The 72,089-nt window shown below is 44.3% G+C and overlaps 2 protein-coding genes across 4 annotated transcripts; both read left to right on the forward strand.

Moving 5' to 3' along the window:
- The first annotated feature begins 40,154 nt into the window (after window positions 1-40,154).
- On the forward strand, window positions 40,155-50,216 carry LOC117843780 (flowering time control protein FCA). Of its 3 annotated transcripts, none has more exons than XM_034724490.2 (18): window positions 40,155-40,565; window positions 41,393-41,463; window positions 41,913-41,991; window positions 44,735-44,817; window positions 44,896-44,947; window positions 45,473-45,540; window positions 46,304-46,370; window positions 46,454-46,533; window positions 46,607-46,671; window positions 46,776-46,838; window positions 47,207-47,360; window positions 47,446-47,523; window positions 47,616-48,152; window positions 48,341-48,511; window positions 48,587-48,793; window positions 49,545-49,604; window positions 49,702-49,748; window positions 49,870-50,216. In XM_034724490.2, the coding sequence occupies exons 1-17, from the start codon at window positions 40,262-40,264 to the stop codon at window positions 49,738-49,740; spliced, it is 2,178 nt and encodes a 725-aa protein (XP_034580381.1). In that variant the 5' UTR covers window positions 40,155-40,261; the 3' UTR covers window positions 49,741-49,748; window positions 49,870-50,216. The 3 variants fall into 3 exon arrangements, with proteins under 3 accessions (XP_034580381.1, XP_034580382.1, XP_034580383.1); XM_034724491.2 differs by having other exon boundaries at window positions 40,156-40,565; window positions 48,410-48,511; XM_034724492.2 differs by having other exon boundaries at window positions 40,156-40,565; window positions 48,413-48,511.
- Window positions 50,217-53,238: 3,022 nt separating this feature from the next.
- Window positions 53,239-58,512, forward strand: LOC117844751 (calmodulin-binding receptor-like cytoplasmic kinase 3). Its single transcript, XM_034725531.2, has 7 exons — window positions 53,239-54,135; window positions 54,671-54,928; window positions 56,033-56,295; window positions 56,552-56,717; window positions 56,893-56,982; window positions 57,309-57,607; window positions 57,960-58,512. The coding sequence occupies exons 1-7, from the start codon at window positions 53,826-53,828 to the stop codon at window positions 58,167-58,169; spliced, it is 1,596 nt and encodes a 531-aa protein (XP_034581422.1). The 5' UTR covers window positions 53,239-53,825; the 3' UTR covers window positions 58,170-58,512.
- Window positions 58,513-72,089: the final 13,577 nt, after the last annotated feature.

The raw sequence follows: 72,089 nt of genomic DNA on the forward strand, positions 1-72,089 counted from the left end.
GATCAGTCTATCACTTGCTACACTAGGTGTCAATCAAGCTATCGGCTGGACAACCCATCAGCAACCTAGGCGGCCCTTGGTGGTTTATCAACTTGTGGCTCAACCTACACATGCAACACGTCTTGGGACAAGACATCAAGAACATGTCTTTCCTGAAAGATCAGTCAGAGGACAAGGACCCTGAAACTCGCCGATACACATCTTATGGTGAAGCCGTTTTTGTCTTCCCTGGTGACAAACAGTCTCCTTTCGAGGTGGCCGATTTCTTCAGATGCTTCTACAATGGTCTTACCAACGAGGCAACAATTTGGTATGCTTATGCCGATGAAGACCCTCCTTTTGAACTACCCATCAACTTCAATTTTGCTACAGCTACATTTAGCGCAGAAGACCTCGAAGTAATCATCAAGCCTGGAATCCTTCCAGCCAACTTGTTTGCTGGGAAAGGTCAACACCCGACCTATGAGTTTTATCATCCATTGGCTGCATCCCGCTAGCTCGCTTTTGGGCAATTGCTGATAAAACTTTTCTTTGCCGATCTCGTGAAGCCTAGGGAAAAACTTTCCAGCCGCCTTGAGTACAATGGATTAAAGAGCCTAATTCTGGATGCCAACACCATAAACTTAGAATCATGGAAGCTCGCCTCTTTTACTACCAGACCTTTCAAGTCATGGTGGGGTCAGCATCTCTTTTGCGTATCGGCAGGAGTCTATTGCCAACAGCTCAGCCCAAACTTCATCGATCCTGATCGAGAGGTGACACTGTCGATCTCACTAATTCTTCTTCCTCTTTTTCATAAAGGTTCCTTTCCCACTAACATTTTCTCTCATGTAGAATGCTAACTAGAAACCTCCAACCATGAGCCAAAGTGAAAAGCCGATTTCTTACGCACCCGCATCAGCAACTCCTCATATCGGCCATAACGCTTCATCTCTGGCAGATATAGCCACAGGTCGATCTTTGAAACGCAACCCCTTCCTCAAAGAAGACGACTTGTAAGAAGCTTATCCAAAAGCACTCCTCATCGGCCGAAGCAATCGACCCATCGGCAGCGGCATCACTTCTGATAGAAGCTTTCCAGGTAATTCCACTATTAAGTTTCCTTAGATAAATTACAGAGCTAACTCTGTTTCTTTCAGATATCTGCACATCCTATACCAAATCAACCTACTCTGGAATCGACCATGCTTCCGACCCCTCCATCGACCGCTCAACAGGCCGAAGAGATTCTAGGAACTGAACTTACTACGACCTTGCAACCTGAGGTACACAGTATGCTTTGCTCTTGATCTTCTCAACCTTTGTTGCTAAAATCGGCCAGATCTATGTGCAGACCGATCCAAACACATCGGTCACTCTACCCGAACCATCGGCTACGTCAACTCTAGAGGTATAATATTGTCTGCTATACTTGAATTCAAGGCTTTCTATTTTTTATCAAAAATATTCTTATGGAATCTTCTTTTCCCCAGGAGAATATTCCAAGTATCGTATCAACCACGGCTCCAGAGCCGATCATTATCCAAGATTGTCCAGCCGACACGATCCTAGAGGATGAGCCACCTTCTAAGGAGCCGGTCCATCAAGAACATCCATCCAATGTAGCAGCACCATCAACACAAGCTAAAGAGATTCGTTGGAAGATGGTAAACACTCCTCACATTCACTAGCCGATTTTCCACCAACTAGCATCATCGGCTTACACTTCATTAATCTTTTGTAGGCTCAGGACTCACCAGACAACAGCCTTTTCTCCTTCCAAATCGAAGAACTTCCTGAAGAAGATGAAGTCCTATCACATCCATTGGCTCTGGGATCCCTATCTAAAGACGTGAAGACCAAACTTCGAAACATATTGGACTTCCTCAACCGGGACATTGGCTAGCTGGTTGAAGACGCAGAACCGATACGGAACATCTTTTGTGGCCTCAAAGGCCCAATTCCAGAAGAAATAGAAGAGGCCCTGATACCCGCAGCCTTCATTGAGAATCAGCAAGTTCCAGTGTTGAAGGCATTACGTCGCTTAGCCGATCGATCCACATAGGAGCAATTGCTCAAGGACAAGGAGTCTCACAAGCTCCGTGCTGAGGAAATTCACAAGAGGATCCGCATCTTAAGCAATTTCCGTCCTGACATCATCGGCGAGATCGATCGGCTCAAGGCAAGGAGAGCAGCGCTGATGAAAGAGCTGAAGGACATTGAGGACGCCATCACTGTTGAAGAAAACAAGCTTGCCCAACTTCCGGGTGCCATCAAAAAATTGGAACAAGAGAAGAAGCTGCATGCTCAATCGGCTTATCGGCTACACAAGAGTATATAGCCGATTTTTGGTTCAGCCAATGCCGATCGCAGAGAGATCGAAGAGGCCAATCAAATTCACATGCGTGCAATAGATGACATCCGTACAATCTTGGGACCGTTGTAACAAACTTTATTTTAATTTTTATATATCTTCTGCACTTGATGATTATCTTTTCGTGATGAAAATACTTTAATGCTCATACTGCAATTGGCTGAAATGCAAACTGACTGCCCTTCTGCTACTCTGTTTGACTCACCAACGGCTACCTCATTCAAAGCATTCCTTTTGACCGACTGTTCTGCGCTTCAAACATTTCAGATTCTTTCAAAACCGCCTTATAAATACAATCACCAATGCCCCTCTTGAAAGCATTCAAAAAATTGCACAAACTCTGTCCCTCCACAAGTTTCTCAAACCAGACCGAATCCAAATAACCAAGATGGCTTTCTTTTCATCAGTCAATCAGGTACCACTCTACAATCTTGTTCTCAATCAATTGTTCTGAATCAATTCTCATCTGCAATTTACGCTCTTTATTCTCCCTTCTCCCAAGTGAACCCGGCGAACAATCAACTTGAGGCGATCATCCAGATCCTCAAATCCAACGAGAAGCTCTCTCAAGCGAACAAAGATCTGATCCAGACCAATCTTGATCAAATCAGAGATTACATTCCCTCGGATGTCGAGCTGGTTTCATCTGCAATCAACTCCACAAGTTCAAGTTGGCAGGTGCGACAATTGGCAACTCAAGCACGAGGCCTTCGGCTTTCCTCTTTGATTCTCAAAAGCAACTGACTACTCTGGAAGCTAGAACGGATCAGCTTCTGCAAGAACTGAACCAGATCAACAGTGAGATTGATATAACCACAACTCAACCGGGACTCCATCCGGGCTTGCTTCACCAAAGGGAACAAGCAATCGCTAATCTTCAAAACGAAGACAACCAAGCTCGCCTGCGCGCGATAAAATTGATCCAAGACTTCTTGGGTTTGATGTAATGTCTTGTTGTACCTCGATAACCTAGAGATTGCAGATATTATTTGTTCTTGGGTTCGATAATATGGCCATGTACCAGCCGACATACCAAACTAAAATCGGCTTACTCGTATCTCATCGGCTATCAGCGTGTCTGCTTTTCTCCTTTTTGCACTAAAGGCCATACTCGCAGTATCGGCTATGACAGTCCGAAGCCTTAAGCCATCAGCTATGCATCTACCCATATACTGGGGTAGTACTTCTTCAAGTATTTCCCATTCAAAGCTCTAGCGAATTCTTTTCCTTCAAGTGTTTCTATAATATATGTGTTGCCTGGAGCACAACGACTCACCCGATATGGCCCTTCCAATGTAGGCGACCATTTTTCGTATTTAGTATCTTTAGACCCTATTACAACACCAGTTTCCAGCCCAGATCTCCCTGGGAAAAGTCTTTGACTTTGACCTTCTTATCATACCATCTGGCCACTCTTTTTTTTTCCTTCAATACTGATCAAAGCCCTTAGCCAATGACCAGCTAGATCTTCCAACTCCCCTTTCATCAGGATTGAGTAATTGTCGACTGTCAGTTGATCTTGCAACGATATACGTCTTGATCCTGTTTTCAATTCCCAAAGCCAAATCGTTTCATGCCCATAAACCAAGTGATAAGGGGATACTTTTGTAGCACCAGGTCATCCGATATGCCCATAAAGATTCATTTAGCGTAACATGCCAACGTCTTGGTTGCTCTTCAATTTTTCTTTTAATTAACTTCATAATCCCCTTGTTGGATGCTTCAGCCTGACCATTTGCTTGAGCATAATACGAAGAAGAATTCAATAGTTTAATTCCCATACTGGCAGCAAATTCCTCAAATTCCCCTAAAGTGAACATAGTCCCCTAATCGGTTGTGATAGTCTGAGGGATACCGAACCGATAGATAATGTGCTCTTTAACAAAGTTGATCATGCTTGCCGATGTCACATTCTTCAAAGGAATTGCTTCAACCCATTTTGTAAAGTAATCTGTTGCTACCAATATGAACCTGTGACCCTTGCTAGATGATGGATAAATATGGCCGATTAAGTCAATCCCCTAACTCCTGAATGGCCACAGCTTAATTATAGGATTCATAGCCGATGTTGGGGCTCTCATCACGGTTCCAAACCTTTGGCAATCCTTACAACCCTTGTAATACTTGAAGCAATCTTCAAGGATATTCGGCCAGTAGTACCCATTATTTCTAATCATCCATTTCATTTTAAAGGCCGATTGATGAGCCCCACAAACTCCCTCATGAATTTCGCCCATCAAGCTTTTTGATTCTTCAACACCAAGGCACTTGAGCAAGACCCCATCAATCGTCCGATAATATAAATCATCTTCGAGTAACACATATTTCATGGCCTGAAGACGTACTCGTCTGTCAGCCCTTTTGGATGGATCCTTTAAATAATCGGCTATCCCCTTTCTCCAATCGCCAAGCATCGGCTCTAAGGCCGTAGCACCACGAATTGGCTAGTACCCAGAAGCATTTTGAGCGAGCTTGTTAGCCTCTTCATTGTAAGATCTAGGAATATGTTCAATGGTTACGCTCTTGAATTCCTTAAGTAACTGGAGGCACTTCTCATGGTAGACTCTCAAAATGTCATCTCTACATTCACATCCTCTAGTTAGTTGATTGACGACCAGCATAGAATCCCCAAATATTTCGACAGCATCAACTTTAATCTCTCTCAACAACTTGATGCCTTTCAAAATAGCTTGGTATTCAACCTTATTATTGGTAGCAGTAGTATCAATCTGCAACGAAAACTCATAGTTTGCCTCCCGTGGAGACACAAGCACTATGCCGATCCCTGAACCGACTCCACATGAAGATCCATCAAAGAATAAAGTCCATGGAACTGGTTCCACAACAGCAACCTCCAGACCACAATGCTGAACAACGAAATCGGCCATGACTTGCCCTTTAATGGCTTTAGCTAATTCGTACTTCAGGTCAAACTCTGATAGAGCCAAAATCCATTTTCCAATCCTCCCATTCAAAATCAACAGTGACAACATATACTTGACAACATCATCTTTGCACACGACGACGCATTCAGCTGATAACAAATAATGCCTAAGCTTAGTGCAGGAGAAATACAACCACAAGCATAGCCTTTCAACTGGAGAATACCTGGTCTCTACATCCAAGAGCCTCCTGCTCACGTAATAAATTACCCGTTCCTTTTCTTCAAACTCTTGAACAAGAGCCAATCCGATAGCACGCTCATCAGCCGATAAGTACAACTTGAACGGCTCATGTTCCTGAGGAGGTACCAACACTGGAGGCGACAACAAGTATCGCTTAATATCATCTAACGCTTTTTGCTGTTCTACTCCCCAAACAAACTCTTGATCAGCCTTCAATTTTAACAATGAACTAAACGGCTGAATTCTTACAGATAAGTTTGATATGAACCTTCGAATGAAATTAATCTTGCCGATCAATGACTGAAGCTCGGTTTTATTTTTCGAAGCAACAACCTTGTTAATGGCACCAATAATCTTCTGACTAACTTTGATGCCATGTTCATGTACCATGAAACCCAAGAACTGCCCAGCTGATACGCCAAAAGCACACTTATTTGGATTCATCTTCAGTCCATACTTCCTTGTGCACTTCAGAACCCTGTGTAGATTAGCCAAATGCTCATGGTATCCTTCTGATTTAACCACGACATCATCAATGTAAATCTCCACTATCTTGCCGATGAGTTCATGGAAAATATAATTCATGGCCCATTGATACGTAGCCCCATCATTCTTCAATCCAAAAGTCATGACGATCCACTCAAACAAGCCGATGTGCCTAGGACATCTAAAGGCTATTTTGGAAATATCTTCTTCAGCCATAAATATCTGGTTATACCCAGCATTACCATCCCTGAAACTAATAACTCTATGTCCTGCAGCAGCATCTATCAGCATGTCGGCTACTGGCATCGGATAACCATCCATCAGCATGGCTTTAGTGAGATCCCTGAAATCAATACAAACTCCTAGATTCCCATTCTTCTTGTATACAGGGACAACATTAGAAATCCATTCAGCATAACGACACTGCCTGATGAAGTTAGCTTCAATTAATCTTGTAATCTCAACTTTAATGTCAGGTAACACTTTTGGATTACAACGCCACGCAGGCTGCTGATATGGTTGATACCCTAACTTTATAGCAACCGACGTTCAACAATAGATCGATTTAAACCAGGCATTTCATAATATTCCCAAGCAAAGCAGTCTTTAAACTCCCTAAGTAACTTAATCAATTCTTGCTTATACTCAGGATCTAACTTAGCACTAATGTACATCAGCCTTGGCTTGCTACCATCTCCAAGATCTACCTGCTCTAATTCATCGGCCGACGTAAACCCGTGCCAAGCTTCCCATCATCTTCAACGAACTCATCCATCAAGACGATTCTTCCGAGCCGACTACTTGGATCGACTGTAGTCCAAAATCGGACACCTTCAAGAAAGTCGTATCCCAGGCTTTGCCAGATACACAACTTACTTGTTCATAGCTCCACTGCAGGGCATCAGTTGCGGCAATGCTGAAAGAGGAATCTCCGGGGAGACTACTACTGAATCGCTGATCCACTGGACAAGGCATTGATACATCATAGACGGGATACAACAATTGGCATGAATCCAATCTCGACCTAAGAGCATGTTATATGATCCTTTACCATTAATGATGAAAAATGTGGTGGGTAGGGTCTTACTCCAATTGTCAAGTCAACACAAAGTGCCTCCCGAGTTGGTGAGATGTTTCCTTTAAAGTCTTTCAGCATCATATCCATTTTCGTCAAGTCTTCTTCCCTCTTTCCAAGCTTGTGAAACATGGCATATGGCATAATATTTACCGCCGCACCTCCATCCACCAGCAGTTTGCTAACTGGCCTTCCATTCACCTGTCCTTTGAGGAACAAAGCTTTTCATCCTTAGGCTTCTCAAAGGTAGCCGGCATCAGCTCTAAGGTTAACTGCGCCATCCCTCGCTTTGCTTCCGATATTTCACTATGATCAGCTGGAGCCATAAACTCCATCGGTAGAACGAAGACGATGTTGATATCTGCAGTAGATTTATGGTTATCATCCGCATCATTGGCTTTCGCTTTGACGCACCATACTTGGGACCTGACTCCTTTCTTCTCTAAGGCACGTTTTTCTTCTTCTTCTTCTTGTTCCCACTGGCGCAAGCGCTGAACTCTCCTCTTCTGGGACTTGGTCAAACCTTCTGGGCACCATCTAGGGTGCTTCACACCACCGTGCTGTGATGCACGCTGCCACTCTGGTTCGCGACACATCAGCTCTTCATCAGGGATTCTTTCATTGGTCCTCTGCTCCAACCGATTAGATACACCAATTCTGCCTTCCAGCCGATCATATACATTGACCTTGCCCCCCAGCCGATCATGCACTGGAATACACCTATCACCATAATCAGATCTATTTCTGATGATCGGCTTGCGATTTCTATCATCAAAGCATGGCCTCTTGAACGACCGGCTATCTTGACACGACCCACTACACTCAGGGCAGTTATCAGCTGATGGTAGTTTGATTCCTTCTTCCCAACAGTATATGAAGAACGGGCACCTCCAATGACCTTCATGATTCTGAAGTCAATACTTTGGTCTGAATTTCACCCTTACCACCAATTTCCACCATGTTAGTTGGGAAATGGTGCTGGTTGATCTTCGTCGGCTTTGCTGGCTTTGTAGGAACTTCAAACTTGAGTCTTCCCTGCTCAATAGCCGATTGGATCTGCTGACGGAAAACTTTGCACTCATTTGTGTCATGAGACATAGCATTATGCCACTTGCAGTATTTGATCTTTTTGAGCTATTTAGCCGACGGGATAGTATGATAGGGCGACAAATTGATTTGCCCCTCTTGCAACAACAAATCAAAGATTTTGTCGGCTTTGGTAGTATCAAACCCAAACTTTTTAGGCTCTTCCTTGCCAAATGGACACAAAAATGGTTTCTTGTTTTTGACCCACTTAGCCAAGCCAATTTCCATCTCTTCATCTGAATTGGAGTATTGCACATACGCAACCCTCTTCTGGAAGTTTCTCTTCTGCTCATAAGGGCATGCTTCCTGGTTTGACATCCAATGTACAAGCTGACTCAGACTTTCAAATTCCTGCGATGCATATTTTTCTTTGATGTGTGGCAAGAGTCCTTGAAAGGCTACTTCAGCTAGCTGGCTGTCACTTAGGACCAAACTATAACACTTGTTTCTAACTTCTCTCAATGTTTGTATAAAGCCAGCTACTGACTCATCACTCCTCTGCCTCAATCCAGTCAGATCTGTGAGCTTCATCTCGTGAACTCTGGCAAAGAAGTATTTATGAAAATGCCTCTCCAGATCGGCCTAGGAAATAATAGAATTAGCTAGAAGTGTCGAACCACTGGAAGGCCGACCCAGACAAAGATGACGAGAACAACCAAACCCTCAATGCATCCTGCGCAGCTGCTTCTCCACATTGAATAATAAATCGGTTGACGTGCTCTACCGTAGAGGTATCATCTTGTCCCAAGAACTTGGTGAAGTTAGGTACTTTATACCGATGGGGAAAAGGAAGCAAATCATATTCAGGTGGATACAACATTCTGTACATGTAGGTCTGCTGCTTAGGTTCAAACTGATCTTGCATTACCTCAGCTATCTATGCAGCCCAATCTACCTGTTGGTGTGCAGTCTGTGGCTGTTGTGGTATGACCGGTTGAATCGTTAGCTGAAAAACCGATGCTTGTTGCTACAGTTATGGTAAAACTATCGGATGAGCAACCAATGCTTGTTGCTGTAGTTGTGGCAAAACTATCGGTTGAGCAGCTGATGCTTGTTGCTGAAATTGTGGCTGACATATCGGCTGAACTATAGCGTGCCTGCCTCCTCATTATATAATACCATCGTTGACCCGTCTTGATGAGGCATCAAAGTGTTGGCTCCCCCATTGACTTCTGAAGTATCTTGTTGTTGATGCTGACTTGTTGGTTGAGGAGTCAACACCTGTGGCATCTGTATGTGAGACCTTGTGGATGGGGTGAATGACCCTGGAGGCACTCCAAACCCAGTGGTCGGGTTCCATTCGATTGGTGTTCCTGTTGTCCCCCATTGCGCCGATGATGAAGTTAATGACGATGGAGTAGAATATTCTGGGAAAGTTTGGTTCACAATCTGCGTCGGTAGAGGTGGTGCAACACTGGGACTCAGAGACGGCATAACACCGTAACCTCCCCTTGACTGCATCGGCTGAGAAACCGAATGAGTCATGCCAGATGCCACCATGATATTTCCAATTAGCGCATTTTTAGGGGATTCATAGGCTGGACCTCGATAACCTTGAGGAACTCCCCCTAGTAAAGTGTTGACGATGGTGTTGTGAACGGTGTTGGTCATCATTGAGGACTGATTGATCAACGCATGATGAACAACTTGGTCGATCATCTCTTGCATCTTCCCTGGATTTTCATCAATAGTGATATGACGAGGGACTAGAAAATCATGCTTCTTAACAGCCTCTCCCCTCTTGGTAAGGCTATATGATCTCAAGTACGCCAATTTATACTCCTCCATAGCTCTTGCCAGATCACTTTTCTGATCATCCTTAAGATCCTCTTCCATAACCTCCATGATGTTTTTGTTTGAGAGCTCAGAAGGTTCCGGAATAGACATGTTGAAAAACTGCTCGTGGTCCCACTAGGCATGCCAAAAGTGTGTTACGCAAAAATCGGGCGATGACCTTCGCGTACTAACACGCAAAACCTGAGAGATCTGCTTTGCTCAAGTACAGGTTGTAACGCTCTCGATCCAAGGCGTGCTAGTGAATTTGACATGCCCATTGACAAGGACAAAGAAGACGTTAAATTCGAGAGCGAATCGGCTGGTGTTCCGATTAGCTCCAAGGGGTCATAAATGGCTAGGTAGCCGATGCAGAAAAAAACAATCGGCTAGGTCAGCCGATGTATGCGTAATCAATACAAAGGAACTATTGAAACACAACTTAAGCAATGATACGCGAACAACGCTTGAAATAGATCTAGTCGGCTATAGGACAGTTCCTGAATGAAAAATAGGATAAGAAGCCGATCGGAATCTATTCCAAGCTAGATAATGGTGATAAAAGCTAAAGCAACAAGATTTAAACAAATAAACTTGCAGTTCTAGCAAATATCGATAACTTGATGAATAAATCTAGACAAAACAACAGCGATGCGCCAAATGTTAAAGACTAGAAATTACTCGATAAACGTGGAACTTACAATCTAGCCGGAGATCAAGACGATGCAGTCTTGCTAGCTTGGAAGAACTCGTGAAGAAAAAGAGAACTTTGGCGAAGTCGCCGACTTAAAAGTAAATTACGAATAAATTAGATTTGTTTGTTTGTGTGTGTACATCTTTTTTCAGACCTTGCAGGGTCTCTATTTATATCCTAAACTCAAAACTCCTAGTCCTGGTCGATTACGATGCAATACAATACCTATAACAAACTTTCTAAACAAAATGACTCATACAAAAGTCGAAAACGAACTTAGCCTATATTAACCAACCCTATATCCACCATCTTGCAACCTCCTCGCCGATCAAGATTCTTTTTTCCTTTTATCAGTCAAAGCTCCAACACCTTCGATTGGCTAGAACCCTCCTGCTTGCATCGACAAGACCCTATCAGCTCCCATTGGCCAAATCCTCCTACCTTTATCGGCCAAACCTCTGTGATTCCATCGGCTGAACTATTGTAACACCATCAGCCGATTTTACTAGCCATTCCTCCTCTGTCACGCATCAGCACCTTTGCTTCCCTTTGACACCAACTTTGATACGTGTCAAAAAATAGAGCCAACAAGGACATATGAGAGGAAATAAACAGAGCAACTATTCATCATTTCAACCATGGAGAATTAAAACATTCTTACCGTGCATAGGAAAGCAGTAAATATTTTTTATCTTTTTAGTTTTTCAGATTTTTATTTGTTTTTATCATGCATATTCTGAAAGCGGTACAGATACAAGTTACCTCTCTTGTGGGGGTCCTCCCCCAAGCTAGCTTCAAGCTCACTGCTGCTGGTTGGGGTTGTACCCCATCCAACGAAAGTAAGACTATAGCTCCTCCTCTTGTTTTAGTTGCTGAAGTGTACTTGACAAGCTGGATACCTAGGCTTGGAACGCAATAGTGTGAAACACGGGGTGACATCCAAATGGGCAATGTTACAAGAACTTTCCCAAGTGGTTGTTTCCCCGAGCCCAAACTCACAGCAAAGAACAATTAGATTAGAAGAGTTTCCTTACTTCTTTCTCCTGAGTGGAATCTGTTGAAAGATCTTAAGAGCCAATTCGGGGGAGGAGCGAATGCCATCGATGGGCAACACTCCTCCCTCCTTTACCTTTTGCAGAGCTTAGGAGAACAAATGGTCACATTGTTGGGATACGAGGTAGGCTACACTAGCGCAAATCAAAAAAATTCTACCGCGTAAACCAAGAAAACTACCGTATAAGGATCACGGGATTACCACTCGACGCACTACTGCTGCGGAAGATGTAGATTCACGTCGATGCAGCGAAGTCGATCAACGTAGTCGTACGTAGTCGATCACATCGACGTCCAGCAGCTCGTCCATGTGCAGCAAGATCTCTCTCGTGCCGTGGCTCGTCGTCGGCTCGTCGTGGTTCGTCGGCGGCTCGTCGTGGCTCGTCGACGGCTCATCCAAGTGCTGCAGGCGCAACACCTCCAAGGTATCCACACGTGCAGGGAGGAAGCGTCGCAAGCCGGACTGCTAGATCCGTGAGTTGCAACAGGCGAGGGCGTGGGAGGCGCGGCAGATGTGTTTCACCAAAACGTGTAAACCCTAGGGCGCCCCCACCCCTCTATTTATAGAGGTTCCTAACGGGCCTCTGGGTCCGAGGCCCATTAGTACTTCTAATCTTAATCCAACTCGGATCACATCCGAATTGGGCTTCCAGCCCCTTAAGTGTGTGACCCTATGGGTTCGGATACGTATAGACATGGCCCGAGTACTCCTACTCAACCCAATAGTCGGTAGCGGCCTCTAGCAAGACGTGCCAACTCCTATATGCACACGAAGATCATATCAGACGAACCATCACAACATTATATACATAATATTCCCTTTGTCTCACGATATTTGGTCTAGCTTCAAGCCGACCGCTCTTTCTCGATCCTGTGATTCGGAATCCCTTTGTAGGTCAACTCTTAACCGTACGTAGCATGGCCATGCATTTTCGGATCCGATCACTCGAGGGGCCCAGAGATATCACTCTCAATCAGAGAGGGGCAAATCCCATCTTGATTGACCATGTCTTACAGCATGCTTCTTGACAAACCCGAAAGCTACCTTTATAACTACCCTGTTACGGCGTAGCGTTTGATAGCCCCTAAGTAGGTCGATCCACATCTTGAATACATGCAACAATCTCAGGTCTAAGGACAAAGCGTATATGTTGTTTAAAGAGAGAACTACTTCTCATGTATGCCATGTGACATAGGCAAGAACCCTTTCTTTGCCTCTTCCATGCTGAACCGCTTCAACACTTTGTCAATGTAAGTATCTTGGCTTAAACCTATAAGCCTTCTCGATCTATCTCTATAGATCTTAATGCCTAGAATATATGCCGCTTCCCCTAAGTCCTTCATCGAAAAACTATTTTTCAGTGAAGTCTTTATGGACTCAAGCATAGGAATGTCATTTCCAATCAGTAATATGTCATCCACATATAAGATTAGAAATACTACAGAGCTCCCACTAACCTTCTTGTAAACATAAGACTCTTCTTCGTTCTTAGTGAAGTCAAACCCTTTGACCACTTCATCAAAACAAATGTTCCAACTCCTAGATGCTTGCTTCAATCCATAAATGGATGTCTGAAGCTTGCATACCTTTCTAGCATTTTCGGATCGACAAAACCCTCAGGCTGTATCATATACACGTCCTTAGCAAGGTTTCCATTTAGGAAAGCTGTCTTGACATCCATCTACCATATCTCGTAATCGAAATATGCAGCTATAGCTAGGATAATCCGAATGGACTTAAGCATCACTATGGGTGAGAAGGTCTCGTCATAGTCAACTCCTTGAACTTGTCGAAAACCTTTTGCGACAAGTCGTGCTTTATAAATGTGAACATTTCCATCCATGTCCTTTTTCTTCTTATAGATCCACTTGCACTCTATGGCTTTAACACCATTAGGCGGGTCAACCAAGTTCCAAACTTGATTGTCTCCCATGGACTCTATTTCGGATTGCATGGCACTCTGCCATTTTTCGGAGTCTGGGTCCATCATTGCTTCTGCATATGTTGCAGGCTCATCATTGTCCAATAAAAATATTTCCCACATTTCGCGGAGCCTTGCCGACCTTCGTGGTTGTGGCGGTGCTTCTCTTGCCATGGGTATCTCAACTTGTTCTGCTACGTTAGCATCACTCATTGATTCTTGCCCGATTGGCTCATCTTGAACTTCTTCAAGATGCACTGTCTTTCCACTCTTTTCTCCTTTGAGAAACTCTTTCTCTAGGAAAACCCCGTTCCGAGCGACAAACACTTTGCCCTCTGACCGGTTGTAGAAATAATATCCCAAAGTTTTCTTTGGATATCCCACAAAAATGCACTTATCCGACTTGGGTGTGATCTTGTCCGACTGAAGTCGCTTGACAAACACTTCACATCCCCAAATCTTTAGAAAAGACAAACTAGGAACCTTTCCAGTCCACATCTTATATGGTGTCTTAACTATGGATTTAGATGGTACCCTATTAAGTGTGAAAGCTGCTAATTCTAGAGCGTATCCCCAAAATGACAACGGTAGGTCCGACTGTCTCATCATTGATTGAACCATGTCTAACAAAGTTCAATTACGTCGCTCGAATACACCGTTTCTCTGAGGTGTTCCAGGTGGCGTAAGTTGTGAAACAATTCCGCAACTCTTTAGATGATTGCTAAACTCGTGGCTCAAGTACTCGCCTCCACGATCAGATCGTAAGGCCTTAATTTTCTTACCACGCTAATTTTCAACTTCATTCTGAAATTCCTTGAACTTTTCAAAGGTTTTAGACTTGTGCCTCATCAAGTAGACATAGCCATATCTACTAAAATCATCAGTGAAAATTATGAAGTATTGGAATCCTCTTCTAGCCGTCGTGCTCATTGGTCCGCATACATCACTATGTACGAGTTCCAACAAGTCTACTGCTCTCTCAGGAAATCCTGTGAAAGACATCTTGGTCATTTTGCCTAGCAAGCAAGCCTCACATGTCTCGTATGATTTAAAATCAAACGAAGTTAGAAGTCCATCAGAATGGAGCTTCTTCATGCGCTTTTCACTTATATGACCCAAACGACAATGCCACAAGTAGGTAGGACTCAAATCATTAGGCCGAGGCCTTTTAGCACTTACGTTACAGACAGGTGAACCATCAAGATTTAAAACAAATAATCCATTCACAATGGGCGCAAAAGCCATAAACATATCATTCTTAGAGATCACACAACCATTGTTTTCACTCGCAAATGAATAACCATCCTTCATCAAGCATGAAGAAGACAAAATGTTTCGACTTAAACTAGGAATGAAATAAAAATTATTCAACTCCATAATAAATCCTGACGGGAGGTGGAGTTGCATCGTCCCAACGGTCAACGCAGCAACTCTTGCATTATTGCCCACGCGGAAATCAACTTCTCCTCTTTCCACGCTTCTACTTCTTATCATTCCCTACATCGAATTGCAAATATGAGCAACCGATTCGGTATCAAATACCCAAGAATTAATAATTGTATCAGCGAGAAAAATGTTGTCTATAACATTAAAAACAAGCGTACCTGAGGTAGAAGTACTCTTACTTCCGCCATTCTTCAACGAAGCTAGGTACTGCTTGTAGTTTCTCTTCGAGTGACCAGGTTCGTGACAATAAAAGCACTCTTTATCTAGAGCAGGTCCAGCTTTAGCCTTGGGCGCTGGGTTTGGCTTGGACACTCTAGCCTTACCCTTCTTCTTCCAAGAATTGCCCTTCTTCTTGAAGGTAGGCTTGTTCTGTACAGCCATCACATGGCTGGTACTAGCGCTTTTCTTAATGTCTACCTCTGCTGTCTTGAGCATACCACACAGTTCATTCAGACCCTTCTCCGTCCCATGCATATGGTAGTTCGAGATGAAGTTCCCATAGCTAGGCGGAAGAGATGAAACAATGAAGTCAGTGGCCAACTCTTTGCCCATTGGGAAGCCCAGCTTCTCCAAACGCTGAGTGTAACCAACCATCTTGATTACATGTGGTCCTACTGCTGCGCCTTCTGCTAGCTTGCACTTCAGAAAGGCTTTGGACACATTGAACCTTTCAGTCCTAGCCTGTGTCTGGAACATGTCCTTGAGCGCCACGATCATATCGTGTGCCTCAAGATTTGTTTCGAACTGCATCTGCAGCTCGGGTTCCATGCAAGCAAGCATAAGGCAGCTTACCTCAAGATTAGCATCAAATGCCTTCTTGTAAGCAGCCTTAACGGCAGCATATTGTAACGACCGACCCCTAAACCTTCCCAGTTAGTTTTGATCAGAGCCCTTGATCAAAGTCATCTGTCTTGTTTTCCCGCGCCGAGTGCTCAGCCTTCCGCCTGGTTCCGACCCCGGAGACCTGACCCCTCTCCGCTTCGTTCCTCTCCCGACCCCGGCAAGCACAGCCCACCATCGGATCCTGATAATCTTTCTCAACCATCCGTTCTATCCACCGGTGGACCCGCGAGATCTTTTCCCAGATCCTCCACGACAGCCGCACTCGAGTTGCATGGCCGCCTCAGAGTCTTCCTGCCGCGTGGCTCGTCTTCTCCGACGCCCGCCGCTCAGTTTTGTCTCTAGCAAGCGACCGAGTGGGTTCTCGCGCCCCCTTCCCCAATGGCAGCGGAAGCCCCTCTACACCCCTTTCTGCAGAGCCTCGCCTCCCGCGCCCATCATCACGCCGCCAGATCCCGGCCCCAGAGCCCGATGTCGCCCGTCTTTTCCGTCCCTTCAGCCACAGTCGCGCCGCCCGGTCGCCGCTACACGACGATTCCCCCACCACCAACCCCGACCGCGGCCGCGACAGCTCCTTTCCCCCGCTCTGTCAGAAGCCGCCCGACAATCTGTTGTTCCCCGCTCGCCCGCGCGCCCGCGTCTGCCTGTCTTCTCACCTGTGCGCCCTCGATTCTAGTGCCATTAAACCGGTCGCTTCTATCAAATCTTTCGCACGGCGACGCACGCTTTCCGCCAAATCTCAACCACCAGTCTACCCGCTCCTACGCCGCCCTGACGGCAGAACGCAATGATCGCTGGCGCCACCCCCGGAGTTCTGTACCACCGCCCTCTTCGCTCAATCGCCGCCCCGGCAGAGCACTCCATTGCCTCTCCCCGGCCTTCGCGCCGCTTCCCTTCTCTCTCTCCCGCGCCGCTTCCTTTCCTCTGCTCCAGCAGCTATAAAAGGAATGCCCCCGTCGCCGGAGTTCCCTCCGCCATTGTTGCCTTCAGCCTTCTCTCGCTCTCTGCTCAAGCTCCTAGCGCCACCCACCCAGTTCTTGAGGAGTTCTTCTCTCAGTTCTCTCTCAGTTTCTCCAAGTCACCCAGCAGCTTGCTCCTCCGTGCTGCGTAAAAGCTCTCTTGTGATCTGCAAGAAGCACCGCCGCCGCCGTAGCTTTCCCAGTCTTAGCCCTTGTTCAAAGCTTAGTCCCTCCGCCCAAGTCTGCTTCTTCCCGACCCCAAGCTTTCCTTTCAGGAAGAAGGTGAGTTGCCGACCCCAGTCCACCTCGCCCGACCCCTCCTATCTGCCCGACCCCGGTTTCGTCTCGCCCGACCCTATCTGTTCCGCCAACCCTTATATCCGCCTCGCCCGAGGGTTCGGCTGTGGTCTTTTTCTTCAACCCGAGGGTGTATGTGTAAAACTGGGGAACCCTTCAGCGCTTGCGTCTAAGGACCCCCAGTATATCACATCCTCTGGTTCAAGGATCAGATCATGAATTCCTTTCCTACCCTTACCTCTTGATCATCATCAGCTCTCTTGAACCACCATAACCTCCTGCTCTTTGTCGCGAGTTTCTGGGCTCAGGCGAGCCAGTGTTGCTGTTGAAATAGCTATCTATGCTAACCCTTGCATTGCATTCGTGTAGAGCTGCACCTCGCCGACGGCTTCTACGAGCTTCACCCGGTGCCAGAAGAAGAAGCTGTAGCCGAGCTCCTGCCCTCCGAAGCCGAAGTCGCCTCCGAAGTCGAGCAGTTCCCGTCCTCCTTGCTTGAAGGCAAGCCCCGGTTGCATGAAAATCCTACGTGTTTTGCCAGACTTGCGCATGCCTTCTGTAACATGCGTGTGCATTTACGTATAGGAGTTGTGTGAAACCCTAGATGCATGACTTAGTTGTCCCAATGATCTGAGCACTAGCTGTTGGACCGAGTAGTTGCATTGCTTAACTAGGAGACGATAAAAGTCGAGTGATCTCCTGTCACTCGCGAGTTGTAGGAGTTGCATGTTTACTCTCCTGTCATAACCATAAGGACGATGGACGGGGCAGGGTTTTGGTAACTCTTTGGTGGTCGGATGGTTGCCCCGTCTGTCTATGAAATCTTGCTAAGGCCCGACAGTGGTGGTGTTCGTGATCAAGTGTTTGAAAGTACTAGCCTCATACTTAGTATGGGATGAGGAAGCCTAGTACCTGATTGAACCTAGACGTGAGCGGTCGCCCCATTGTTCTTGGAACGGAGTTTCCCCTGCTGGTTGTCGCACGTGGTGGCAAGCGTGGTCACAGAACAGCAGAGGCCGGGTCTGTGGAACCTTGCACCAAAGGAAATGGGCCTGACACGGGTTAGGGGATTGATGGGGAAGGCCGACACAGGAAGCGACCTCCGGGTGCGCGGATGTCGTGAGGCTAGGTTCACCATGCATGGTTAAAGAACTCGAATCGATTCATCTACCTCTCACAGTCTGAGATTGCTTGATCGCTATGTCACCCTGAGTAAATGAGGAATCTGATGATGGCAAATATTTGTTGTTATATCTATACCTCTTGTTTGGCTCTCTGATTGCTTAGAATAGGTTGCACAACCTAGACTGGTAAATGAACCTAGAACCGGAGCTAAAACTTGAAAATAGGGTTACTTAGTGATTTTGGCAAACAAACCCCTCAGCCAAAAAGCCCTGCATGTCTAGAAGGAGGAGTAGTTTACTCCTATCGGTTAAGTCTTGTTGAGCTTAGTAGCTCAGCCTTGTTGTGGCTCCTGTTTTTCAGGTGAGGTTGTTGCGCCCGGCCCCTCTCTGGTTGGTGCTTGGCCGCCCCAGCTTCCGCCAGGCTAGACGGTCGAGTGGGATCCTTCCTCGGACGGCGAGAAGAGGAACCAGTGATGTCCCGGTTGGCCTCACCAGGGATGTCCGACCCCGACGAAGTCTTCCGCTAGTGATTTTACCCTTGTTGTTTTCCTTGAACCTTGCAAAAACTCTGATGTTGGATTTTATGGCCGAATTAAATGGGTAAAACTTGTTTAACTCAGTGGACTCGTTGTATTCTCTGTAACCACTCACCTTCGTGTGGGTTTGCTAAACTCGATCCTGTTTAAGTGGTTAAATCGGAGGAAATCCGACGGCACTTCGTATTAACTCGGTTTAGGCAGGAGTGTCGCATGTTAGGCGGCTTAACCCTATCTAAATCAAGCTAATCCGAAGTGGATCCGCCACAGCTGGTATCAGAGCCGTGTTTAGCATTTCAGAGAACACAACCAGCCCTAAACACTTCTTTGAAAAGATAAAAGTTGCAAGAAACTTTTGAAAACCTCGTACGATCGATAAGGATGACTTAGTGCGAGAGGCCCTAGGGGATTTTGGGGTTGTTTTAGGTGACTAATAAGTATTTGGTTATTTTGCTAACTCTTCCAGCACTTCGCCACATCTGTCATACGTGTGCCGAGTTCCGCATCGCGAGCATGCGAGGGTTGATAGGGAGTTCCATTCAAAGGACCCTATCTTCGCGGTTGTTTTCGTCCACGTCTATCACACGTGCGCAGGTTCCGTATGTGTTCCATACGAAGGTTGGTACGGTTCGATTCCAACGAACCTATCAGCACGGTTTGTTCGCCACATTTGTCATACGTGTGCCGATTTCGCATCGCGAGTATGCGAAGGGTTATATGGTTTCATTCAAAGGGAACCTATTTCCACGGTTGAGTGCTGTCCATGCAGCCTTAAACGCATGGGTGCCGTTCCTATAGTGAGCGGTAATGTTTGGGAACGCTTTCGTGGGTGCTGGCACGAAAGGTTCGTGTGTGGTGTTTTCTGCAGGTGCTAACCGCGTTCGTATAGGAGACGTTACTAGAACCGACTAGTTATTATAGGGAGAGACGTATGTGTTGCCTTGTCACCGGCGCTGACCGCGTAAGACCCAAAGTTCCGGGCAGTTGTTTTTGGTTAAGTGTGAGGTAGGCCGTGCATGTGTCATACCTAAAAAGCTGTAATATTTCCTTCTCAACAGCAACTTTGTTCGGAAGAGTTCTTTTGGATCTAAGGATTTCTAGTTTCTTTTAGTGCTCTCGGTTAAAACCGTATGCTTCTCTATCCGACCCCTGACCCTTGGAATCTATCTCACGTGGTTTCGGTTTCTTGGTCCCAGATGGCTGTTCCCGGACATATCCTTTTTGGAGCGGACGGTACCTTCCAGTCGACGTGCCTGCATTTCGAGGGGTTTCCCGCGATTCTGTGGGATACGCTGAAGTGGTTTGGGTACCAGTCCCCGCCCTTGTATGCCGGGCGGTTATATCTGGAACAGGGCATTCAGACGTGCCAAGTGCAAGCGTTGGTACCACCTCCCCCTGCACGGCCCGACTGGCCCTCTCTTGGCATAATAGCCTATGGTCTCGCTCCGGAAGATACATGGGAGTCCACCGCCCTTCAGTTGCTCACCCAGTTCTATCAGCTGCATCCCGTGGAGATCATGCTCGACCCGATCGGCCTCTTCCCCGTCAGGAACCGGCTGGACCCGGCATGGCTTGACCGCGTCGGGAACATCGAGGTGTTAGCCACCACCTGCGCCATGGTCACCATCTCCACCAACATCCGGTGCATGGCCGCTCTCTCCCGGTTGATAGAGCTTCAGGGGAGAGCCATGACCCTCTTCGCCTGGACGGCAGCAGATACCCACGGGTACCTCCAGGCAGCAAGAAGAGATATGGTAGGCCAAACCTACCAGCTGATCCAACGGGGCATCCAGATCCACGATATGCAAGATCGGATCTCCGAGCTAGAAGGAGAAGTCGCCGACCTCGTGGACGGCATGATAGAACTCTCGGAGGAGAAGATGGAGGTGGAAATGGAGTTGGCAGTTGCCAATGCTCATCTGGAGGAGCACCAAGCTTAGCTCGAAGATATGCATGCCCTCAACATGCAGCTCGAGGCTCAGGAGGACCCTGAGGAAGATGTGGGAGCGTCCAGTATGGACATAGAGGAAGATCGCGCCCCTTCTCCGACTCATAGTGTCCGTTGGTAGATTAAGGGTTCTCAGGGAACCATCCTTTTTGTTGTACTCCTCGGCAGCCTAGATTTTGGAAAGGTTGTAATAGGTTAGCATCGAGTTGAGTGCTCCCTGTGTTGAAACACCGTTGTATATAAAGTTAATCCTGGTGCATAGCTTTCTCATCTTTGTATGGTGTGGATGCTGGGTTGAGTAAGTTGCGCCTTGACCACATGCTGTGTTCTGAGGACTTGTTCTTTGGCCAACCCCAGCTTGTGAGACCGAGTGCGCCGACCCTTTGAGGCAGTTTCCGCCTCGTCCGACCCTTTTCAAGTATGGACCGTGTCCGACCCCTTGGTTTGAGTTGGATCAGATCGTAGGAGTCTGTATGTGGCATGTGTTGCCTGAAGTGGAGTACCAGGTCAAGTAGAGGTTATCTATGCTGAGAATGAGAGGAATGTGCTTTCTCTATGAGGACGTGTGTTGCACCATTGGCAAGAGTCGCATTAAGGGATTTAATTTATACGTTCCATTTGTTGGAGTACACCTAAGGTTATGAAATTAATGGGGCGCTAACTCTTGCAGATGGCGCACCGCACTAGGTCTGGTTCTGTGCCCAGCGGTAGCGATCAACGACAGGATCTTCCCCCGCCCCCGCCCCCATCGCCATTGGAGGCAATCCTAGCAACTCAAACTGAGCTGCTAAGGCATCTGGTGCAAGGACAACAACAACAGCCACATGGTGGAAGAGCTCAGCCGCAGCCACACATCGCACGGTATGAGGATTTTCTGGGGACACAGCCCCCTCTGTTCCAAAAGACACAAGAACCGCTCGATGCCGACGCATGGGTTCGTACGATCGAATCCAAGTTCGAGCTTCTCACCGCCCCATGCCCCGACAACAACAAGGCGCGGTTTGCAGCTCAGCAGCTGCGTGGCTCCGCACGGCTTTGGTGGGATCACTACCATGCCATGCTGCCGGCTGGCCACGTGGTCAGCTGGAACGAGTTCAAGACGGCGTTCAAAGCGCATCACATTCCAGAAGGTCTCCTAGAGCGCAAGCTCAACGAGTTTCTGGCCCTCACCAAAGGAACTCGGGATGTGCTGCATTACGCCCAAGCTTTCAATGACCTATGCCATTATGCTGGCTATCATGCGGACACAGACGAGAAGAAGCGGGATAGATTCCGTCGAGGACTGAGCTTGGAGCTCAGGGAAAGGTTGAACCCCATCAAGGTGGACACCTACAATGAGTTGGTCAACCTGGCCATCTCTCAGGAGGACTGCATGCAAGCTCTCAAGGCCGACCAGAAGAGGAAAGCCTCTGTGGCATTTTCGAGTCCACCGACTCGAAGGTTCCGGATGGTCCCTCCACAAGCCCCTGGCCGACCCCAGCAGTCAGAGAAATGGATCGCCCGACCCCCGCCTGCAACAACGCCTCGTTTTCCAGGCTTCCAACCGCAAGTGCCCCGGCCGACCCTGCCAACGCCACCTCGCCCGGCAGCCAGTAACCGTTGTTTTACCTGCGGCAATGAAGGACATTTCGCAAAGGACTGCCCCAGGATCAAGAATCAACAGCAAGGTCAGAACCCCATGGCAGCCAGAGGAAGAAGGCCCAAGGTGCAAGTCCGACAAGGCCGACTCAACTACACCAGCTTGACCGAGCTCCCCAAAGGTGCGCCAGTAATGACGGATACTTTCCTTGTTTTAAATCAAGCTGTTGTTGTGTTGTTTGATTCGGGAGCCTCTCATAGCTTTATCGGGAGTAAGGCTAGGGAAAGATGTGGGCTAAGTGTCGGTCACACTAAGGAACCCTATGTGATCGCCACTCCTGGAGGAAGGATAACGTCGGATCAGGTCGTTATTCTTGTACCTCTCCAGCTAGGTCCCACCCTCTTCAAGGAAAAACTTATCATCCTTGACCTAGAAGGCATAGATGTCATCCTTGGTATGGATTGGATGGCCCGACATCAAGTGGTTCTAAATACATCAGCCCGATCCCTCTGTATCAGCTCACCCTCCCATGGCAGTTCTACCATATCCTTGACCCATCCTGAGTCTGCGTTTCCTTGTGCCTACCCTCTATCGGGAGTCCGTCTAGAAGACCTCCCGGTTATCTGTGAGTACCCTGATGTGTTTCCAGAACATTTGCCGGGTATGCCACCTGATAGAGAAGTTGAGTTTTCCATAGAGTTGATTCCTGGCACAGCCCCTATATCTAAGAGACCCTATCGGATGCCACCCGCTGAGTTAGCCGTGTTGAAGACCCAATTGCATGATCTGTTGGAAAAGGGCTTCATTCGACCTAGTACATCATCTTGGGGTTGCCCTGCCCTGTTTGTGAAGAAGAAGGATGGCAGTCTACGTATGTGTGTGGATTACCGACCCCTCAATGCTGTGACAGTCAAGAACAAGTACCCACTGCCACGCATTGATGTCTTGTTCGATCAGTTAGCCAGAGCAAAGGTGTTCTCCAAGATCGATCTTCATTCTGGTTATCACCAAATAAAGATTCGACCCTGCAACATACACAAGACAGCTTTCTCTACCAGATATGGACTGTACGAGTACCTAGTCATGTCCTTTGGACTCACCAATGCACCCGCCTATTTCATGTACCTCATGAACTCGGTGTTCATGCCCGAGCTAGACAAGTTTGTAGTGGTGTTCATTGATGATATCCTAGTGTACTCGAAGAACGAAGAAGAGCATGCCGACCATCTTCGTATAGTTCTCCAACGGCTAAGAGATCACCAGCTCTATGCCAAGTTCTCCAAGTGTGAGTTTTGGTTAGATAGTGTCAAGTTTTTGGGACACACTATCTCCAAGGATGGTATCGCCGTGGATCCCAGTAAGGTGCAAGAAGTCATGGAATGGAAGTCTCCTGCCTCAGTACACCAGATCAGGAGTTTCCTTGGATTGGCAGGTTACTATCGGCGTTTCATACCGGATTTCTCCAAGATAGCTAAGCCGATGACCGAGTTGCTGAAGAAGGAGGTCAAATTTATGTGGGACACCAAGTGTGAAGAGGCCTTCAAGACCCTGAAGCACTTGCTGACCACAGCCCCAGTTTTGGCTCAGCCCGACCTCTCTAGGTCGTATGACGTATACTGTGACGCCTCTGGCACTGGACTCGGATGTGTTCTCATGCAAGACACTCGAGTCATTGCCTATGCCTCACGTGCGTTACGACCTCATGAGCTAAGCTACCCGACCCATGACCTTGAGTTGGCAGCAGTGATACATGCCCTGAAGATATGGAGGCACTACCTAATGGGAGCTCACTGCAACATCTACACCGACCACAAGAGCCTCAAGTACATCTTCACTCAAGCCGACCTCAACATGCGTCAAAGAAGATGGCTGGAGTTGATAAAGGATTATGAATTGGAAGTACACTATCATCCGGGCAAAGCCAATGTGGTAGCCGATGCCCTCAGTCGCAAACCCCATTGCAACTGCTTGTTGTCAACAGCCTTCACCAAAACCTTGTGTCACGAGATGGGAAAACTAAGTCTGGAGATTATTCCTCAAGGAACCCTTGGTCACATCATCCTTGACTCAGTTTTGGAAGACCAAATTCGGTCAGCACAAGTAAAGGATGAAGAAATAAAATGGATCATTAGTAAGATCTCAGTAAAGGATGAGGGGTATAAGCAATTCCGGCAGGACCAAACGGGAGGTGTGCATTATGGAAACCGACTAGTAGTACCCGCTGACCCCGAGCTGAAAAAGCAAATCCTAGATGAAGCTCATCTTTCCAAGTTCTCAACCCATCCTGGCAGCAATAAGATGTACCATGATCTTCGTCAAACCTTTTGGTGGAGTGGAATGAAACCAGAAATAGCTCGCTATGTCTCAGAATGTGACACCTGTCAACGTGTCAAGGCCAGTCATTTGAAGGTAGCAGGAACCTTGCAGCCGCTACCTATTCCCTCTTGGAAATGGGAAGACATCAGCATGGACTTCATAGTTGGGTTACCCCTTACAACACAACGATATGATTCCATCTGGGTTATAGTGGACCGTCTGACCAAGACAGCACATTTCCTTCCTATTCGCACCACCTACACAGTCAAACAATATGCAGAGTTGTACCCCGACCGTATAGTTTCCCTACATGGTGTACCCAAGACCATCGTCTCTGATCGAGGAGTTCAGTTTGTGGCACGTTTTTGGGAGCACCTACAAGCATCTATGGGCACCAAGCTCATCCGAAGCTCGACCTATCATCCTCAAACCGATGGCCAAACCGAGAGAGTCAACCAGATTCTTGAAGACATGTTAAGAGCTTGTGTTATCCACTATGATAAGAATTGGGACAAGTGTCTGCCCTTAGCAGAATTCTCCTACAATAACAGCTACCAGGCCAGTTTGAAGATGGCACCGTTCGAAGCCCTGTATGGCCGGAGATGTAGGACACCCTTGAACTGGTCCCAACCAGGGGAAAGACAGGTCTATGGCCCTGACTTAGTGGCAGAAGCCGAAGAGCAAGTGAAGGTAATTCAAGCTAATCTCAAGGCGGCCCAATCTCGACAGAAGAGTTACTCCGACCGGTGGAGAAGACCCCTGCAGTTCGACCTTGGTGATCATGTGTACCTTCGAGTATCCCCGACCAAAGGAGTGCAACGGTTTGGAATAAAAGGCAAGTTAGCTCCCCGCTATGTTGGCCCTTATGAGATTGTGGAGATATGTGGACCCGTTGCTTACCGGATCCAACTTCCAGAACAGCTATCGGCCATACATGATGTTGTCCATGCGTCTCAACTGAAGAAATGTGTCCGAGTTCCAACAGAGATCTTAGAGCAAGAACAGCTTCAGGTAGAGCCCGACCTGACCTACGCTGAGTACCCAGATCAAGTTCTTGACCAGAAGGAAAGGCACACCCGACGCCAAGTGGTAAAGATGTACAAGATCCTCTGGAGAAACCACACCAAAGATGAAGCAACATGGGAAACGGACGAGTATTTGAACAAGCGTTTCCCAGGTTTTCTATCTCACCAAGGAGGTAAAAACGTCATCCTGCTTTTGATGCCTGAATCTCGGGACGAGATTCTTTTTAAGAGGGGTAGGCTGTAACGACCGACCCCTAAACCTTCCCAGTTAGTTTTGATCAGAGCCCTTGATCAAAGTCATCTGTCTTGTTTTCCCACGCCGAGTGCTCAGCCTTCCGCCTGGTTCCGACCCCGGAGACCTGACCCCTCTCTGCTTCGTTCCTCTCCCGACCCCGGCAAGCACAGCCCACCGTCGGATCCTGATAATCTTTCTCAACCATCCGTTCTATCCACCGGTGGACCCGCGAGATCTTTTCCCAGATCCTCCGCGACAGCCGCACTCGAGTTGCATGGCCGCCTCAGAGTCTTCCTGCCGCGTGGCTCGTCTTCTCCGACGCCCGCCGCTCAGTTTTGTCTCTGGCAAGCGACCGAGTGGGTTCTCGCGCCCCCTTCCCCAATGGCAGCGGAAGCCCCTCTGCACCCCTTTCTGCAGAGCCTCGCCTCCCGCGCCCATCATCACGCCGCCAGATCCCGGCCCCAGAGCCCAATGTCGCCCGTCTTTTCCGTCCCTTCAGCCACAGTCGCGCCGCCCGGTCGCCGCTACACGACGATTCCCCCACCGCCAACCCCGACCGCGGCCACGACAGCTCCTTACCCCCGCTCTGTCAAAAGCCGCCCGACAATCTGTTGTTCCGCGCTCGCCCGCGCGCCCGCGTCTGCCTGTCTTCTCACCTGTGCGTCCTCGATTCTAGCGCCGTTAAACCGGTCACTTCTATCAAATCTTCCGCACGGCGACGCACGCTTTCCGCCAAATCTCAACCACCAGTCTACCCGCTCCTACGCCGCCCTGACGGCAGAACGCAATGATCGCTGGCGCCACCCCCGGAGTTCTGCACCACCGCCCTCTTCGCTCAATCGCCGCCCCGGCAGAGCACTCCATTGCCTCTCCCCGGCCTTCGCGCCGCTTCACTTCTCTCTCTCCCGCGCCGCTTCCTTTCCTCCGCTCCAGCAGCTATAAAAGGAATGCCCCCGTCGCCGGAGTTCCCTCCGCCATTGTTGCCTTCAGCCTTCTCTCGCTCTCTGCTCAAGCTCCTAGCGCCACCCACCCAGTTCTTGAGGAGTTCTTCTCTCAGTTCTCTCTCAGTTTCTCCAAGTCACCCAGCAGCTTGCTCCTCCGTGCTGCGTAAAAGCTCTCTTGTGATCTGCAAGAAGCACCGCCGCCGCCGTAGCTTTCCCAGTCTTAGCCCTTGTTCAAAGCTTAGTCCCTCCGCCCAAGTCTGCTTCTTCCCGACCCCAAGCTTTCCTTTCAGGAAGAAGGTGAGTTGCCGACCCCAGTCCGCCTCGCCCGACCCCTCCTATCCGCCCGACCCCGGTTTCGTCTCGCCCGACCCTATCTGTTCCGCCGACCCTTATATCCGCCTCGCCCGAGGGTTCGGCTGTGGTCTTTTTCTTCAACCCGAGGGTGTATGTGTAAAACTGGGGAACCCTTCAGCGCTTGCGTCTAAGGACCCCCAGTATATCACATCCTCTGGTTCAAGGATCAGATCATGAATTCCTTTCCTACCCTTATCTCTTGATCATCATCAGCTCTCTTGAACCACCATAACCTCCTGCTCTTTGTCGTGAGTTTCTGGGCTCAGGCGAGCTAGTGTTGCTGTTGAAATAGCTATCTATGCTAACCCTTGCATTGCATTCGTGTAGAGCTGCACCTCGCCGACGGCTTCTACGAGCTTCACCCGGCGCCAGAAGAAGAAGCTGTAGCCGAGCTCCTGCCCTCCGAAGCCGAAGTCGCCTCCGAAGTCGAGCAGTTCCCGTCCTCCTTGCTTGAAGGCAAGCCCCGGTTGCATGAAAATCCTACGTGTTTTGCCAGACTTGCGCATGCCTTCTGTAACATGCGTGTGCATTTACGTATAGGAGTTGTGTGAAACCCTAGATGCATGACTTAGTTGTCCCAATGATCTGAGCACTAGCTGTTGGACCGAGTAGTTGCATTGCTTAACTAGGAGACGGTAAAAGTCGAGTGATCTCCTGTCACTCGCGAGTTGTAGGAGTTGCATGTTTACTCTCCTGTCATAACCATAAGGACGATGGACGGGGCAGGGTTTTGGTAACTCTTTGGTGGTCGGATGGTTGCCCCGTCTGTCTATGAAATCTTGCTAAGGCCCGACAGTGGTGGTGTTCGTGATCAAGTGTTTGAAAGTACTAGCCTCATACTTAGTATGGGATGAGGAAGCCTAGTACCTGATTGAACCTAGACGTGAGCGGTCGCCCCATTGTTCTTGGAACGGAGTTTCCCCTGCTGGTTGTCGCACGTGGTGGCAAGCGTGGTCACAGAACGGCAGAGGCCGGGTCTGTGGAACCTTGCACCAAAGGAAATGGGCCTGACACGGGTTAGGGGATTGATGGGGAAGGCCGACACAGGAAGCGACCTCCGGGTGCGCGGATGTCGTGAGGCTAGGTTCACCATGCATGGTTAAAGAACTCGAATCGATTCGTCTGCCTCTCACAGTCTGAGATTGCTTGATCGCTATGTCACCCTGAGTAAATGAGGAATCTGATGATGGCAAATGTTTGTTGTTATATCTATACCTCTTGTTTGGCTCTCTGATTGCTTAGAATAGGTTGCACAACCTAGACTGGTAAATGAACCTAGAACCGGAGCTAAAACTTGAAAATAGGGTTACTTAGTGCTTTTGGCAAACAAACCCCTCAGCCAAAAAGCCCTGCATGTCTAGAAGGAGGAGTAGTTTACTCCTATCGGTTAAGTCTTGTTGAGCTTAGTAGCTCAGCCTTGTTGTGGCTCCTGTTTTTCAGGTGAGGTTGTTGCGCCCGGCCCCTCTCTGGTTGGTGCTTGGCCGCCCCAGCTTCCACCAGGCTGGACGGTCGAGTGGGATCCTTCCTCGGACGGCGAGGAGAGGAACCAGTGATGTCCCGGTTGGCCTCACCAGGGATGTCCGACCCCGACGAAGTCTTCCGCTAGTGATTTTACCCTTGTTGTTTTCCTTGAACCTTGCAAAAACTCTGATGTTGGATTTTATGGCCGAATTAAATGGGTAAAACTTGTTTAACTCAGTGGACTCGTTGTATTCTCTGTAACCACTCACCTTCGTGTGGGTTTGCTAAACTCGATCCTGTTTAAGTGGTTAAATCGGAGGAAATCCGACGGCACTTCGTATTAACTCGGTTTAGGCAGGAGTGTTGCATGTTAGGCGGCTTAACCCTGCTTAATCAAGCTAATCCGAGGTGGTTCCGCCACACATATGCATCATCAGCAGGTACTGGTGGTAGTGGGGTGTCTAGAACATCTCCCTTTTTATCGGCCCTGAGAACAATTCTCAGGTTACGGATCCAATCCGAGTAGTTTGTTCCATTCAACTTGTCCTTCTCAAGAACCGAACGTAAAGCAAATGGTGTGGTGTTGCTAGGTGCCATTTAATCTACAACAAAAGTAATGCAAAATACACTAAGACAAACGTATCCATGATAGAGCAAATCACATTAAACTATTTTAACAAAATCTACTCCCACTAAAATCAATATCCCTCTATTGATACTTAGTGATTCAGGATCCACAACTAACAAGTCTACTAGTGAGCTTTAGCATCACCGCTAACAAACAAAGTAGATCGGTAAGCAACTTTTGCTAATCATATCACATATGACTCCTGTTGTTGGGTGACATCTCCATGTCTCGGCGCTCAACCTTTATGCCCCAAGGTACTTAACCGTTAAGTTAACATTGTTAAGCAAACCAACCCTTATGCGTGTAAGTGTCCGACACAAACCCATCTAATCAAGGAAAACTAGTGGCACCCTAATTTCATAGACCCACCACTAATTGTACAAGACATGGGATGGTGCAAGTTTTAGTTGGGAGGGCATACTAACTTAAACTTTGTGAGGGATCATTCTACTTCTAACAACACAGCATGCATAAAGTAAAACATAAACAGAATAGCATTCACACAGTTGTGACACAGTATGGCCCGTTTTCATATGATGATCTCCATCTCCATAGAACCTATTCACCATGGTGATCTCCATCTCCATGTTCCATGTGCGCCATCCTCCTGGTGATGAGTCCTCCAAGAACTAGAACATGCTATTACGCCTAATAGCTAGTAAAGAAACTAGTAATGAAGATTACATAATTGCTTGGATCATCACAGATTGGTACGCAGACCATTAAATACATTAAGGTGACAACACATATGGTTCCTGCCGTGTTGCCGTACGTGCGACACGCAGGTCACGAATGAGTTACACACATGCATCGCATACACAAAGGGGCCATACTGATCATAAGATACATACATCCTGCAAAATAGAGTTAAGCATCCTAACGTTCCAAACTTTGGAGGCCCGAAACTCCATCTTTCAAGCCGAATTTGGGAAATCTAACTACGCTGAAAACGGCGAAGCGATTGAATTTCATGCGTAACTTTTTCTGTAGATCAATTTTCATATAAAATTCGCCCCGATCCGAGATCGTACCGAAAAGTTACGGCTGATTTACCGAAACATACGCACACGGCAAAATCCCGACCCCGGCAGTAGATCCCATCTACTATTGCACATCTCATGCGCCTGGCGTATGAACCTGGATTTCGATTCGACCAATCACATTGATCTTCGCTCACTGCAACTGGAATTACGTGTATCACTTAGCTCTGATGGCGGAAACCCGACCGGTAGGAGTATGTCGTTACACTACCATAGCAGCAAGAACACGAAACCAGGACATAGATCAAATTGAAAACTCGCATATCTCCATATGCACACATCCCGAATTCAAAACTAAACAGCTACGGCTCTGATACCACTGTTGGGATACGAGGTAGGCTATACTAGCGCAAATCAAAAAATTTCTACCGCGTAAACAAGGAAAACTGCCGTATAAGGATCACAGGATTACCACTCGACACACTACTGGTGCGGAAGATGTAGCTTCGCGTCAATGCAGCGAAGTCGATCAACGTAGTCATATGTAGTCGATCACGTCAACGTCCAGCCGCTCCTTAGCAGCTCATCCACGTGTAGCAAGATCTCCCTCGTGCCGCGGCTCGTCATCGGCTCGTCGTGGTTCATCGGCGGCTCGTCGTGGCTCGTCGGCGGCTCATCCAAGTGCTGCAGGCGCAACACCTCCAAGGTATCCACATGTGCAGGGAGGAAGCGTCGCAAGCCGGACTGCTAGATCCGTGAGTTGCAACAGGCGAGGGCGTGGGAGGCGCGGCAGATGTGTTTTGCCAAAAAGTGTAAACCCTAGGGCGCCCCCACCCCTCTATTTATAGAGGTTCCTAACGGGCCTCTGGGTTCGAGGCCCATTAGTACTTCTAAACCTAATCCAACTCAGATCACATCCGAATTGGGCTTCCAGCCCCTTAAGTGTGTGACCCTATGGGTTCGAATACGTATAGACATGGCCCGAGTACTCCTACTCGGCCCAATAGTCGGTAGCGGCCTCTAGCAAGACGTGCCAACTCCTATATGCACACGAAGATCATATCAGACAAACCATCACAACATTATATACATGCTATTCCCTTTGCCTCACGATATTTGGTCTAGCTTCAAGCCGACCACTCTTTCTCGATCCTGTGATTCGGAATCCCTTTATAGGTCAACTCTTAACCATACGTAGCATGGCCATGCATTTTCGGATCCGATCACTCGAGGGGCTCAGAGATATCACTCTCAATCAGAGAGGGGCAAATCCCATCTTGATTGACCATGTCTCACAGCATGCTTCTTGACAAACCCGAAAGCTACCTTTATAACTACCCTGTTACGGCGTAGCGTTTGATAGCCCCTAAGTAGGTTGATCCACATCTTGAATACATGCGACAATCTCAGGTCTAAGGACAAAGCGTATATGTTGTTTAAAGAGAGAATTACTTCTCGTGTTGGGTCAGTCCTAGCACATGTCTCCACATGTGCCCACATTATTAGTTCAACATCTCCATGTCCATGACTTGTGAAATATAGTCATCAACTAATATATGTGCTAGTCTAATATTCATGTGTGTCCTCACATGAACTCCGACTAGGGACAACTTTAGAATAACCATACAAGTAAAGAGTTTCACACACAATTCACATAATTGCAAATCAATTCAAGTAGCCTTTAATGGATATTCAAGGAACACAATATAAATCATGAATACAAATGGAATATCATCATCTCTATGATTGCCTCTAGGGAATACCTCCAACACACATGATGACCGGGGTGACGACTAGAAACCGTTGAGGCAAGTGAGACCTAAGAGTCATGGACTCGGTCAAATTGGAGATTCGACAAACACGAAGTAGATCTCAATTGCTACCCCCCTTGGTACAAAATTCCTTGCAATCATGCAAGATCATGCAAGAGAAGTTTGGCCTAAATTTTGTTCTAGAAATGGACTCAAAAGATTTTTCAAACAGAATCAACCCAGTTTTGTTTTCAGAATTTTTATGGAAAGGGAAAGTGGCCAGAAAAATTCCAGCTTGCAAATGTGGGAAAAATCAAATATGCAAATGCAAATATCAAAGAAATCTAAATGTTGGGAAGTAAATTTGGAATAACTACCGATTTACTTGTCGGCAAGGACTCACCAAGTTTACGTCCGACGAGCAGGACTCTTCTACAATGTCTTCAGCTCGATCATGTGGCGTCTGTTCCTGGAGAAGTGGCTGTAGATGCTCGTTCCAATTTTCGCCACACCTTCTTGATATTCTAAGGTTTCCTTTGTGTGGTCAGTGGCTTCTTGGACTTTCGGGGTTGTGAGTCGAATTGCTACCATGGCATCATACTCGTTCTTTGTTGCTCAATAACCATGAAGTTCTTCATGAATGAGATGAGGCTGTCCATTTCTGGGGGTGTCACTTCAACCTCCTTGATACGAGTGTTGATTCCCTGCTTGCTCTTGATCATAGAGCATTGCTTCTTTCTCGGACGGAACTCGAACTTTTCCTCCTTGCCATTAATGTGGAGTCGGATTACTTTGGCCCCCACATCGATGCATGCATCCTCGGTGCTAAGGAACGAGCATCCAAGGATGAGCGGTGATTCCTTATCGATATCCATATCAAGCACCATGAAGTCGATGGGCACGAAGCAATCCCAGATTTTCACCAGAATGTCTTTGGCAATTCCCACTGGGTACCGGACCGATGAATCGGCCAGCTACAGCCGCATAAGAGTTGGAGACAAGTCTTTGTAATTGAGGCAATCAAAAACTACCTTCAGCATGACGCTGACGCTAGCTCCAAGGTCGCAGAGGGCATGGTCGAAGCGATATGTACCGATCGTACAAGTGATCGTGGGACACCCCAGATCTTTCTTCTTCTCAGGAAGCCAGTTGAGTATAGCTGTGCTACACTATTCCGTAAGCTTTACCACCTCCGAAGTGGGCATTGATCGCTTGTTGCTGAGGATGTCCTTGAGATATCGTGCATATGTGGGAACCTACATCGCCTCCAGCGGTGGAACATTGATGTGGATCTTTTGGATCATTTCCACAAAAAGGAGTGAAATGCTCATCCACGGACGACTTCCTATTGCACTGGGGGAATGGCAAGATCTTGGTGTCAAAGAACTCATGCGGTGTCATTTTCCCCTCGGGCGCCTTCCTTCTTTCGGGCGCCTTTCTTACCTCAGCCAACTCCTCCATGTTGGAGTGGCCTTCATTGGATGCCTCAACTTCTTTCGTGCCTTCCTTATTCTTTCCTGCATGGTTAGGATATGGTGGATCGCGAGTGGTCTTACCCCTCTCGTGGTCACCGCACTAGCATTCTCACGAGAAGACTCGAGTTGCCCCGGGATATTCCTGATCTCAGCAGAAGGAACAGCACATCCAGCTAAGCTAACTAGGTTTCTAGCATCTTATTAAAGCCTAGCTAGTTCTTGAAAGCAGAAGAAAGACCATCAAGTTTTATGTTGAGGCTCTCCAAGGTTTTCTCGTTGGCAGCTAACTTTTTAGTGAAGCTTTCATTGATCTTAGCTTGCCCAAAAATGAGATCTCTGAAGGAGGGTTGATTAGGATTGAAAGAATTACCATAGTTATCTCCTTGGTAAGGGCATTGCTGATTCCACCCTTGGCCTCCTTGTGGATGATATCCGTTGTTGTTGTCGTTCATGTACAACACATCCTCCTGAGTCTCGGGGCAGTTATTCCCTGAGTGTCCAGTGTTTCCACAAACCTCACATGTCATGTGAGAATCCATAGCTTGGACGATGTTGGACATGGCAGCTTTCTTTTTGGTGTAGTAATCCAATCTGTTCATGAGGAGGTCCATCTTAGCGGTAAGCATATCCGCTTCCTTGATGGAATGCGTACCTCTCTATCGGGGCTAGAGTCGTTCATTGCTCCACCCTTGATTAGAGACCAACTTCTCGATCAATATTATAGCAGCATCAATGGTAAGTGAGAAGAAGGCTCCTCTAGCAGCAGCATTAACATGGCCTCGAGCTGTCGGAGTCAACCTATTGTAGAAGTTATGAAGAATGAGCCAATTATCCATCCTGTGGTAAGGATAGGCCAGGATGTACTCCTAAAGACTTTCCCATGCCTCGGGAATTGACTCTATAGCTGCTTACTGGAAACTCGAAATCCTTCCATGAAGGGCATAGGTTTTTCCCAACGGAAAGAACTACCCGAGGAATGCCGCTAAGCATTTATCCCACATATCAAAATCTTTGAACGGCTTGCATAGAACCATTGCTTCACTCTCCCAAGGAGAGAAAATAGGAACAGTCGGAGACGAATAGCATCTTAACTTACCCCTCTAATGGTGAAGGTGCTGCAGAGCTCTAGGAACTGCTGTAGATGGGCGCTCGCATCCTCGTTGGCTTTCCCACAGAATGGGCTAGCCTGCACCATGGTAATGAGACCCATCTTAATATTGAAGCTTGCGTTCCCCGTGTCCACCTCTGGACCTTTCAGCACTTGAGAGGCTGAGGGAGCGGAGTGCTCATGAAGAGTATTTTGGACCATCGCGTTTGATGTAGATGGTGCAAAGGAAGCTGGGTCGACTACTAAGAGACTAATCTGAGGAGGAACGACACGAGATCGTACCCTTCTCACAAGTGAATCTGGATTCTCAGTGAAATTAGTCGGCATGTCAAAACCAGTCATACACTACTTATCTTCACATCAAAAATAGAGAAGACATATCAAGGTTAGCTGCTTGAGTAAAGATCTACCAACTATGAATACAAAAATATACAAAGTAAAAACTTTTAACCAGTGCCATCCCTGGCAATGGCGCTAGAAATGCTTGTCGGTATATTTAATGATCATGAATAAATCCGCAAGCGCACAGACATACCGTTGTAGCATTTCACCCAAGAGTATTCACAAGGGTATCGTATTTCCCAAAGGAAGGCGGGTAAGTCAAAAGAGTTTACTATGCATATGAGTATACCATAGATGGATAGAGACAATACTCAAGACAGGGGTAAGATAGATAGATAGATAGATAGATAGATAGATAGATAGATAGATAGATAGATAGATAGATAGATAGATAGATAGATAGATAGATAGATAGATAGTGTGACACACACATGATTCATCTCAAGATAACTAAGTTAAGGAGAAGGACTAAGAGTTAGCTCTAGGTTCATATGTACTTCCTATATACTTCACAGATCATACAAGCATAGCATACATACACGTTGTATAGAACTTAGGCCTATGCACCCAAGCACACATGGGGAGATAATACCTGTACTGGTTCCGCCCAACAAAGTTACTGCTAATTTATAAACTCCTACAGTGTACCCGAACATGGAGGATTACAAAAGACCAACAGGGCTATCACCACCTGCGGCCTACCTTTGCGGCTCGTGGGGCAAACTCATATCCAATGAAGCTAAGCAATCCAAGCACCATGCTTGCATTGTTAACAACACTCCAGCCGACCCGAGCTATTGTGACAAGGGCTGAAGCTGCCATAGAAATAACCACTAAACCGATGTCGTAGCATAGATCAACTAAGGTATACAAGGTATATAAGCACACAGAGTATAACATGTAGCAAGGCCTCAAGGCATACATGAGAGTATATAAGCCTATACTACGATAGCAAGGGTATGCGACTAGCATACGAGCGTATAAGCCTAGCACATCAGCATAACAAGGGTATACAACCAACTCATGCATATGAGAACCAAGCACAACACTATATAAAGAAGATGTGTACTTTGAGTAGAATAAAGTCAACCTAGGAAAAAAAAGATACAAAAGCCATACCCTAGACTCCAAGGAGACCTAGAACCTGAAGTAGAGCTATTCTAGCCTAACTCCACTAACTTGGAAACTAAGAGGGAGAGAGTGAATCACTAGTTGTGTGTGTGTCCTAGAATGGAGCCCCTCCCCTCATATTTATAGGCTCCACGAGGCAGTTCTGGCACAGGATCTTCGGGGAATATGCCATAACCGACGTAAGGGAGTCACCATCAGTCGCCATGTGGAAGCTGACCATGAGGGGAGGCAGATGCGGTTCAGCCGAACCCCTGGTGGCCCCTCTTGTAACTGCCTTTGTGTGGTAGTCTAACATGTGAGTCCCAATGGTGGTTGTGTGCGTTATCTGGTGGATTGAAACGGTTGTGGTAGTTTGTGGGCCCTTCAATCCATGGGATGCACACATGGTGACCTCCCATTGGCTAAAAGCGTGTTTCTTGGATCCATAGAGGATGTTTTCTCCATCCTTTTGTGCTCATTCACCTGCAACCAAATATTCTCCAAGGACAAGTGGAACTACATTATTTGAAACCAAATATGTGTGTAAAAAATGACGATCCTCCTTTATTTTTGAGTATATTGATGGTCATATTTGGTACTTAATGACCATCAACAATAATATGTAGCCGATTTGTTGGCCAGATGCTCTTACCATTCTTTCCACCATCGGACAAAGAGCCTTGATGCGTATCCCATGAGACGTTTCCATTCCGATAGAATAGGAGAAGGCAATGAAGAGGTTAAGTTCTTAATCTGTCAACTCAAAGGATTGGTCCAAGCAATCTCTTGCTCTCACTTTATCTATGAAGAATAGGCTGATTGGGACAAGCTAAAACCTTGTTGACGAGCAAAGACTCACGGATGATAAAATTCATAAGAAGGTTTCAGAGATCGTCCTTGGTCAAAACCAATAGGGAGTACGCAAGGGGAAATGCTTGTCAACAAGATGGATGTGCTACGTTCATCAATACTAGAGGGGTGATGACTGAAGAAATCCGTTGTAGAAGATTTTGAACAGATCGGCTATTGATGATGCTATTAGTAAAACTCCAGGACAAGCCGTGCTGCTCACCAAAAGATGTGCATCTACGACGGATGACTTTATCCCCTTCAGTATAGTTGGATGGAAAAGTGTTTGCAGTCATGTTTCTCCCAAATGTCGATGCAATATAAATATTGAGACATAATTGCATAAACCACCATGGACCACTGATCGGGCAGACAGGAGAACCAGCTAGTAGTCTGACCGATACGCGGTGCATCAGAAATATGCAGCACCTAATAAATATTGCCCAAGTGGGAGTTTCGCTACGATTGACAGTTTTTCTGCGAAGCACTGCATATTTGGAGTTGGAACTAGAGTTGATCCATAGAATACAAAATTCTCTAACCACGTATTTAGGAAGGCTGTATGCTCCTTATCGCTGACAGGTCTTGCAGTTTTGCTATAAGTGGTGATGTATCTGCTCCAGTTCATCATATCCCTTGTATCCAATTTGTGCTTGTTGAGGCTTTTAAGATGGAATGGAGAAACAGGGGAGGTGATGTCAAGACCTGTCACCATATAAACATCTAGCAAACTAGGAGCCATCGGACCGTCCCCAAACATGAAAGCATTCAATGCATCAGACCAAAAGTATAAAGCTGCGGCTAAAAGGGGGTCATACTTTTCCATCTCACACAAGGAATGTTCTATGCAATGGCCGATGCACAATTCGTCCCATTCTACTCTTTTAGCTACTGATACCCTACGATACCATGTCCTCCAACCTCGAGTTTCACATGACCATGAGCTGAAACTATCTTTCCAGTTATCTAAATCCATGGAGGATGTTCTGTAGGGAACTCTTTGGGTTTTAGCATTAATAAAGTCAGTAGGGTCTTCATTGCCCATAGGACCAACGAAGAATGCACCATTCAAATCGCTAAGCGGAATCAAAACATGATCTATAAGTGCCTAGAATGAATTAAAATTGAAAAGAGGGATTGAGAGATCCAACAAAAAGGAGATCAGATCTAAAAGGATCAGGACAAGGTGATGGCGTACAATACCTCTGGAATGAGGTTGGACGTGGCCATTGGAGGTGGATTTCGAAGCTTCAGTGCCCGTGGTGTTTGTTGAAGATGATCGCTCATGTGGATGTTTAGTTTTGATTTATGGCTACGGAAAGCTTGGTTGGCTTGGTAGAGAAGATGACAGGATGGGGCAGTTATATAATAGATTTTGGTCGGGTGAATCCCGAAAATCGAGGGAGGTGCCATCGCGAAACTTAGGGAAAAAGATCATGATTGCGGCAATGACTCTTTTTGCTTCGGAAGGATATCAGCTCGGAACCTGTGAAGATGCTGACAAGCGAAGAGAATTTTGGAAAATAATATTATATTCCAAAATTAGGGAGCATATGTTGACATCGGTTTTTTACCAGAGTTACTTGATGAGCATAAGGTTCTGATAGCTGATGAACTTGTAGAAGAAAAGTCTGTTGACGCCCGACGTTGACCAAGGCCAACCACGGACGACCGGATTCTAGAAGCCGATAGAAGACCAGGAGGAATCCGATCCAAAGCGAAATCGACTCCACCAAATAAGGGAAAGCGTGAAGATTTATTTTTAGTAGTTTTTAGATTCATTGTAACGGTTCATGTCATAACTGATTAGGATTTTAGCTTGCTCTAGGTATAAATATAAACCCATGAGCTATGTATCGAATAATCATCAATCAATCAATACAACCTTTTTTTTCAGCTCCACGCTGCCAAACCCTAGGACTAGAAGTAGAGTAGAAACCGGCGAGTTTCTTCTTGCGTGCAGGCCTGCATTGGCTTCGATCTCAGGCGAACTTGTAAGTACCATCACCCGGTCATTATGTTATCTATATTAGTCATTAGAACTTTCTAGGCTTCGTCCAATATTCTAATATCTTAACGTAAGGCTAGTTATCGAGTTGCTTAGAATCAAACATAACTTTTTAGCGTAATGCTCATAGTTATTGAACAGCTTAGATCTAATCGTTCTCATCGGTTTCCTGATCTTGTTTAAGCGTTCACCAATTATCTAATTCTATCAGCTGGTTTGATCTTGCATGCTTTAATTGCTGCCCCTCGTATCGTTAGCCTTTGGATATTTAACGTCAGACTACTACTGTTGAGCTGATCCTGTCTTGGTTGGGTCCAATCCATCCCTCTCAAGTAGTAGGATGATGTTATCGAGCCGATGGCTACTCGTGCGAGGCTTTGTTGCTATGTGCTAATCTTTTACCTTAACGGTTAAATTAGTTTAATAGATTAAAGTTAATATCCTCTCAGCTATACTATTTTAGTTAAGTCCAATCTAGCGGCTTATGATATTAATTAGATTTGTTAGATCTGTTAGTTTAATTGAGTTTAATTGGTGAGCACGGGGTAGATAAGTTAATTTTTAATAGCTGTTGTTCTATCCTGCATGTACCTTAGCCTGTCGGCTCATATGGCTATATACCATTAATGATTCTATTTATTTACACTACATGATTACACTGAAAATCTAACTTTAAAGATGTTTATTCAAAATAACGCCTATCTATGAGCTTGAATGCTTTACCGCCTATCGACTCAGAAATTTAATGTTTCCCTTATCAATTACAAGTCAAATTGACTGGCACACCTTGCATCTTCACGAGCCGATTTGGAGCCTGCACTGGAGTTAAGCACATCTCCTAGATCCTCCGTGTTATCAACGCAGAAGTCTGAAGTCCAGATTTCCTCCGTGTTATCAACGCAGAAGTCTGAAGTCCAGATTTTGCGTCAACAAAAATATAGCTACGTTTAGCTTTTTTTTTAGTCAAATCTTTTTAACTTTGACTAACAATATCTGTAAAAATAATTTATTTCAAATAGAAAACGTTAAATATTATAATAGTTTGACTAACATTATTAGTATTTATAATTATTTCTCTGTTCGTAGTTAAAATTGATTTGACTTCGGGAAAAAGTCTAAATTTACCTATATTTCAAAGTCTAAATGATACCGGCATCTAAGATAAAAAAGAATAATAAATTTCGTGAGGTCCTTGACCCGATCCGGTCCACGCAAGGCGCGGCCATTGGCCTTTGACAGCTAAACGAAACCCAGTACAAAAGAATTCCTACCCCACGGGTCCCCTCGTCCACCGTCGAGTCGATCCCTCCGCCTCGCCCAGTTGCCTTGCTCTCGTGCTCTCCACCCGCTTCCGCTTCCCCGCAAAACCCTAGCCCCGCCACATGCACCGCGGCGGCGGCGACCGCTCCGGAGGCCGGTTTCAGCGGGGCCCCTCTCGCTGGTCCAGCGGCGGCGGAGGCGGCGGTGGCGGAGGAGGAGGTAGCCCACCCCACCGCTACTCCCGCGGCGGGGAGGAAGGCGGTGGCGGTGGCGGGAGGTTCCACCCGTACCGTGGCTCTTCCGACTATTCTGGCGGCGGTGGCGGGGGTGGAGGGTACAGAGGCGGTGGCGGTGTGGACGACTTCGGCAAGCAGAGGCACCGGTACGGCGGCGGTAACCGAGGCGGAGGCCGTGGGGATTTCCAAGGTTCGTTCCAAAATCATGTGGTCCTTTTGCTAGCTATATGCAATTGTTGGGTTGTGCTGTATCGAGATGGCGAACTTGAGGTTGCTTATGCGTGGGTGGCTAGGTTTTTGGTGCTGATAGGGTGGCTGATTTGTGATCTCCTTAGTTTATGGATGCAAATTCAATCAACTTTCTTAGAAATTCTTAGTAAAACTGACTTAAGTCGACAAATCTCTACAAAACTCTGTGCATAGCATGAGACCATTGCAATGGTACTAGCAGCATGCCAGCATGTGCTGTAATGACAAAACCACCCATCGTTTTCAGAGTGGACGAGCTGTTGAGTGGTTTTGGATATATAGTATCCACATTGTCCAGGTTTTCTGCATGTGAAGGGAGGGACAGCCACAGTTCTATTTTGATGCATGGCTAACTTTTGTAGCAGTGCGAGTTAGGATTTCTCTCAGGTTTATTCTTGAGATAATCTGTTGTAAATTTGTAGGAACTTGGCATGCAGATTGGATGGATCTGTTCACTCCTTTGATATTTAACTAATTAGATTGTAGTAGGGGTATCAATTATGGACTACTTTTACCATTGGTCCCCAAACATCTCAAAATTCAGTTTATGTTACTTGACTTTTCTTTAACTTTAAATCTTGTTTTTCCATTAAGAGTTATAGAGCAAAATATATTGGTAGAGAAATGGTAGAATTTATTATTCTATGGTAGGAATAACATATGACAAAGTGCTGTATGTGAATGAACTTCAGTGGACAAAGATTTCTAAATCCTAGTCAAACCCTTTTTTTTGCTAATATTGATGTTGCTGTTAAAATTTTCCTGCAGATCATGATAGCAGAAGTAATTATGTCAAACTTTTTGTTGGCTCTGTTCCGAGGACAGCAACTGAAGAAGATGTGAGTATTACTTCCGTGCTACCATCTCTTCTTTCTTGCATAGTAAATTCTTTATGTTTCGATAGCATATATATTTTTGTAACTTTATTCTTCCTGAGCTAATGATATAATTTTGTTTGTACTCATGTTAGTGTTGTGTTATCATTTATCACTATGACAAAACAAACTAGAGGCTTCAAACTTAGAAGTTCTCTAAGGTACCTTACAAGATGCGAAAGCTTTGTTTGTCATATATATCAGCTCATAAATATACAAATTTAAAATGAAATAAAGGCATCTAGCCAGTCATTGCATGCTCCTTTTTTTGGGGTCATTGTCTTTTTGGCTAACAAGTGATTGAATTAAGCTAGTCAAATACTCATTTTTTTCTGCGTGATGTTTTATTGTTCTGTTATTTAGTTTTTAATTTATTGTGTTCTTCAGTTTGTGATAGATTCTTGTGTCCTCAGGTCCGTCCTTTATTTGAGGAACATGGAGATGTTCTTGAAGTTGCTTTAATCAAGGATAGGAAGACCGGTGAACAGCAAGGTGCACTATGACTTTGTTTTTTCTTTTATTATCACAATGCGAGTATCTGTTTTGTTTTCAGGTTTCTGAGAGGTTGTAGGAGCAACAAGGTTGCATCTTCTCTCAGTTAGATTTGGCGGTTGTTGATTTTCATTTCCTTCGCTTCCATTCTGTCCGTCTCCTGTGGATTCAGTAGAAGACTAGAATGGAAGCAACTAACTGTCCGCTGATTACTGCAATCTAACTAGCCTCAACTCTACTGCTACACAAGGCAGCCGATTCAGTAGCAAAAACTGTGTTTAGATGATATTGACCTTCTGGATGTCCTGTGTCACACTAGCAATGAGGGTGTAGTTTCACCATTGCATCTATGTGCCTTGATTGTGATGCAAGAACAGATAACCTTATGATGAATCAATACAAAACTTTCCATCCTTTCCCTTTCATGGTTTAAGATTTTATTATCCATGTAATCATGAATTGCATGGTGTGGAATCCCTTAATGTGAGTGATTGAATCCCAGAAAAAAAGTGATTGGATGATGTGGTATAGCTGCATATTGCTATCACAATTGATGACAGCTGTTGTGGTGTTGATGACCTTGTACTGTTTGGAAATGATCACACGTGTTGTGCATTGTCAATCTAGATTCATCTGATTCGATGGTGGTAAAGTGTCATGGGTGGTATGACAACCTGGTCCGTTGAAGATGATGAATCTTGTGAGTTCTGGGTTTGACTGGATATTCTGGCTGTATGCAACTCGTGCGTGTAAATTTTGGATGCGCTTAGTGTTTCCGTGACTGCATGATGTTGCTTGACACAGCTGTTATAGTGATGTTTTCTGTTCGCGAGAAATATCTACAATGCAAACTTCGAAAATAATGATTCCAGCTGTATGGCAAGCTTGGTTTGATATGGTTGGCAATGGTGTTTTTAAGTTATGTAACTGAGTAACTGAGTGGATGACACATGATGGTATACCAGTGCTGTGTGTCTTGCATCTAATGTAAACATGGACACTTACCGAATGGGAATTCATCTGTCCTGTGTGATGATTCACTCCAAAGTTCTTGACTTGTAGAAACGTTATCTTTGTAACTGCTGTCTATGAAAGGCCAATGTTTAGTATTCTGAATTGGATCATTTGACATGCATCTGATGAGGACGCACCAGGGAAAGTCCTTGGGCCTGAACTATATTATTGGTCTTTTGCTGTTGGAATGGTTGTTGCTTATGTTATCATAGGAAAAGTTGATGTTGAATACTGATTCTAGGTCCATTACTTATTTTATAAATGTGCATCTGGGTTTCAAAGCCTTTGCCATACATGATTTTATTGCCACCATTAAAGTGAAACACTCTGCAGTAAGGTCATAAGCATATGTATCTCATAATTATTTAATATTAACTCTAGCATGGTTGATACAGTAGATGGGTGAAATTGTTGCTCATTATTGTTGGTGTACTGTCATGTTCAGCAACTAGTAATGCCCTGACTTCTGACAGATTATGCTCATTTAATGGACTAACTTTATACTTTGTACCTAGAGGGTATACATGCATGCTATCTGTTGCTGATCGAGTTGACATCATACTTTGTTTTGATTGTTTTTCGTCCCTACTTATCCATGTGTGTTGGATGAATATCTTTCTAGAAAGCCTTTTGGGCCATTGGTGAATCTGCTTATTATATGGTTTTCTTTCAAGACTGATGTTCCGTGTATTCTCTAGACTATTGAGTGTGTATCCTTCTATTGTTTACCATGCACCTTGCAGTCCTTTTTATATTTCTCCTTAATGCATGTTCATGGGATGCAGCTGTAAAAGCCTTCCAATGGAGCACCAGATATAACCTTGTGATCTTGCTTGTTCAAAGTTCTTGCCATTTTGGTGGCCTGTTTTATATATTTACTTACAACTCTATAAGCTTGTGGTATCTAGATTAATGACTATATTGTTGCTATGTTTCACTTTATCAGCTTATTGTAGCTTGCCTTTCAGCAATTGCTATGCCAATGGACTGCTGTCAAAATATGTTGTGTTATTATGATGATGGTATTGAATACACTGGGAGCATGAAGCCCCTCTAAACCTTCTGTTGTTCAACCTTAGAACCTTTCTTGGCCTTGTTGATGACGAGTCTCCTATCACTAAATATTTGTTGTGTGTTCAGTGACGTGTGTGACTTCTCATGTTATGCACAATTTTGGTGCATGATGTGCTTTGCTAAAGACCTGTTACTGTTTGCAGTTTATGCACCATTATACTAAGTGCAGACTGAGTTATGATTATACCACAGCTGAGGAGTTATGGATATGCTCGTGCTTTCTAATGTGTGAATCACCACTTCTTAGAGCAACTTGTAGCTAGCGTGGTAAATTCCTGTACCTGATGTTCTATAGGTGTATGACTTCGATATCGAGGAGTGCTTGTGGGTGCTGCAAATGCAGTATAGCCCAAATTGAGATCGTGATGAGTTCTGCGAAGATATTTTTTTATACCCTCTTCATGCTTTAATTAATGGTTACTTGAATGAGGCTTGCTCCTGAAATGTGGAACAGTCTAAGCTGTTTTTCTCGACTGTTTAAAAAAAAAGGAAATGTTATTTGCCTCTTTAAATTCAACATATCTCCTTTCTGCCTGCTGTTTCTTGACTGCTATTATTTGCCTCCTGTTTACTGACTGCTATTATTGACTGATATTATGGCAGATATAGTACAGAAAATAGTAACTCTGAATAATCGGCATTTTTACATTTGCAGGTTGTTGTTTTGTTAAATATGCTACTTCGGAGGAGGCAGATAGGGCCATCAGGGGTCTTCACAACCAATACACTTTACCTGGAGTATGTACCTCATTGTTGGCTATTTGTTGCTCTGTTTCTTTATTTGCTAATTATTGACTGTGAATCTTTTTATGTCAGGCGATGGGTCCTGTTCAAGTTAGATATGCTGATGGCGAAAGGGAACGACATGGTAATTCCCTGGTATTTAGTAGTTTACTATGTGACCTGTCTGCATTTGATGTTATCGTTGGTTTTGAGGCAACCTTAACAGTCCTACCTGTTTTAGACTCAGAACCTCGCAAAATTCTTTGATTTTTGTATGTAAAATTTCAAAATACTGCATCTTCAACACTAATGCCAGCTTCTCTAAGATTTGCTCCATACCTCTACATGCAGCTTATCACAAAGCACTTTATTTGTTATAGCATGTACAGACAAATTTATTGTGTTCCCCTAATCTTTATAGGTTTTACAATTACATGTACGATGGTTCTTCACTTTAGCAGTGATTTTTATTCTGATTATGCATTCTTCTGTATCTGAAAAATATCATTTCACTTTTAGAAATTCTTTGTTATTTTGTTGTGTTCATCTGGGTTATAAAATCATAATGACAGAGTAAAATTTGCTTGGCCTGTTTGTTTTTCTTCTTGAGATCTTTTGTTTGTCGTACTTATTGGGTGATTTCATTGGTTTCTTTTAACAAAATTGCTAGGGGCCATTGAGCACAAATTATTTGTTGCGTCCCTCAATAAGCAAGCAACTCCAAAGGAGATTGAAGAGGTAAGTATTTTGCACTTCTTATTTTCCTTAAGAAAAAAGTCCAAATTACTCCCTTCAAATGTAGCAAAAGTCTAGACCACCCCCTAAACTATGTTTTGGTTCAATTTACCCCCTAAATTATGCTATTTGGTTCAACTTACCCCATAATGCAATTTGTCATTTTTGTTTCTTCATACAAAAAGTTGAATTTTAATTTGAGACTTTGCAGGGTGGTAGTAGACATCATAATCTGTATTAAAAATATTTTATGAATTTTTCATCATTAGTTTTTATATAATTTTGTATCTCAAGGATAAATTTTATGATTAAATATTGTACCCTGTCAAAATAATGATAAAAATTTCGTGATATATTTTTTTAACATGTCTTATAATGTCTGCTATCATCTTGCAAAATTTGAACTTAACACTCCACTTGTGCATGGAGAAACAAAAAAGACAAATTGTGTTAGGGGGTAAATTGAACCAAATGGCATAGTTTAGGGGGTAAAGTGAACCAAAAAATATTTTAGGGGGTTATCTAGACTTTGGTTATACTTGAGGGGAGTAATTTGGACTTTTTCCTTTCCTTAATGATTTAGTGATTTGCTTGTCGCTATCCATTACCAACCTGAGATACCATATACTTATCTGCATGGAGGACATTATTAACACAAATTTAGTAGCTTGCATTTCTAAGATTGATGATAAATGCATTTTCTTCAGTTAGGAAACATGTAGAAAAATGCACATTGAACCATATCTATGTTTAATATGTTTTTCAGATCTTTGCTCCATATGGTCATGTGGAAGATGTTTACATTATGAGAGATGGCATGAGGCAGAGCCGAGGTTTGTGAATGTCTGTTTGCTTTAATATTTAACTCTTTTCGTTACAACCTTTTGTTTTGACTTTCGACTTATGTAATGTAAAGGTTGTGGATTTGTCAAATTCTCATCAAAAGAGCCAGCAGTGGCAGCTATGAATGCCCTTAGTGGGACTTACATAATGAGGGTAAATTTCTGTGCCAAGCTGACATATTCTGTATTTTGCTTTCTTGATATTTACGGCATATTTTCTGTGTTAGGGGTGCGAGCAACCATTAGTCATAAGATTTGCTGATCCTAAGAGGCCTAGACCTGGAGAATCGAGGTGATTAACAAACTTTGACTATTTGCATAGCCTATTTTATTTTATTTACCTGAGATAATTATCATCATCATCATTTCTGCTGTCTGATTTGCCTTTCTGGTTAGGGGTGGCCCTGCATTTGGAGGTCCTGGTTTCAGTCCTCGATCAGATGCAGCCCTTGTTATCAGGTTTCAGTTTCTCTACTCACTCAGTTACTTAGTTTTGCACAAGGACAATTAAATTAGGTTATTAATGAGATGAACCATGTGTGGTCGTTCCCTTGCACATAGAGGAGTTGCTGACACTTATGGCTTTTACTGAAGTGCATTTGCAAAACCAAAGATTGTAAGTAGAAGCACTGACAAAAGAACACATGCAGTAGCTCTGTAATAATCCACAAAGGATGTTTGATGTAGGGATAGATAAGGTATGATGGTATATAGACAACAATGAAATGTCAAATACCTTTTTATCTTTTTTTTTTGCCTTATGAATATGATGGTATATAGTTGAGAAGTAATTTCATCTGAGTTTGCTTCAATTTTTTATTATCCAGGCCAACAGCCAATCTTGATGAACCAAGGGGTCGGCACATGCCTTCTGACTCTTGGCGTCCATCAAGTCCAAGGTCAATGGCATCTAATCAATACAATAATTTTGGATCTGACAATCCCTTGGCGCTTGGTGGTGCTGTAACATCAGCAGATACTGTGTGTTTCAAGTCATTCCTTTGTTATGGTTTTACTTTCTGTTAGTTCATTTCCTAACCTTTTTTTTTTTACCAAAACATGACAGGCTGGTTTTCGACCTCCGATGTTTCCTGGAAATGGCTCCTTATCAACTCAGACAGCTGTGCCAACTTCATCGCATGTGGTACAACTTGGAATATTATGATTTACTTCAGTTTCATGATTTTCTTTCCATCGAAATTGTTATATCATTGTGATGGGGACTCTGCTTTTTAGGGCATGAACCCTCCCATGGTACAAGGGCATCATCTGGGAAGCCAACAGATCCCACCCATGCAAAAGCCACCTGGTCCACCACAGAACTTCCCCGTACAATTGCAGAATGCTCAGCAAGGACAGCCCCTGCAGGGATCTATTCAACAGATTGGGCAGCTTCAGGTTCCGCAATCCACAGGACCTGTTTCATATGGCCAGAATATGCCATCTATGCAATTACCTGGCCAACCTCCAGCATCACAGCCATTGATGCAACAGAATGCTTCTCTAGGTGCTTTACAGGCTCCTTCATCTGTACAGTCCAATCCCATGCAGGGCCAGCAGCAACTTCCCACCAGTGTTGCTCCCCAAATGCTCCAGCAGTCAATGCAGCAGATGCCTTCACAAGCACCACAGTTGCTGCTTCAACAGCAGGCAGCTTTGCAGTCTAGTTACCAGTCTTCACAGCAAGCGATTTATCAGTTGCAGCAACAGCTGCAACTAATGCAGCAGCAAACTAACCTAAATCAGCAACCCCCAGCACAGGTTCCTAAACAGGTACTTTCCTCATAGTTAATTGATTAGACCAGCGACATATGATATGAAACCACTCTGCATATGTGTTTCTCTTGTCACTGTCTTCCGTTGTCATCAATTATATATGGTTTCTGTTTTTCCTTGGATCTATTACTACAGTTGAAATGTATTCAAAGATTCTTCGTAATTCTACATTTCTGTCTGGACAGCCAGTGCAATCCAGTACCTCTGGTGCTCCAGGTGCCATTATTCTGACAAATATTAATGCAATTCCACAGCAGGTTGGTTCACCTGCAGTGTCTTCAACCTGCAACTGGACAGAGCATACGTCCCCTGAAGGTTTTAAGTACTACTACAATAGCGTTACTCGTGAGAGTAAGGTGAGGAATGGTGCTAATCATGTTATATTTTAGCACATTTTGTGGTTTATTCTTATGAGCTATTGTGTCCTGCAGTGGGAGAAGCCTGAAGAGTTTGTGCTGTATGAGCAGCAGCAGCAGCAGCAGCAACAGCAGAAACTGCTTTTGCTTCAACAGCACCAACAAAAGATTGCAGCACAGCAACTGCAGTCACCACCACAGGGTCAGTCTCTTCCATCCATGCAACCGATTCAACAACTTTCCCAGGCACAAGGACAAACACAAATGCCGATGAAACAGCAGGTGCACATGCAGTTCCTTCTATCATAGTTTTGGTTTGTGGGTTTCTTTTTAGCACGGGCGACAGTTCTATATAGGTATTTTTTGGTTGTGTGCAAACATGCTTGAAATATCATTTTTCTCTTGGACAAACTGGGATTGTCCAAATGAACGTGCTTTTCTTTTTGTGTAGCATTTTTTCACTATAGTTCATCCTACTAGATTCAGTTAGATTGCTTTTGAACTTCACGTAAGCTTTTATTTTGCTATCTTCTGTTTGTCACGCAGGATGCAAAAGAGGATAAGGATGTATCAGTTGTATAAATGAGCCATCAGCTCTGTATTTAGATGCCCTTCTGGTGAAATTAGGATAGAATCTGAGCTCTTGTTTACTTCACCCCCAACTCCCAACTTTGACACTATGCAAAAAGAAGATTCCCCATCACATCAAACTTGCGGTACATGCATGGAGTACTAAATGTAGACGAAATCAAAAACTAATTGCACAGTTTTGTTGTACTTTGCGAGACGAATCTTTTGAGCCTAATTAGTCAATGTTTGGACAATAATTCACAAATACAAACGAAACGCTACAGTTGCGCATTTATGGCAAAATGTCAATTTTGCCACTCCCAAATTGGGAACTAAACAAGGCCGAAGATGCCAGATTGCCAGTTTTGGAGCATTTTGTCTTTGGTTTTGTTTTTCATTTTGGGTATGTATTACAATAAATTTTACAATGTCTGAAGTTGTGGAGCTCAAAACTTGCATGCAGGAATTAAATTACTCTCAATTACAGGCAGCTGGTTCCATTGACCCCAGCAGGATTCAGCAGGTAGTCTAGTCTGTTGCATTATTAAATGTTCTCTTAGCACTGTGACTGCTTATTCATATTTCCAGTCAAATCACTTATTTTGGTGACATAATTTTAGGGCATTCAAGCTGCTCAAGAACGTGCTTGGAAAAGTTAGGGCAGCAGGTAGGAATCACCCTCCTTCCCTATTGTCACCGTACCCTTGAATTGAAACATGAATGTGGTGCATTTTTCTTATGATCGATGAGTTGTGCTTATACTTTGCTTGGATTTTCGCTTCATTCAGGTCATGATTACAAAGAGCTAGTCAAGACTCGGAATTGAGCTGTCCCCGTGCTGTCCATCTGTAACAACAGCTAGCCTGCATAGCCAGGCGCCCATCCCGATCAGTGTAACTCTGGATTTAGATTAGACTGATATGTAGATGGTAGATCCTGTATGTGTACATCGTTGTGACCTAGGCCATGTATCCCTTGTTAGCGATTCATGTTCTCCAGCGGGTTGGTACTCCCACGCAGGAGCTGCCGGAGGTCGTTTCCTGGGTCCCATTCGTTTGTGTTTTCCTTACCATTGTGGCATGATTTGTGATGTTCCGTGCGTCGTGGCAGTACAATTGGCGCTGTGATTGTTTTTGCTTGGTTCTGTGTTCTGTGCTGGCGTGCTGCTGATACGAGGCACCGTGCAGGTCCAGCTGATGTTGCACTCGCTCGCAGTCCATTTCTGAAATCATGTGGGAACATTTGATGATAGCGGCTTCAGTATGTAGCGTCATGGTTTACCTGCGTTGCGTGACGGGAACCTACGAAACTCAGGTCCCAACTCCCAAATACACGTTGGGTTTCTGTCGGCCGTGGTGTGTGTACCAAAATACACAGAAGGATCAGCAAAAATTGCACTTGGGAATGGCAACTGCTGCTTTAATGCAAGACCACAACACATGCTCTTTTCCACGGCAGAACGCAATGTACCACCTGATATCTTCAGTTAACGCTCAATCCCGTATCATCCCAACTTTACTTTTGTACTACTAATCTACTATCACAAGGGACAAATAGTAAAATAAAAAAAATCACATCCATTTGTTTCCTCTGCTCTTTTTTTTTCATGGCTGTTTTTCTTAAGGCAGGGAGGTACCCACCTTAGCTCCCAGAATTTTAGATCAGATATCGAGTTAAATCATTTGATTTAGGTAGATAGATTTCTTTGAAGTGAATTATATGAATAATGCAATTTTACAATATGTGACCCCTACCTGCGGGACGCATTACACTTTCTCAAGAATTTCTAGTTCGTCTGGAATGGACCAACCAGACTGCAGGATGAGGCACGAAAGATTTTGAATTATGCAATTTTACAATATGTGGTACCACCTGCAGCATGCATTACATTTTCTCAAGAATTTCTAGTTCAGCTGGAATAGACCAATCAGACTGCAGGATGAGACATGGAAGTTATTCACACAGACCAAACTTGACATGTCAAAGTTTGCGCAGCATTAGCTATGCTTCCGTGTCAAAGTTCAAACTAGGAACCTCGCAAGAAAAGGGGGAAACGAAAAAAAAAAAGTTTCAGACTGGAGATGCGAACTCCACGTAACCAGCCTGTCGTGGCACATTAGATTAGATTTAGATTCAGGTAGTGCCTAAAATTTATGTCACATCGAATATTCGGAGGTTAATTAGGAGGACTAAATATGAGCTAATTATAAAACTAATTACACAGATGAAGGCTAATTTACGAGACGAATCTATTAAGCCTAATTAATTCATCATTAGCACGTATTTACTGTAGCATCACATTGTCAAATCATGAACTAATTAGGCTTAATAGATTCGTCTCGCAAATTAGTCTCCATCTGTGCAATTGGTTTGTAATTAGTCTATATTTAATACTCCTAATTAGTATCTAAACATTCGATGTGACATAAATTTTAGAAGGGACTATAAAAACAAACACCCCCGTACCATTTTCGTCACGTAAATTGCAGCCAAATGTTGTAAAGCAACGCTTGTGAACATATATCCAACTTGTGATGTGGGAGCACTGTGAAAGAGACCTGCCTGCAGTGGCCAACGAAATATTGATGGCTCAATAATTGAGCAGTCTTGAGATGAGTCCAATAATGTCTATGACTCGATCTGCACCGATAATACTTAGAAGGAACTAGATTTTTCTATCAACAAAAATGAAAATAATTTAAAATAAAAAAAGAAACCCAAATCAGTTAAAACCAAAGAGAATGAACAACTAGTGAGCTATGCGAACTGAGCAATGCTGACGTGCCTGTCGACATCGAGTCGAGGCATTAATCACGGTGACTTCATTAATCTTGAGGACTTATCAGATCTTTCGGAGGTGCTTACGTGTTCGTAGAGACGAGTGTGCTTACGTGTTTGCCTGAAACAGCAGTGGACTTAAGAATTGAATTGATCATGGGCGAAGCTCACAATAACTCCCTGTTTGCATCTCCAGCTTGAATGCGACCATTGCACTAGATCGGGGATTAATTCCCATCTTATCTTTTCAACTGTAAAGGGACTGAAGCGAGAAAAATCTCCTTGAGCAGATCCCTTTCCCTAATCTCATTTCCCCCTTCCCTCTCCCGGGAATCCCACTTCTCCTCTCCTACCGCACGATCCACAGGCCACCGAATTTTTCTGGTTGTCCAATCGACCCGCCGGCTGCCCCGACTTCCGCGCCACCACCGACCACCCTCCGCGCCACCGCCAGCCATCCCCGAGCTCTGTGCTCGCCCTCCGCGCGCCGTCGCAGCTGTCCTCGAGCTCCGCAGGCCCGCCGCCGCCGCTCCGTACCGGCTGCCCTCGCGCGGGCCCGATTGTCCCGAGCTCCGCACGCCCTGAGCTCCGTGTCGCGGCTCAGCTGCCCGCAACCCCATCGTCGTGGTCGTGCCTTCGCCCCTCTACGCCACCCCTGGCTGTTTGACCCTCCGTGCCGGCCGTCCTGGCTCTCCTTGCTGCGCGGCTTGCTCCATCCCGGCTGCCGTTGCTCCAACCGACCTGTGGGCTGTGGCCAGCCCGCGGGCTGTCGCCAGCGTCCGCTGCCGAGGGGCATCTGGCCCATCGACTGCTCCCCACGTCGTTGACTAGCAAGCACAAGGAGAGGAGGGAGAAAGGATTAGCCCACTGACAGGCAAGCCCAACACGTCAGGAGAGATGAAAAAGAGACGGTAACGCTACAGAATAAACGGACGCCGACATATGTTGCATTAACTATTGTTTCTTTCCATCGGACGTCGTCCGGGTGCTAGTAACGCTGAAAAGGAGAAAGGGAGAAGTGACCTGCTGTAGATCAATCTAGTAGCCGCTTATAACTAAGAAGAAAAAAAAAGGGAAAGTGAAAGAAGATGCTCTTATATATGGCCGCAAAATTGTATGGGATATATTGTTATTGCGCTATCTATACCGATATGTGTATTATTGCATCAGTAGCCGCCTATATTGTTGGACCATGCTCTGATTATTTATTTGCCTGGAGAATGAATCGGAAAACGCCGTAAGCTGCCACCTCATTAATTTAGCTGCGTATCCGGGCCTACGCGGCAGTGAACTCTGCGCAGCCACACGGAAGCCTACCGCGCCGCCTGTACCCCCGCGCCCCCCGGCCCCCCCCCCCCCCCCCCCCCCCCCCCCACACACACACACACACTTTGACCCTCCTCGTCTCCTCCCTCTCTCCGGAGATATTTCCTTCCATTTTCCTTCTCTCCTTCCTCCCCACCTGCTCCGCTCCTTCGCTCGTGCTTGCTCTGCTCTGTGCTCCTCTTGCTTGGATTCTCCCGATCTGAGCGCCCCCTTACCGCCCAAAAATCTTGATCATTATCAGGCAGATAGGTTCCCTGCTTAGCTCAGATTTCTTTGTCCTCTTCTTCTTGCCTTGTTCCGCAGATTTTGTGTCCAATCGCTCCACGGTTTTGTACTTTCCGGTCTTGCCTGATCTGCTGGTTCTTTTCCTGCTTCTTGTCCTTTTCTCCGTGTAAGAGCTCAGCTGTTGCTTCTTCCTCTTCAGCTTTCATCAAATTCGATTCCATTTCCGCTTTCGGGGGTAAAAAGTTTGTGCTTTCTGTTGTGTTGGTAGAGATAGAGAGAGAGAGGGGGGGGGGGGGGGGGGGGGGCGAGCTGATGAGACATCAAACTTGGACTCCGATTCTTGGCTTAATTCGCTTCCCATAGATGAGATCCTTGTGAGTTGTAAGGTCAAATCCATTCTCAGTAGTGAGCACCGATGTCTCCTTCGGCTCTTCTACCTGCTCTCGCGGTTTTCCTCCTGTGCTGCTGGCCTCTAGCTCTCGCTTCCGTCGCTGAGACAGCCCTTTCGCGAGTTGCTTGCGGAGACGACCAAGTTGCCGTCTTGGATGCCTCTGATGGCCTCCTCAACCTGTCGGTCAATGGGGTTCTGGTGCAGGACCGCGTTCTTGCCTGCCAGAAGCTCCGCTTGTACTTTGGGAGTGGTTGCCTCCGCTGCGGCGAGGTGTCGGATGGGTGGAGGGGTGCGGTTAAGCAATACTGTGGTGAAGGGAGCGAATCCAGCCAGGGTAAGTTGGTTCATGTTTCCTCCTAGTTGCTTGAGTCAGATAATAACTGAACAATTGCTGTAGTACATAACTGTGCAAATTGGAGTTCGCGTCTGCATCAATATTTCACTTTTAGGACTTGTAATAAAGAAGATATGCCTATGATGTGCATCTCTGGAACAATGGTGCGGATTTAGAATGTAGGCCATTTCATTGCAGTGTTCATTCTGTTATGATCCTACAGTGGGGTTTAAGCCCATCTAACAATTGTTCCCATTTGTATCTTCTGGTACGAGTCCATGTTTGAAAAACATTAAAATGATGAATGTAATCGAAATGTAATCGATATATTTCTAGATGACCAATTGAAGTATGTTAAGGCCTAAGTGTTTGTTTCAGGTACCCTCATTTAGCAGCTGCATTCTGACATTCCTCAACATTATTATTTTTGTTTTTTGTTTTTGATGTGGCTAGCACATTTTTAAGCTTGTAACATGCAGATGAAAAAGAACGTTTGCTCAATCATTTCTCCTCATTGGTTTCTTATCACCTGTAGCAACTTCGCATCAAAATGTACCAAGGAAGCTCTTGAGGCGGCCCACAGAAAATGGCTCAAGAAATAATTCTGGCCCATGTGGAAGCTTGGGTTTGCATGAAAATAATCAGGACAACGGTGATTCTTCAGAAAACGATGATCACTTCCTGGCCATGCCTGGTGTGATTCTCCTATGCTGTGGTCTCATGCTTCCATGCTTCCATGCTGAAAGAAAAGAAGCCAGCAGGCATGATACTGCAACTATTCAGCGCAATGCAAGTGAGTTAGTATTATTTGCGCTTCTTTACACCAGTTCCTGTTGTCTGTTCCCCTCAATTTTTTTTAAGTGAACTCAAAAGGTTCTCTTATTATCTACTGAAGGGGTGCTTGAGTCTGAGTTGTTGTTGGCGAGTTGTGACCAAAATTGGAGTAGGGAAACTTGAGCTGGATGTTGTCTAGCTCACTTGCCCTCATACAAGTTTTCTTGTGCTGTGTTAGGAAACAAAACTTTATGACAGTTTTCCTTGAAAAATTAAACTGGTGTACATTTACGGTTTAGTTTCACTAATTTATCTTTTTCTACTGTCTTTCCCCTATATACAACAACATCAAAGCCTGTCAATCCCAAGCCTGTCTTTCCCCTATATGTTTGAATAGAAATTAGTCCTGAAGGTGCTATTGTTGTTTGAAAAATAGTTCTCTTCGATATGGGTTAGGCCATTTGTTGCTATATATTTATTTTTTGTGAAGTTGTTGCAAAATTTAAATTTCACTGTCATGTTTATCAGGAATTGAGCCCGAATGATAGTGTATGGAAAATTAGGGTTTGGTAACTTCAACCACTGCTACTTATACATTTGTAGATACCATGGTAACTCACTCTGCCTCCATAGGTATACCTATATTTATTAATATTAGTGGCTTGTCAAGTATCATGAATGGAAATTGAACTAACACATAAATTATACGTCTTTGTCGCTTTTCAAGATAAGTGATATTTACCAGTTACCAGCCAAAACTCCTTCAACAGTTAACCTAGTATGCCCATTTTCATAGTAGTCTATCTATATACTGTCTTCCAATTTGGTAGTTGTCTTGGATGAGGTTGCATGTACTAAGTTTCTTGAAATTGATATGTAATGGTTCATAACAAATAAGACAAGCTCTGTCCTGGTTCGCTAATCTCCTGATACTGTAAACCATGTTAGCTTTGATGTTACTGAATCAGTTCTGATGTGCACCCCTTTACTCCTTTTTTTCTACTATTTGCAATATCAATCTTGAATAGTGGGATGGTAATGAAATTATATATCATATTGTATACCACTGTAAAAATGTTTGAACATTGTCCTTAACGACAAGTTTGTCTTTTGATCTTTTCAGTTGAATCAGTTTCGTCTTATGAAGTAAGCATGTCGTCTGAGAAAGTCCCACCAACTCCGCATCGGATACCTCCAAGTCCTTCTAGATTTGCACCATCTCCGCAAGTAGCTAGAGTTGGATCTGTCAACTTAAGCATTCAGCAGATCCTCAGGGCAACTCAGAACTTCTCACCATCATTTAAGTTAGGTGAAGGAGGATTTGGGATGGTCTACAGGGCTGTATTGCCAGATGGAACCGTTGTTGCAGTCAAGAGGGCTAAAAAGGTATTGCAATGCTATCCCTTGTCTTATTGCTCGTTACTACTTAAATTGCATATTGTTCATATCTTGTTTCACTATATTAAGTTCAATTGTATTCATCATCAAAATATGTTGTTTGTTCATGTTTATTGCACTATATTTTGTTAAATTTAGAACTTTGTATGATTTTATTTGTACCCAGCTCAATGGCCTGTAGAGTTTTGGTAATATGCCTAACTCTTGCAATGATCAAAATAACATGCTCTACTGTTCATTACAGGATCAATTTGCAGGTCCTAGGGACGAGTTTAGCAATGAAGTAGACTTGCTTGCTAAGATAGACCACCGAAATTTGGTGAGGTTACTGGGTTTTACTGATAAAGGAAATGAGCGTATTATCATCACAGAATATGTTCCAAATGGCACTCTAAGAGAACATCTAGATGGTAAATTGTGCTTTTCATTACGTTCTCTTCACTTCTAAGTCCTTTTTCAGAGCTTGTGCTTTCCATTATGTTGTCTTCACTTCTCAGTCCATTTTGAGAGCTTATGCTTTCCATTTTGTTTTTCTTCTCAGTCTATTTTAAGAGCTTGAATATTAATGTATTACTCCTTGTGCAGGTCAACATGGCAGGGTCCTGGATTTTAATCAGCGCCTAGAAATTGCAATCGATGTCGCTCATGCACTTACTTATCTCCATCTGTATGCAGGTTGGCTACATGCTTAGTTGCATAAATACTGAGCTATTTTTGTCAAATAGTTTACAGCATTTTGTCTCTGAAAAGGGCTAACAGATGGACAAAGTAGTGCTTCGGTACCCAGTTCTTCATTTTGGAATGGCCAGTTATTTTGATGAGAGATTTAAAACATTTAGTTCAGGAAAAAAATCTTCGAATCCATCAAATCATTGTGTTGTATTATACTGACTTAAAGATAGCATAGTTTTGTAATTTTTGGCACTGGCCAACCATTTTTTATTTCAATTTTTTTTTGTGATAATCTGGAAAGGGACTAAGAGATTCTATACTGTGAACAGAGAAGACGATAATTCATCGTGATGTGAAGTCATCAAATATCCTACTAACGGATAGCTATCGTGCGAAGGTGTCTGACTTTGGATTTGCAAGAAGTGGCCCTAGTGACACGGAGAAGACACACATATCAACAAAAGTGAAAGGCACCGCTGGTTACCTGGATCCTGAATACCTGAGAACATACCAGCTAACTCCAAAGAGTGATGTCTTCTCCTTCGGCATATTGCTTGTGGAAATTCTTTCTGCTCGCCGACCTGTAGAGCTGAAGCGAACCCCTGAAGAGAGGATCACTATCAGATGGGTATGTGTGAGAAATTTCTTTTGTTTCCTGTATCGGCACAATCTATATACAAGGTGTCAAATTGATCTAAAATGGAACATGTGACTCAGCTATGGAGCAAGGCTAACATCACAGTGGTCCTAGTAAGATAGGTCTGCTCTTTAGAGTTTGGGGTTGCAAAATAAAATGTCGCATACTTCAAGTTTTAAAATTGAATTAACACCAGGGCTTCAGGGGTTGAAAAATGGACATTTATCCCTTTTGATATTTCTAATTTAGTAATGATATCACTTGTCTGTTTACATTTTCACTATCTTGGCAATCCCTGAAATAACTGAATGCATGAGACTTTTTGTTTGTGCTGGGTATGCAGACTTTCAAGAAATTTAATGAAGGCAACATGAGAGAGATATTGGACCCGTTGCTGGAAGATCACGTGGATGATGAGGTGCTTGAGAAGCTCCTTAGCTTGGCGTTCCAATGTGCTGCTCCGACGCGGGATGACCGACCAACCATGAAGGAAGTTGGGGAGCAGCTGTGGGAAATCAGGAAAGAGTACGGAAAGAGCATCAGGAAGGTGTGAAGATCATGGGCAACTTTACCTGTTTCTAGCTTCCCTTCAACCACAAGCCGAATCATGCTTATTCATTGCCCGTGACATGTTTCTGACCTGACAGATGTGGTCTGAACAATGTACAGATTTGATACCACCAGCACCAATTTGTATCTCCTTGTCTATCGGTTTGCGATGTACTTTTCCTTGGAGTTACAGTTCTTTCAGTGAATGTGTATTTTGGGAGTCCTCACATTTCTTGATTCCCATTGTTTTGGTATTCTGATGCATGTAACCACACAACTGAAAATGGTTTACCTAAGTACAGTACATGGAGGAATTGTGTAGTTACGGCCTTACGGCAGAAACTAAATGAATGTGTATGGAGCATTGTGTAAAAGGTACGTCGTATATTCGTATACATATTATTCTAATGCATTTTAAACAATTATGTGGCCAGGCATGAATATGATATCACTGGTTGTCATGATGGTGACCGGATGCCTTGCGTGTCTCGGGTCAGCGTGTGGCCGTGGGTTGAGATTTCATAGGCAGGATTGTGGTTTTAGGGCGTGTTAGGTTAGGAGTCAAGTTAGACATAATAAAGTTATCCCTCATTAAATGGGTTGGGTGTTTGGTTAGAAGTAATGAATGGTCCTATTTTGTTGTTTGCTTAGGGAGACTGGGACGAGATGAGATGGATGACGTTACTATGGATCTCGGTTGTCATCCACTCTGAAGCTGTGGGGTCCAGTTGTTAGCAGCTCGAAACAGAGAACGGCTCGATCTGCATTGCTACCTATCTTAGGCCATGTTTAGTTCACCTCTAAATTCCAACTTTAACACTATGCAAAAAGAAGATTCCCCATCACATCAAACTTGCGGTACATGCATGGAGTACTGAATATAGACGAAATCAAAAATTAATTGCACAGTTTTGTTGTACTTTGCGAGACGAATCTTTTGAGTCTAATTAGTCAATATTTGAACAATAATTCACAAATACAAACGAAACGTTACAGTTGCGCTACAGTAATTTTGGTTGCCCAAAGTTGGGCAACTAAACAAGGCCTTATTTTCTCTACACTGCTTGGCGGCCTACCCTGCGCTGGTGCCCTAGCCCGCATCAAAGCCTGGCCTGGCTTGTGCCACCGGCCTGCCCCGTCCCACCGCTCAGCTTGCTTTGCCGCCCGCTAGCTCGGACCTCCGCCTCCTTGATCTAGGCCTTGTTTACTTCCTAAGTTGGGAGTTGCAAAATTGGCATTTTGCCATAAATGCAACACTGTAGCGTTTCGTTTGTATTTGCGAATTATTGTCCAAATATTGACTAATTAGGCTCAAAAGATTCGTCTCGCAAAGTACAACAAAACTGTGCAATTAGTTTTTAATTTCGTCTACATTTAGTACTCCATGCATATACCGCAAGTTTGATGTGATGGGGAATCTTCTTTTTGCATAGTGTCAAAGTTGGGAGTTTGGAGGGAAGTAAACAAGGGCCTACTCTGCAGCTACCCGTCCTGACAAGTCAAGCTCCTGCACTGCTGTCACGGTGGTCCCGCGTGACCGTTGCTCGCCTTGCCATCACCCTTTCTCTATGCCCCGGCTAGCTCCGCCTCGTCCCATTCCTCGCATCGCCGTCGCCATATGTAGCACCGCTTGGAGTTGGAGCTACGCACGTGCTCAGCTGCGAACTGTGCGAGAGAGCAGCCGCAAAAGGGTGGGACGACAGCTCCAGGAAAGCGGGATGAGTGCGTGTCGGTGCGTCAGAGCACGGAGCGTGCAAGGGAGACGGAGAGGAACGATGTCTGCAAGGATGAGTCGGTCTGCGAGTTTTGGTAGAACCGAACCATCAATCTTTTTCGAGGAATATTTCAGTTTGATGCCATTCTGTACTAGCTAATTTTTAACTAAACACATGAGAAGAGGACAACTGTATTCCATTCCATCCCTCCATCTAAATACACCACACCCTTGAGGTTAGGGTGACACATAGGACCATGCTTGGGATAGGGTAACATTTTGATATAACTGTGCATTCATTAACAAAGTTTTGGTCAAATATATCGAAGTTTAGTTCGTAGGCCTAAGGAGAGAATACACTTCTTTCTGATCGAAGTGTGCACGATTAAAAAAAAAGTGTGCACGATTTCAAGTTTACTTTGTAGACCATGAACATTAAACTGCGTAGGATAGAAATTGAGAATTTGATCATTGTCTATTCTGTATTGGTAATTCGCTACCTAAAATATAGTATTGGTAATTCCTTCGTATTTTTTTTAAAAATATAGATGAAGTCTTTTGTCAAGACATTTCGTCATCTTTTCCTCGAGGAAGAAACTAGAAGTACATCTTGTCGGTCCTAAGAAAAGAAAAAGAAAAAAAACAAAAAAATGCCCATGACGCAATTGGCCTGCGAGATCGTGTGTGCGTGTGTCTGGGGGGCATGGGGTGCTGGGGTGTTGGGATGGGTTTGAGGCGGTGGCACGGAAACCTATCTGCCTTTCGGATTCTGAAAACCCAAATCTTATTTGGCTCCTGATTGAGGTTCGTGAAAAACATCTCCACCATTGAATGCTGACCTCCACCCCCTCAACCTTAGCCTCCTGCCCGCGAGCTCCTGCACACGCCTCCGTTGCTCCTCTTGGCCCTGTGCCGCACTGCGCCACCATCGGTCTCCTACCCGCGCCCACACCGTGTTGCCGCTCCTTCGTCCCATGCGCTCGCAGCAGCTCCTCCCGGCTCCCGCACGCGCCGTCATCTTTGCTTGCCGATGCCACCGCTGGTCCTCATGCGGCGCGCGCGCCGCTGCTCATCATGCCCGCCGAAGCCTGCACCGCGCAACTGTTGTACTATTTGTGCTATTTGAGTGGTGTTTTCGATTCAATTGTTACACTAACCCGCCACTTGGCATGAGAAATAATCCTATTATTATATATGTGTTGTATTTTGAAGTCTATTATGTTTTGACAAGAAATATGACATAATCAGATTGTTTTCATACCACTACAAGAAATCTTCTGATCTATGACGAACTAAAAAGTGTTATAAACACATTTTTACGTCATAAACCGTGAATTATGATGCTCAAGTGACGAAACTCGTTCTTCATTAATCGAGCATCACAAACCGCGACTAGTGATGTTCCTTATTTCGGTGCATCATTGTATATATAACGCCTACGAAACATTAACAGAAACGTCATAAATTGGCTCCTACGGTTTTGCCACTATACAGAATCTGATGTGGCATGGTAATTGTGACAAATTATTTGGTCATAAAATAAATTTGACCCATTTGTTATTAGGTTGAGCCCTAATTTGTTCCCAGGCTAATGTTATTCTGATAGTCCAAAATTGATTCCAGTGGATCCATTTGTTATTGTGTCAAGCTCAAAATTTGTACTATTTGTTTGCGGTCCTTTTAGTCCAATTTATGAATGCAATATACTTTTGGCCCAATTATACGTGGACTAAGTCCACATATGGCGGACATAAATTTAACTAATTGGGCCCGAGTAATAATTGGTTTCATTTCAATTCCGATCCGGTTGGTAAAATAATAAGCACAATACACATATTTATGTATAAAATAAAACAAATTATTGTTCCCCATCGAGACAACCACTACCATATTGTTATCTTACAAAGAACATAGATTAACAAAACTGCATCCAGATCATAAGCTCAAAAGACAAAGTAGATCAATGATCTTAACCTCTTGCAGATATTAGCAGTTGAGGAATGAGTGCTTCAGTGTCTTGTACTACCTTCTTCAAGTTCTCAATCTCGGCTGGCTGCAATTTGAGATTTGATTCTGAATTTTCTGTCTTCTTCTTTAAGGTTGGTTGATCAGGAGTTGCTACCATATCTTATTCCTAACTTATGCCATGCCTACAACAAAGTATTCTTCCATGAATTGAATAAGTTGGCATTGATCTTACCTCTTACCTTATTTCTGCGGGGCATGTAGCTTCACCTTATCTTAGGTGGTTGAGAGATAGAACGGTTTCGTAGAGCACCATTCACTTATCCCTTGATTAACTATCAATCCAGAGGTTTTGTAACGTTTTTCAAAAGAAATCAAAGTTCGTCAAATGATACTCTCAATCACTCAATGTGTATGATTCCTCACCAAGGCAAGATCTTGCCTTTCTATCACAACCTACTCCTAATAAGCTTATATGTAGAGCTGTAGGTAGGAAAAAATGAAGGTATACCTGTTCCTCATGTATTGCTAAGTCAAAGATCAGATCCTTTGGAGAAGCAAGTCATACAACCTGATCAAGATGTGCATGTGTGTGGATGGTGGATGGTATATGGACTCTTTTTTGTATAATCCTTATCTCTCCTTTGCTTTTTTTCTTTTGAGACATGGACTATCTTTTGTTCTCTTTATTTTTTTCATCATGCTTTCATGAGCATGTCCTTTATTTTTTTTCATAGCCCAAGTCTCTTTTGCAAGGATAACTGTGGAGAGGGAGGTCATAAAATAACATGGAGCTTTATTTATGGATGGATGAAATGATATGATTGCTAACTTCCAGTGTAGATGCTTAGCATATGGTGGTGGCGTGTACATGATCTTCATCATGAGAGTATGAAAAGCATTTCACTAAGGGTCACAATAATTTGACAAAGCTCAATGAGAGAACAAGTTGCATATGTGGAGGCTATGTAATAGGATCAACATATGGCCTTGGATAGGAATTTCTCATCATTGAGGAACTTATCATTTTGTCATTTTTGAAAAATAAAATTTCGGATATCAAGCATGATGTAGAACAAGATCGTAGCAACTCTATTTACTATATCATATCCCACAACAACCTAGACATGGATCATGCTTTTTGCTACCCACAAGTTTCAAGCTAAGGTTTGATCATGGAAGCCAACAAACTCAAAACTTTGTAGAACACTAGGTTGTAACTAGGCATATGAGAGGAAAATAAACAGAGCTAACTATTCATCATTTCAACCATGAAGAACTAAGGCATTCTCACCACGCATAGGAAAGCAGTAAGTATTTTTGGTTTTTTTAGTTTTTTTCTGGTTTTTTATTTTTTTAGCATGCATATTCTGAAAGCGGTAAAGATACAAGTTACCTCTTGTGGGGGTCCTTCCCCAAGCTAGCTTCAGGCTCACTGTCCCTAGTTTGGGTTGTACCCCGTCCAACAAAAGTAAGCCCTTAACTCCTCCTCCTGCTGCTTGTTGGTATATTTAACAATCATGAATAAATCCGCAAGTGCATGGATATACTATTATAGCATTTCACCCAAGAGTATTCCCAAGGGTATCGTATTTTCCAAAGGAAGGCAGGTAGGTCAAAAGAGTTTACTATGCATTTGAGTATATCATAAGATGGATAGAGACAATACTCAAGGCAGGGGTAAGATAATGATAGATGAGTAGTGTGACACACACAAGAATCATCTCAAGGTAACTAAGCTAGGAAGAAGGACTAAGAGTTAGCTCTAGGTTCATATGTACTTCCTATATACTGCGCAGATTATACAAGCATAACATACATAGACATTGTATAGGACTCAGGCCTATGCAACTAGGCACACATGGGGAGAAAGTACCCGTACCGGTTCTGCCCGGCAAAGTTACTACTAATTTACAAACTCCTATAGCGTATCTGAACATGGGGGATTACAAAGGATGGATAGGGCTGTCACCACCTGCCGCCTACCCCTAGCAGCCTGTAGGGTAAATTCATATCCAATGAAGCTAAACGATCCAAGGATCTTGCTTGCATTGTTAACAACACTCCAGTCATCCCGAGCTATTGTGACTATGACTGAAGCTACCATAAACATGGCCATTGAACCGATGCCGTAGCATAGATCAACTAAGCTATACAAGGTATATACGCACATAGAGTATATACTGAAGCATGGTCTCAAGGCATACATGAGAATATATAAGCCTCTACTACAATGGGAAGGGTATACGACTAACATACGAGCGTATATAAGCCTAGCACATCAACATAGCAAGGGTATACATCTAACTCATGCATATAAGAACCAAGCACAACACTATATAAAAAATATGAATACTTTGAATAGAATAAAGTCAACCTAGGAATGTAAGATACAAGAGCCATACCCTAGACTTCAAGAAGACCTGGAACCTAAAGTAGAGCTACTTTAGCCTAACTCCACTAAGTTGGAAACTACGAGGGAGAGAGTGATTCAACTTGTGGTGTGTGTAAGAATGGAGGGGTTGCCTCTCTATTTTATAGGCTCCAAGAGGCGGTTCTGCTAGGGAATCTTCAGGGAATATCCCATAACCGACGTAGGGGCCCCATCAACTGTCGCCACATGGAAGCTAGAGAAGAGAGGAGGCAAGGGCGGTTCGGCTGAACCCTAGATTCGGCCAACCCCCTGTGGGCTCGCCTCGCAATCGCCTTTCTCTGTGTGACTGCCTAGTGGGTCCCAGTGGCGGTTGTGTGCGTTATCCGGTGGATTGAGACAATTGTGGTAGTTTGTGGGCCCTTCAATCCATTGGATGCACATGTGGCAACCTCCCATTGGTTAGAAGTGTGTTTCTTTGCTCCATAGAATGTGCTTTCTCCTTTCTTTTGTATTATTTCACCTGCAACCAAATATTCTCCAAGGATAAGTGGAACTAAATTATTCGAAACCAAATATGTGTGTAAGAAATGCCAATCCTCCTTTATTCTTGACTATATTGACACTCATATTTGGTACTTAATGACTGTCAACAACTCCCCCAAGCTAGCCCTTTGCTCATATCGAGCAAATGCTAAGACTTAGGTTGGTTGATCAGTAGTTACTACTATGTTGTATTCCTAGCTTATGCCATGCCTACAATAAAATATTCTACCAAGAACTAAATAAGTAGCCATTGATCTTACCTCTTACCTTACTCCTGTGGGGCATGTAGCTTCACCTTATCTTGGGCGGTTGAGAGATACAACGGTTTCATAGATCACTATTCACTCATCCTTTAATCAGCTATTAATATGGAGGTTTTGCATAGTTTTTAAAAGAAATCAAAGTTCCTCAATGATACTCTCGGATCGCTCAATGTGTATGATTCCTCACCAAGGCATAGGACTGCCTTTCTTTCACAACCTACTCCTAATAGGCTTATATTTGGAGCTGTAGGTAGCGAATAATGAAGGCATACCTATTCCTCATATATTGCTAAGTCAAAGACCGGATCCTTTGGAGAAGCAAGTCATACAACCTGATCAAGATGTGAATGTGTGTGGATGGTGGATGGTATATGGACTCCTTTTTGTATGATCTTTCTCTCTCCTTTCCTTTTTTTTTCTTTTGAGACATGGGCTATCTTTTGTTCTCTTTATTTTTTTCATCATGCTTTCCTGAGCATGTCCTTTAATTTTTTTTGCATAGCCCAAGTCTCTTTTGCAAGGATAACTTTGGAGAGAGAGGTTATAAAATATCATGGAGCTTTATTTGTGGATGTATGAAATGATATGATTGCTAACTTCTAATGTAGATGCTTAGCATATGATGGTGGTGTGTACATGATCTTGATCATGGGAGTATGAAAAGCATCTCACTAAGGGTCACAATAATTTTACCAAGCTCAATGAGAGAACAAGTTGCATATGTGGAGGCTATGAAATAGGATCAACATATGGCCTTGGATAGGAATTTCTCATCATTGAGGAACTTATCATTTTGCCATTTTCAAAAAAATAAAATTCCAGATATCAAGCATGATGTAGAACAAGATCGTAGCAACTCTATTTACTATATCATATCCCACAACAACCTAGACATGGATCATGATTTTTGCTTCCCACAAGTTTCAAGCTAAGGTTTGATCATGGAAGCCAACAAACTCAAAACTTTGTAGAACACTAGGTTGTAACTAGGCATATGAGAGGAAATAAACAGAGCAACTATTCATCATTTCAACCATGAGGAATTAAAACATTGTTACCACGCATAGGAAAGCAGTAAATATTTTTGGTCTTTTTTTAATTTTTCAAATTTTTATTTATTTTTATGATGTATATTCCGAAAACAGTAAAGATACAAGTTATCTCTCTTATGGGGGTCCTCCCCCAAGTTAGCTTCAGGCTCACTATCCCTGGTTGGGGTTGTACCCTGTCCAACCGAAATAAGCCTGCATATAAGATCATAAACTCATCGTTGTGCATGGGCCTAACATCCTCTCTTGGAAACAGAGTGATGGCCAACGACTTGTGCGTCAAACGAAGAGTTGGATTCTGAATGTCATTGCACCGAGGTGCAGATTTTCCACAGACAATCTGATCGGAGATTTCAACCCAAAAACCATGTCATGAAAAACTGCAGCAAGATTTTTCAATAGAACCGGTGCAACAAGGACCAAAACAAAGGTGACGGCTGAATTCTCTCCAAGTAGGGTCTAATGGAGTAGATTGGATGCGTTGGTTGCTAACAAATCCGTCGGAAGTTCACGACCCGAAAATGCAGTTGTCTCGCATCCTTTATGGAGCAGCAGCGAAATGTTCCAAAACACACAAAACATAATCTAGGGTGTAATGGAGTAGATTGGATGCGTTCGTTGCGAAAAATCCGCTGGAAGTTCGCTACCCGAAAATAGTGCATTCGGGTACTGAAACGTACCTATTTCGCATCATTTTTCGTGCACTAGTGAAATGCTCGAAAACACTCCCATGCATGGTCTAGGGTCTAATGGAGTAGATTGTATGTGTTTGTTGAGAAAAAAAATCCATTAGAAGTTTGCAACCCAAAAATAGTGCACTCGAGTACCGAAAGGCAACGGTTTCGCATCATTTTTTGTGCAATAGAGAAATGCTCCAAAACACTCCCAAACATGGTCTAGTTTCTAATGGAGTAGATTGTATGCGTTGGTCGCGAACAAATTGATATGAAGTTCGCTACCTGGAAACAATGCATTCAGGTACCGTAACACACCCATTTTGCATCGTTTTATGTGCAGCAGCGAAATGCTGCAAAACAATGCCAAATATGGTCTAGGGTCTAATGGAGTAGATTGGATACGTTCATAGCGAACAAATCCGTCGGAAGTTTGCTACATGGAAACAGCGCATTCGGGTACCATAACCCACACGTTTCGCATTGTTTTTTGAGTAGTAGCGAAATGGCTACAAATACCCCCAAACATGGTCTAGGGTCTAATGGAGTATATTGGATGCGTTCGTTGCGAACAAATCTGTCGGAAGTTCGTTACCTGGAAGAAGTGCATTCGGGTACCGAAACACACTTGTTTCGCATCCTTTTTCGAGCAGTAGTGAAATGCTCCAAAACACACCCAAACATGATCTAGGGTGTAATGGAGTAGCTTTGATACGTTGGTTGCAAACAAATCGGTTGGAAGTTCCCTACCAGGAAACAGTGCATTCCTGTACCTTAACGCACCCATTTCACATCTTTTTTTGTGCAGTAGCCAAATGCTGCAAAACATTCCCGAACATGATCTAGGGTCTAATGGAGTAGACTGGATGCATTCATTGCAAACAAATCGGTTGGAAGATCGCTACCTGGAAACAATGCATTCGGCTCCATAACCCACCCATTTCGCATCGTTTTTCGTGCAGTAGCAAAATTCTCCAAAACACTCCCAAACATGGACTAGCGTCTAATGGAGTAAACTCGATGCGTTTGTTTTGAAAAAATGCGTTGGAAGTTCGCTACCCAAAAATAGTGCATTTAGGTACCGAATCACACCTGTTTGGCACCATTTTTCGTGCAGTAGCGAAATGCTCCAAAACACTCCCAAGCGTGTTCTAGGTTCTAATGGAGTAGATTGGATGTGTTCGCGAACAAATCCATCGGAAGTTCATGACCTAAAAAATGCACATGTCTCGTATCCTTTGTCGAGTAGTAGCGAAATGCTCCGAAACATACCCAAACATGGTCTAGGTTGTAATGGAGTAGATTGGATGCATTCATCGCGAAAAATGGTTGCATGTTTGCTACCTGAAAAAAATGCATTCGGGTACTGAAAAGTACCTGTTTCGCATCATTTTTTGTGCAGTAGTGAAATGTTCCAAAACACTCCCAAGCATGGTCTAGGGTCTAATGGAGTATATTGCATGCGTTCATTGCGAAAAAATCCATCGGAAGTTCGCGACACGAAAACCATGTATTCGGGAACAAAAACGCAATGGTTTCGCATCATTTTCCGTGCAGTAGAGAAATCCTCCAAAACACTCCCAAGCATAGTTTAGGGTCTAATGGAGTATATTGGACACGTTCGTTGTGAACAAATCTGTTGGAAGTATGTGACCCGAAAACAGTGCATTCGTGTACCGGAGCGCAACGGTTTCGCATCATTTTCCGTGCAATAGCGAAACGCTCCAAAACACTCCCAAACATGGTCTAGGGTCTAACGAAGTAGATTGGATGCGTTGGTTGCAAACAAATTGGTTGGAAGTTCGCTACCTAGAAACAGAGCATTCGGTTACCGTAACACACCCATTTCGCATCATTTTTCGTGCAATAGCAAAAGGCTACAAAACACTCCCAAATATGGTCTAGGGTCTAATAAAGTAGATTGGATGCGTTGGTTGCGAACAAATCCGTCGGAAGTTCGCAACCTAGAAATAGTGCATTCAGGTACTGAAACGCACGGTTTGGCATCATTTTTTGTGCTATAGCAAAATGCTCCAAAATACTCCCAATCATGGTCTAGGGTCTAATGGACTAGATTGGATGCGTTTGTCGCAAAAAATGGTTGCATGTTTGCTACTCGAAAAAAAGGCATTCGGGTACTGAAAAGTACCTGTTTCGCATCATTTTTCGTGCAGTAGAAAAATGCTCCAAACCACTGCCAAGCATGGTCTAGGGTCTAATGGAGTATATTGGATGCATTTATTACGAACAAATCCGTCATAAGTTTACGACTCGAAAACGCACTTGTCTCGCCTCCTTTATCGAGTAGTAGCGAAATGTTCCAAAACACACCCAAACACGGTATAGGGTGTAATGTAGTAGATTGGATGCATTCGTTGCGAACAAATATGTCAGAAGTTCGCTACCTGGAAACATTGGTTTCAGGTACCCAAACACATCTGTTTTGCATCATTTTTCATGCAGTAGCGAAATGCTCCAAAACACTCCTAAATATGATCTAGGGTCTAATGAAGTAGATTGGATGCGTTCGTTGCTAAAAAACCAGTCAGAAGTTCGTTACCCGTAAGTAGTGTAATCGGGTTCCGAAATGCACTTCTTCTGCAACCTTTTTCGAGCAATAACGAAATGCTCCAAAACACACCCAAACATGGTCCAGGGTGTAATGGAGTAATAGGACGCATTCGGGTACTGAGACACACCCGTTTCACATCATTTTTTGTGTAGTAACAGAATGCTCCAAAACAATCCCAAACATATACTAGGGTCTAATGAAGTAGATTGGATGCATTCGTTGCAAAAAACGTGTCAAAAGTTCTTTACCCGGAAGCAGTGCATTCAGGTACCGAAACACACTTGTTTTGCACTCTTTTTCGACCAGTAGAGAAATGCTCCTAAACACTCATAAATATGGTCTAGGGTATAATGAAGTAGATTGGATGCGTTCGTTGCTAAAAGAATCCGTCAGAAGTTTGTTACCCGAAAGCAGTGGATTCGTGTACCGAAACGAACTTGTTTTGCATCATTTTTCAAGCAGTAGCGAAATGCTCCAATACACTGCCAAACATTGTCTAGGGTCTAATAGAGTAGATTGTATACGTTCGATGTGAAAAAATTCATTGGAAGTTCGATAATTGGAAACAGTGCATTCGTGTACCGAAACGCAACGGTTTCGCATCATTTTTCGTGTAATAGTGAAACGCTCCAAAACACACCCAACCACAATCTAATAGAGTAGATTGGATGCGTTGGTTGTGAAAAAATTGGTTGGAAGTTCGCTACCCGAAAACAGAGCATTCAAGTACCATAACACACCCATTTCGCATCATTTTTCGTGCAGTAGCAAAATGCTACAAAACACTCCCAAACATGGCCTAGAGTCTAATGGAGTAGAATGGATGCGTTTGTTGCGAACAAATCCGTCGGAAGTTCGCAACCTAGAAACAGTGCATTCAGGTACTGAAACGCACTGTTTGGCATCGTTTTTTGTGTAGTAGTGAAATGCTCCATAACACTCCCAAACATGGTGTAGGGTCTAATGGAATATATTGGATACGTTCGTTGCGAACAAATCCGTTGGAAGTTCGCTACCTAGAAACAGTGCATTCAGGTACCGAAACGCACCCGTTTCGCATCATTTTTTGTGCAGTAGCGAAATGCTCCAAAACACTCCTAAATATGATTTGTGGTCTAATGAAGTAGATTGGATACAATCATTGAAAAAAACTCGTCAAAAGTTCGTTACCCGGAACCAGTGTATTCAGGTACCGAAACGCACTTCTTTTGCATCATTTTTTGAATAGTAATGAAATGCTCGAAAACACACCCATACATGGTCTAGGGTGTAATGGAGTATATTGGATGCATTCGTTGTGAACAAATACGTCGGAAGTTCGCTACCCGAAAACAGTGCATTGGGGTACTGAGACGCACCCATTTCGCATCATTTTTTGAGCAGTAGCGGAATGCCCCAAAACAATCGCAAACATCGACTAGGGTCTAATTAAGTAGATTGGATGCATTCGTTGCAAAAAAACCAGTCGGAAGTTCGTTACCCGGAAGCAGTGCATTCATGTATCAAAACACACTTGTTTTGCATCCTTTTTCGAGCAGTAGCGAAATACTCCAAAACACACCCAAACATGGTCTAGGGTGTAATGGAGAAGATTGGATGCATTCGTTGTGATTAAATCCGTCAGAACTTCGCTACCTGAAAAAAGTGCATTCAGGTACCGAAACACACCCGTTTTGCATCATTTTTATTGCAGTAGTGAAATGCTAAAAAAGACTCCAAGATATTGTGTAGGGTCTAATGGAGTAGATTGGATGCGTTCGTTGCAAAAAAATCCTTCAGAAGTACGCTACCCAAAAACAGTGCATTCGAGTACTAAGACGCACCCATTTCGCATCATTTTTCGTGTAGTAGCGAAATGCTCCAAAACAATCCCAAACATGGACTAGGGTCTAATGAAGTAGATTGGACGCGTTCATTGCAAAAAACCCCGTCAGAAGTTCGTTACCCGAAAGCAGTGCATTCATGTACAGAAACACAACAATTTCGCATCATTTTCCGTGTAGTAGCGAAACGCTCCAAAACACTCCCAAACATGGTCTACAGTCGAACGGAGTAGATTGGATGCGTAGGTTGCGAACAAATTGGTTGGAAGGTCGCCACCCGGAAACAAAGCATTCAGGTAACGTAACACACCCATTTCACATCATTTTTTGTGTAGTTGCAAATGGCTACAAAACACTCCCAAACATGGCCTAGGGTCTAATCGAGTAGAATGGATGCGTTTGTTGCGAACAAATCCGTCAGAAGTTCATCACTCGAAAGCGTGCATTCGTGTACAGAAACGCAACGGTTTTGCATCATTTTCCGTGCAGTAGCGAAACGCTCCAAAACACTCCCGAACATGATCTAGGGTCGAATGGAGTAGATTGGATGCGTAGGTTGCGAACAAATTGGTTGGAAGTTCGCTACGCGTAAGCAGAGCATTCAGGCACCGTAACACACCCATTTCGCATCATTTTTTGTGCAGTAGCAATATGCTAAAAAACACACCTAAACATGGCCTAGTGTCTAATGGAGTAGAATGCATACATTTGTTGTGAACAAATCCATCGGAAGTTCGCAACCTAGAAACAGTGTATTTGGGTACTGAAACGCACCGTTTGCAATTGTTTTTTGTGCAGTACCGAAATGCTCCAAAACACTCCCAAACATGGTCTAGGGTCTAATGGAGTAGATTGGATGCATTTGTTGTAAACAAATCCGTCGGAAGTTTGCAACCTGGAAACAGTGCATTCGGGTACCGAAACGCACCCGTTTCACATATTTTTCG

This window comes from Setaria viridis, chromosome 2, assembly GCF_005286985.2.
Source record: "Setaria viridis chromosome 2, Setaria_viridis_v4.0, whole genome shotgun sequence".
Lineage (NCBI taxonomy): Eukaryota > Viridiplantae > Streptophyta > Magnoliopsida > Poales > Poaceae > Setaria > Setaria viridis.

Bases quoted from the DNA above. Each gene is read 5' to 3' on its own strand.
- LOC117843780 (XM_034724490.2), top strand. From the start codon at position 40,262: ATGCACCGCGGCGGCGGCGACCGCTCCGGAGGCCGGTTTCAGCGGGGC. The intron at 47,361-47,445 runs GTGTGTTTCAAG...AAAACATGACAG, and splicing joins CTGTAACATCAGCAGATACT to GCTGGTTTTCGACCTCCGAT. The intron at 48,794-49,544 runs GTGCACATGCAG...ACTTGCATGCAG, and splicing joins AAATGCCGATGAAACAGCAG to GAATTAAATTACTCTCAATT.
- LOC117844751 (XM_034725531.2), top strand. From the start codon at position 53,826: ATGTCTCCTTCGGCTCTTCTACCTGCTCTCGCGGTTTTCCTCCTGTGC. The intron at 54,136-54,670 runs GTAAGTTGGTTC...TATCACCTGTAG, and splicing joins AGGGAGCGAATCCAGCCAGG to CAACTTCGCATCAAAATGTA. The intron at 54,929-56,032 runs GTGAGTTAGTAT...TGATCTTTTCAG, and splicing joins AACTATTCAGCGCAATGCAA to TTGAATCAGTTTCGTCTTAT.